The 72,089-nt window shown below is 44.5% G+C and overlaps 1 protein-coding gene across 1 annotated transcript; it reads left to right on the top strand.

Moving 5' to 3' along the window:
* The first annotated feature begins 33,351 nt into the window (after positions 1-33,351).
* On the top strand, positions 33,352-52,521 carry DLL4 (delta like canonical Notch ligand 4). The gene is made up of 11 exons (XM_063117708.1): positions 33,352-33,761; positions 33,893-34,156; positions 34,741-34,798; positions 36,671-36,940; positions 40,204-40,264; positions 40,438-40,568; positions 42,752-42,921; positions 45,350-45,569; positions 47,475-48,180; positions 50,266-50,374; positions 50,819-52,521. The coding sequence occupies exons 1-11, from the start codon at positions 33,708-33,710 to the stop codon at positions 50,822-50,824; spliced, it is 2,049 nt and encodes a 682-aa protein (XP_062973778.1). The 5' UTR covers positions 33,352-33,707; the 3' UTR covers positions 50,825-52,521.
* The last annotated feature ends 19,568 nt before the right edge of the window (positions 52,522-72,089 follow it).

The following is a 72,089-nucleotide window of genomic DNA, read 5'->3' as shown; positions in this document are numbered from 1 at the left end:
AGTGATGGCCACCCATTTGGATGGCTTTAAAATGGGGTTGGATAAATTCCTGGAGGCGAAGGCTATCAGTGGCTACTAGCCCTGATGGTTGTGTGCTATCTCCAGTATTTGAGGCAGTCAGCCTGTGTGCACCTGTTGCTGGGGAACATGGGTGGGAGGGTGCTGTTGCAGCATGTCCTGCTTTGTTGGTCCCTGGCCGACGGCTGGTTGGCCCCTGTGTGAACAGAGTGCTGGACTAGATGGACCCTTGGTCTGATCCAGCATCAGGGCACTTCTTAGGTTCTTACGTTCTTGTGAAGCTGTCTGCTGCCACCTAGGGTAGCTGGGTGTCCTCTTTTACAGAGGACAGTCCTCTGTTTGAAGGGCTCTCCAGCTCATGCCTGGTTCAAACATAACGAACTATCAGAATGAAGAGATGGGCCTTGAAGTTGCCCAGCCACACAACTTAGACAGCAGAATGCGCAAGGCACACATTCTTGCTCACAGTCCTCCACAATATAGCAAAGTATACTGTATTTCTATTTAAATTATAGTAATTAGTTCTAAATTTGCATCTAAAATAGCACATGCAAATTTTATGCTAATCTGTATCCCTTGTTTGGTGATGCATTTCCTCTTTTTGGATGATTCATAAGTGGTCCTGCTACCGCCACAGCCCAATAAGCCTATTGGGAGGGCATCATCGAAGGACAGGGCCTACCTTCAAAAACTTAGCCAAGGGCTGTCTCATACCAGGAGCTTGCCCTGAAATAAATCCAGTGCACGTTTCCATTGTAATCCCATTGACATAATCAGGTATAATAAGGGCAACTGTGAAGCAGTTTTCTGCAACCTAAAACAGTCTCTGAGCAATCCCATATCAGGCTTCCGTGTCCTGCAAGGTCACCGCCATCCTGATGAATCCAATTTTGTTTACCAAAAAGCACAGTATCCTGAGAGGATACGTGACAATACAAAGCATGTAAATAATCACGCTTTATGATCAGATATTATTTGTTATTACTGGTGATGCGCAAAAGAAATTTTCAGCAAAAAAACATATACAACCGTTTTAGCCTCTGTATCTGCCCAGGGGATATCCGTGAACAGATCACTTTTCTCATTAAAGAGTTGTTGTTTTTCCTTTTACGGAGAGGCATTTGATTATTTAGGTGTGATTTATGCAGTGATTTTTTTTTTGAATGTTCTACGAATTGTTTTAAAATTATTCCATGTAGTGTGGTGCTAAGTTTGTTTGGGTTGAGGTTTTGTTTATTACTGGCCTCACAACGGCCTGACACGCAGGCATTTGTCAGGTAATTTTTTTCTGTGCGTGCATGGAAATAAATAGTGGGGAAACATTCGCCCTCTCCTGAACGTTGTGTTGCTGTTTGTTAAAGGCACAGGAGCAAAGCCAGTCAAAACACTGTCTGCCCTAATGGAGATGTGCCAAATAAGGCTAATTTGGATTTCAGACCCAAACCTCTGAACCTGCTCACTGAGGAGGTTCAAGGCCATCCTTTAACCCACCGCTTTGTATTGTGGTGCACCACCAACACTAAATATTCATTCTTCTGTGCAGTTTACCCAGAAGCATGCACACATATATTTGGTTTGCCAAGTTTTCAACTGGCCACTGTAGCTGTGACATAACGGCAGCTTGATGTGCTGACATTTCTGTGTGATAACATTTATCCCTGTGCTAGGGTGACCACATGAAAAGGAGGACAGGGCTCCTGTATCTTTAACAGTTGCATAGAAAAGGGAATTTCAGCAGGTGCCATTTGTATGCATGCAGCACTTGGTGAAATTTCATCACAGCAGTTAAAGCTGCAGGAGCCCTGCCCTCTTGACAAGATACAAAAGAGGGCAGGGCTCCTGCAGTTTTAACAGTTGTGGTGAAGAGGGAACATCTCCAGGTTCTGCATATATACAAACGACACCTGTTGAAATTCTCTTTTCTATACAACTGTTAAAGATACAGGAGCCCTGTCCTCCTTTCCATATGGTCACCCTACCCCATGCTCTGCAACTGCAACACTTCCCCTATGGTTTTTGCACAGCAAGCTGCTATTAAAAACACAATAGATAGCTGGGCCAGATTTTTTTTGGGTGTTGTTGTTGTTTTGGTCTGTGGCTAGCCTATTACGCTTGTTGTCCTTTAATATTTATCTATTAATATATGTCTGCACATCTCAATACATAAACGTTAATGAGCAATAATATGCAAAGCCTTTGGGCAGTGATGTCAGTGACAAAGCATTTGGGCAGTATAAGTGGGACAGGTAGCAGCCAGTGGGAGAAACTGACAGGTAGGAAGAGAAGCAGCTCATAAGGAGGCCAGTGTCCTCTTCTTATCTCCTACATTCTTAGCTCCCTGCAGATGCAAGGCCTAGCAGTGCCAACTGTTCAGCCCACCCCTGTAGCTGTGCCTTGAACTGCAATTTGCTGTCAAAGAAGGTGACAGGCATGACCACCTGCTAATTGCTGCTGCAGATCAAGGTGCAGTTAAAGGCACAGCTACAGAGGGTGGCCAAAAAGTTGGCAACTCTAGCATGGCCAACTATCAGTCCTTGTACCATCTCCACCCCCCAATTTGAATGATGTGGGTTAGTTTTGATTGGTCAAACCAGTGTGGACAATTGTACCTCCTATAGCATTAGTGTGAGACTAGGCAGGTTGCAGTCCAAGCAGTGCTCCTTAACTGGCTCATGGATTGTAAACACATTGAAATCCCAAATGTGCAGAGGTAACCATGCCTATATCACCAAAGTAAAATAAAATGTTATTGAAGGCAGACAAATATAAAATGTCTGTTAGGTCCTATTTATATATTTCCATGAGACCAGATTCAAAAGCAGGGATGCAAAAAGTGTGGCCCATGGGCCCGATGCGGCCCACCAAGCCATATCTGGTGACTGACTGGCCCTCCCTGCATCTGCCACAGCAGTCCTTCCTGTCCCTTTTTTATCTCTGATTTCTCACCAGGGATCAGAGATAAGCAAGGGATTCCCTTGCCAGGAGTCCCGAGGGGCTCCCTTCCTTTATCTCCAATTATCGGAGATCAGCAGAGATCGCATCAGGGACACTGATGCCTAGAAGAGGCTGCAGCCTTCTCTCTTCCCCAGCAACCCTGAAGCAGCCGGGACCACCACTTTACCATTGTGAATAGTGGTGAAAAAGCAGTGATCTGGTCAGGGATGGGTGAGCTGTGGAGGGGAGAAAGCTGCGGCATCTGCTGGGCCAGACCAGGGAGGCCTTTGGTCTGATTCAGCATGGCCCGACTTACAGTCTCGTGTTTTTACTTTTCCTGGCTGTATCGGAGTGATGGTTTCAGCCGAATCCACTTTCCTCATGCCCGCCCGCCCAGCTGCTCCTGCCAGGATTGCCTCTTCCACTACTCAACTGTGCACTGCCTAGGAGCCCTGTCTGCCTCCGCCTCTAGCCACCCTAGTGGATTATACAGACTTGCATTAGCAACCCCATTTAGTTTAGCTTAATTAAATGTAATTGATATCAATGACTGGTGTCATCTCTTCTGGACGTCCTGGCAAAATGCAGCCTCACTCGCTAATTACTTTTAACATGATTCTACTAAGAGGAACCTGGACTCATCAGAACAAAGATGCCTTTTCAAGCACCCCAGTCCACTGCCTCGCTATTCATTAAATCGCATGCTGGTAACATCCAACAGGCTCTAAAGGCTGCTGTTTTATTGCTAAGCATGTAATAAGTCCACGCAGTCCTGGTTCTTGTGATCATGGAAGAAATATTCTGTTCCCGACCCCCCCCCCCCACCTTAAGCATCATTTCGTTATCCTAATGAGCATTTCTGTCCCAAGCTACATGGCCGCCTTCAGTTCACTCACCACCTGCTTTTCCTTGTTTTCTTTCCTAGCCACTAATTACTGAGCAGAGTCAATTCCTAATGAGGCTGTTTGATTTCCTGTTTTTCCGTACTTCTTGAGCCACTTAAAGCACCAGCCCAACATAAAAGGGACCTTTTTCTAAACAGATTTGAAATTAATTACCATAACCTCGGTGCTGGTGCTGCTGGTTGCTATGTGAGAGTCTGCATTTCTCATTTAATGCGTCCGCATGAAACAAACTCTCCATGTGCTTCTCCCTAACACCGCCACTTCCACCCCACCCCACCCCACCACTATCCTGAGATTGAAATGCTGGTTCAGGAAGCGGTTTGCTCCAGAAACACTGTGTCTAGGGCTGAGGAGGAAAGGCTGGTGATGTCATCCATGACTGGACTGTGAGAAAAAAGATGGAGCACAAATAGGGAGGAAAACGTTCTGACATCGGTCGTAAAAGATGTAAGATAAACACTTGCCCCTGAATGCATGGTGCATGCCAGCTTCCAAAGACTCAGCTTGTGTAAGAACAAGAATAATGCTACAGCCTAGTAGAAAATGTAGCGTGTATCCAAGGATGTCTTCTTCTTTTTATTCATGTGTTCATTTATCCCTCCTTCCCGCCAGCCATATCCTGCTCTTTTTGACCTACAGCCAAAGTAGTTAGCAGCAAATGTGAACAATAAGGATACGATAAAATAACGTATGTCCTAGGTGGTTCAAATGAGAGAAGACACTGGTCATTTCCTTAAAAGTAAATGAATGAATAAAGCATGGGCTCAGGTCATTTAGAGCAGGGGTGCAGAAAGGCATTGAGATGGATGGCCAGGTGTTGTGGCCACACCCACCAACACCAATAACCCACTCACCGTCCATTTTAGCTTTCCGCCATGCTGGGAGAGGCCCAGTAATCAGCATGTAGGGCAATCCCTGCTGCTATCTCTGATTTGTCCAAGCGATACCTGGAGGAACCCAAGAAGGCTCCACAGGCTTTATTGGGGAGCCAGTTAGGCTGGGGGTTCTGCACCTCTGATATAAAGCTTTAAAAGTTTTTAAATTTTAAACTGTTGTTTTTATACTGTTGTTTTTATATTTTAAATTGTTTACTTTTTTTAACTTTTACAGAGAGCTTCAGCTATGGGGCAGTATATAAATGTAACAAATAAATAAATAAAAGTTTAAACACCAGCACAACTAATTTCATCCAGAGACTCACTAAGACCTACTTTGCCACTGCAATAGGCTCTCTGAGAGCAGGCCCCGACAAATGTCTTTCTGAACCAGTTTCCAAACTGACGTCTGTGGCAACTCTACATAGTTCTTAGTCTTTGGGCATTGTCCTCTTCTGTGGAGACAATGAATTCTCACCCAAGCCATATTTCAAAGGCTTCCTCCACCCACTTATTTAAATGCAAACATCTCTATAGTTTGGCTGCTACCCATTGCATAAGTGTCAGCGGTGTGTTGGTGCTGGGTTTGGCAGGGGAAGCAGCCTGGACAAGATGCTCTCAGGGGGTCTCCCTCCTCCTACTCGCCACTGTCGTCCATTCACTTGCCACCTCCTCTGGGCTGAATCCACTCACCTCACAGAGGGAGACGAGTAGGTGAGGGGGGGATTAGTGCTCCTCCTTGCTTGCCCAAAGAGGGCAAGTGTCATGCAGTAACAGCCAGAATGAAGAGCAGCAGGGCCAGGAGACTCCAGGGATCAACAGCGGGCTCCTAACCCCAGCCCAGAATGGCAATTTCATTCACGCCCTCTGAGATTAAGTCAGCATCCGGTCTCACTTCCTAGCCTACCAATACACTGTAATGCTGATCTCACTTCCCGCTTTGTTCTCCTACAGTATTTGCTCATTCATTGTTCTCATCTAGCCTGGGATGACTGGACCACCAAATGAGCAGGAGAATTGAATCCAAGAAGGCTCCTGCTATTCATCTGGATGCTAATAATGTGGTACTTCTGTTGCCTTGCTCCTCTGGGCCTTACTAGATCAGAGTCATTTGCAGCCTAACGGTTCCTGCAGCCGGTGCCATTTTGGATGTACTCTGGTTAACAACATATTGGTGAGATCTGCAGGGAACAACAGCACACCTGTCCTTCTTCTGTTGGCAGAGCTACCAGGGACAAATGCAGAGAACGTTGCTCCTGTTGAGGCAGAGATCACTTTGGTAACGTTCCCAGTAAACTCTGGAATTAATGGTCTTCGGGGGGCGGGGTGTTCTTTAGATGACCATCTGTATTATTTCTGTTGTGAAACACACACACCTAACATTTCTTTCCCTCGCCCCTCCAGCTGCCATTCTATGCTTTAAAACTGTTTCTACAATCCTGATATGTTAGAACAGCCTTCCTCAACCTGGGGCGCACCAGATGTGTTGGACTGCATCTCCCAGAATGCCCCAGCCAGCTGGCTGGGGCATTCTGGCAGTTGTAGTCCAACACATCTGGAGCGCCCCAGGTTGAGGAAGGCTGTGTTAGAACAATAGCAACAAAACTGTTTGCCAAGCCTAATTAAAAAAATAAAAAGACACTCTGCACATGTGCAGTTTTGTATTATAAACTAATTGAAATCATGGTACCATCATGACTACTGAATAAAATGGAGTTTGCTTCTGCACCTGCTGCACTCTAGATGGTCATTTGGGGCGTGGGCCGCGAGGGCATGGACTTTGGCCCCAAGGTCCTGCTCTAGCTGCACCACTGAATAATTGGCCCTCTTCTTCCCAATCAAGAGTGTGACTGGAAGGACTACCGCCTTATGCCTGATTGTAGCTTTGAGCTGTTAGCAGTGGAGTGGCTGGCATAAGTTCGACACTAATTCCCATCAGGAAAGGTTGCATGCATTGAATATCTTTTTGCCATGCAGCTGGTTAAAGGCATAGATCACCTGGGGGCACTGGCAACCCTTGCAGCAGATGTAGATACATAACTCTATCCCTTATGTTTTTACACAAATGTAAGGCCTACTCTAGCCTTAGCTAGATCTACACGGGATCGTCCCGGGGTCATCCCTGTTCATGTAAATGACACATAGGGGATCCCGGGAGCGGGCAGGGACGACCCCTGGGATAAACCTTCGGTCTAGCTAAGGCCCACTCTGTCTCAAACGGGCTTATTCCCAGCTTTGTGTGTGTGCACAGCACTGAAGCCTTATAGACTATTTCAAATGCCATGTTGTTCTCTCAGACCCACTGTTAAAATTAGGGGGAGGGGGGGATACAGGCATTGGCTGTTGAAAGGCAAGTTTTGATTGAGAGTCCTTCAGGAGCCACTCACCGGATCCTTTAAGCCACTTTAAGCACCTGCCCAGGTCCAGCCAAGTGGATACTGAGTGGCAATTGAGCCATATGTGGTGGAGGGTGGTGGCTCCATTGCCAGTGGGGCAGTAAATCCGCTCTGAGTTTCAGTCAGAACTCAAAAGAAACTCTGCATCCTTTAGGGCTCTGGGTGGTTGTGACTGAAACCTGGAGCGGATTCATTGCCTCACTAACATCAGACCCACCGGTCACTCCGTGTGTGTGCGTGTGTGTGTGTGTGTGTGTGTGTGTGTGTGTGTGTGTGTGTTATCACACACCAAATATAGCATCTAAACAAAATGATCATCAATAAGAAGCAATATAAGAAGTTTGGCATCTAGTAGGCATGCAAGCTATTTTAATTTATTATGAGTATAATCTACAGGTGATTTCCTGCAGAACTCCTGTTGAAATTATTGGGATCCCTGCACACAAGCAGTGTCATAGTGTTCTCATGTGCCACTCATTCATTTATAGTTGGCTGGTCAATATTTTTAGTTGCAATTCTGCATTATTAAGTTTTCTATTTTTATACTGACTTTTTTTACATTTGTTGATTTTTTAAAAATCACATTAATTCCTTTAAAATTATGTAGGTTAAAGAAAAGAAAACCATATAGCAAATTAATTGATGTGCATCACATGAAGCAACCACACTTATAAAACCAACATCTGTTGGATTCTTCCCTTTAACGATGTACCCAAACATAAACTTATGAAAGCAAATAGAAACGTCCCACCACATAGTAAGCCTTTTCTCATTATGGTGAACCCTGGCCATATTGGTGGTTTATTTATTATTTATTTGCAATGTTTATATACCGCACCATATCTAAAATAGATTCTGGAGCGGTGAAGATAGGAATAAAACTGTAAACAGAAAGAAGATCACCAAATAAATTTGCCCGGGTGTATTGCACTGTCTGGATGGCCCAAATAAAAAAAAACCTGCCCCCATAACTGTCACCCCATCCCTCCTCACCCTCACACATACTCAGGCCTTAGCTAGACCTAAGGATAATCCCAGGCAAATGGAGGGGTCGTCCCTGCCTGCTCCCGGGATCCCCTGTGTGTCATTTGGATGCACAGGGATGATCCCGGGACAATCCCAGGATATAGGCCTGGTCTAGCCATGGCCTCAGTTATCCATTCCCTAGTTACCTGAAGCTGCCGGGTATCCACCTCATAACCAATGAGTTTCTATTGCTACACAACACAGCAATGCTCCTAATTCTAGGACCCTTACAATAAGATCCCGTTTGGTTTTCTGTAGTGTGCAAATGAAGAACCCAGCATATATTATACTTCCCTGCATCAACAGTGAAAATGCTGCATTCCAACCCCACCCAAATCATAAAGCTGAAGAGGGGAGGCCTTCAATGGGATCTGGATTATTATTATGACAGGGTTTTCCTCTCAGGATTCAGCCTCTTTCTAAATGGTGGGAAAAGTTGCTTTAAACAACCTCCAGTCTCTGCATGACAAAGTGGTTAACCGTTCCTACAGCTCTGGGAGCAGAATAGACGGAATCAGCTATTGTCTGCTCTCAGGGCTCAGCTAGAACCATGACATTTGATTGGTCCAGGATGTAAAGGAACAAAAAGGTCATTGAATAAAAGAGGAACAATACTTTTTGTGAAACAAACGAGAGTCGGCTAATTTATACCATGTTTGGTTTGGGCATCATACACATTGACATGATGCAATTGGCAACTGCCATTTTCCAATGAAAGTGAGATCAGCAAACCCCCCTAACGATGGGAATTTCCTGCCACTGGGTGATATTCACTGTACTTTGGGGATCTGGTAGAGCTGCTGCATTTCATGGGGGCGAAGGCTGTTCATTCTTCTCTTACGTCCATCAACATACAGCGGCTAAAAAACAGCAAAAAGCTGGACTTGCTCAGACATAGGCTCACACTTTTTAAAATAATCTCTCAAAAAGAAAATGAGTGTGTTCATCAAATGATTTTTAAAATTAGTTTCCTCTTAAAAGGATCAGCCTCTATTGGAAGAGGGGATTTTTCTGAAGCCCTGATGCTACAGACTCCATACTAGGGGTGTGCACGGACCGCCCGCTCCGCTTCACTTTCAGATTCACGATTTTCGGATTGGGCTGCTCTGCCCCACCTCCACTCCGTCTATGCCCACTCCGCTCCGCTCGGAGCTCCGGATCCGGATCGGAGCTCCGTTCCCCCCCCCATAAGGGGGGTTACCGGGCCCTGCCGCCATTGCCGCCCATGCGGCGACGGCGGCAGAGCCCGGTAAGGGACCAAGGGAGAGGGGGGCCTTACCTGCCTCCGTCCGTGGTCCGTCGTCGTCTTCAATTGAGCCCGCGGTTCCACCAGGAAGTCTGGGCCGCTGCTGGAACCACGGGCTCAATTGAAGACGCTGACGGACCGCGGATGGAGGCAGGCAAGGGAGAGGAGGGCGGGGAGGGGGATTACCGGGCCCTGCCGCCGTCGCCGCATGGGCGACAGCGGCAGGGCCCGGTAAACCCCACTTACCTTTCTGGCGGAGCTCCGGATCGAGGCGAAGGATCCGCCTTCACCTCGATCCTCTTCGCCACACTCCGCAGGCCCCCCAATCCTCTTCGCCTCCGCCTTAAGGGCAGGCGAAGCCCCCCGCTCCGCTCCTGCTTCTACGGTCCGATTAGAAGCGGAGCACATCCCTACTTCATACAGCCTCTCTGCTGCCGTCTTCTAAAACCCATGCTTTAAAAAACCACATGTAAAAAAGCTTTCCAGAAAGGCTTTTCGGGAATTACTGCTTGAGATCCTCTGCTATGTCTTGTTTCCTGGATCACCTTGTTGCCTGCTGTGTTGATGGTTAAGACTATTTGGTTCTGTTGTATTATATTGTATGGTTTTATCATGTTGTCAGGGGTGGTTTTAATTTGCTGACAATGGGTCTGACTTAGTATGGTGGTTCTTTACGCCTAGGTAAAGGCCTGTAAAGTACTTTGCACATTTTTTATTTTTTTAAAATGGAAGAATTTAATAAATATTGCTGAATTTGTACATCTCAATAAGGATGTACTGATTTTGTGAAATCCATTCTGTCTGTATTTTGGCAGGTTGCCAGGTGCCTTTTGTTGTGTTGGCTGCTTATTGATGGAATCGGATTTTTTCCAATCTCCCAAATTTGTGCTAATTCTGATTTGCGCGAATTTGCACTTGCAAAAATGCACAAATCCCCTCCCCCTTTGCAAGTGTACAAATCTTCCCCAAATGCACATTTTATGCTTTAGCCTAAGGGGAAATGTGCATTTTCAACTGATGTTTTTTTGTATTTTATGTATTTTTCTACGACTAAATTTGTGTAAAATTCAGAAAAGAAAAGTCCGTAAGTCTGCAGAATCTATGCAACTTGAGAAAAGCCAGTCTATTGCAGATTCCACAGGTCAGATTCATAGAAATCCAGGCTTGTTTGATTCTATTGATTCTCCAACGTCCCTACATCTTAAAAATCACACCTACAACTTTACCATGGCCTCAAAATGGGCTGTTGAACTATGGGCAGAACTGCACCTTTCACCAGCAAACACAAACTCCAAACAACCCTTTGTTTGCTGAATAATGTGAATATGGAGGCTTCTATCTGGTCTCAGAGCTCAGCTGGGAGGAAATCAGAGCCAACATGAACACCTGGCAGTGTTAGGAAGCTGCAGGGCCCGGTGGTGATGTCCACTGCCCTGGCCATTCGACTTTTCTTCCCCCTCCTGGCCTGTCTAGACACCCTTCCCATTTTCTCATGCTCTTGGACACTGGCCCCATTCAGAAGACACCTTAAACCACGGCTTTAACTATGGTGGTTGTTAAGCCAGAAAGCCGAACTGTGTTCAGAAGACACATTAAACCATGGCTTTAACCATGGTTAATAAAGCAAAAGGCCTTTTTCACTGTGGTTAAAGCCGTGGTTTGTCTTCTGAACAGGCCCACTGTGGGGAAATTGGACTTGTAGCTACTAGAAGCAGCAGCCCAGCAGTGTTTGGAGCAGTGAAGGCTGGTGGCCCCATTGTCAGTGGGGTGGTGGATCCGCTCTGGGTCTCAATCAGAACCAGCCAGAACTCTAAAGGAGTTCTCCAAAAAGCACCTTGGAGAGCTGCTTTAGAGTTCTCACTGGTTCTGACTAAAACCCGGAGCGGATCCACCACCCCACTGACAGGAGAAGCTAGACTGGCTCCCTCCCTGGTGTGTTTCTGGAGGCAGGCTAAAACTTTCTTGTTCCGGCTGGTCTTTGGGGAGTAGTCTGGACCTCTGTTTAAGTGTTGTTTATATACTGCATTTTTTTTTAAAAAAATACTATTGGTATTTTAAATGCATTAATTGTTTTAATATTGCAGTATGTTTAATAATTTTTTTAATTTTTGTATATCTCTATCTGTTTTAACTGTACATGTTCTAATTTGTAGAGCTGCCTTGAGTCCCAGTATTGGGGAAAAGGCAGTATGTTGTTGTTGTTGTTAATAACAACAACAACAACAACAATCCACCAGCTTCCACTGGCTTGGAACACTACCACTGCAGCCGGCTAAGCTCACCAGGAGCTAATGTGTGTGAGGAGGGGGGTCGCCAGAGAAAACTTTGCCAGAAAACTGGAAGTGGTGGCCACTGATTCTCTCCTGGAAATGCCATTTCCACCTTCTCCCCACCCCCACCCTGCCCACTCACACATTCAGAAAACATGTTTTTGTACATACCAAAGCCTTTTGCAAGTTGCGAATTATTCAACAATCTTAGTGTTAGGAGCCCATATTTGCTGGTGCACCAATGCACTTCTACTCTGAGTTTGTAATGCGAAAAAGTGCTCATTGTGCCCCAGAGTCCGCCGACTTACGTGCTCTGAAGGCTGTAATCAACATGTCCCTTTGGACAGTAGCAGACACTTTCAAAGCCGGAAATCTCCAACTTTTAGGGAGTTTTGTATCTACTTTTTTTTTTTTAAGGAAGGACATTTTAATGTGATATTCTTCCTTCTCAGGAAATACCCTTACACTTTCCTTTAACTCAGAGGGGAAAGAGACTCTATTGAGCAGCATCTAATTCACACCCCTTGTTTTCCCTTACTTGTTATTTGTTGTGTGTGTGCATTTTTTTTAAGATCCCTATTGCTGCCAAATATTCCATCTTTCACGTAGACTAATTCCAGCATTTCCCACATCTGTAAGCAGCTAGAGAGGAAGTCTATTTAATGAGTAACCTTGAATTGACACAGTTGCATTCTTACAAGCTCACAGTAGTGCCCCATTCTTAAGCATGTGCCTGGCTTTTCCTTGTGAATAATATCAACAAAGGGCTTCCACACCGGGTGATTTTTTTTCCTGCTTGGATATCACCTCCATGGAGGAAAAGCCATGTACACGGTGTATATACCTTCACACCAATCTGACAAAATCACGCCTGTTTGTTTTGTGGCACACACAGGCAATGGGAAGCTGCATGCTGCCGTGCCCCCTCCCGCCCCCCGCCCCAGTGTATGTCATGAAATACACATGTGCGTCTGCGTTTGTGTTTGTATCCATGACAGAGTAGATGCTTTAAACACATATTTCCCTACATGGAAATTCTGTTCAAATAGGAAAGTCATTCTGTATTAAGCACCTCTAAGGCAACAAAAAATAATACAGTATGTTCCAACTCAGTCATAGAATGTAATCAGATAAGCATTGTATTGCACACTTGCTCCTGCCCACTTATGGACGTTCGCAGGTCCTTTTGATGACTACATCCACCTCCCGTGTGCCTCCCGCACTTTCTGGCCATTTTTCTGTCACAAAATAGACCCCGGTAAATGTGCCACCATTTCTTGCTGTGTGCAGGAAAAGCGGAACAATAAAAACAGCCACTAAATGGGCCACGTGGCCATTATTTAATTCCTCTTTCTTTCCCTGGCCTAATCTACACCTGCAACCCTTTGAAGAGTGGGGAGGGAGGATCAAGGAATTTTCTGCACCCGCAATAGTCCCTCACTGGCCACACATCAGCGAGTGGTCCTTAGATTAAAGGAGAGCCATCCCAGGGGGAGGTGGGGTTTTTACTACTCCTGACACTCGTGCAAGAGCAGAGTTGCAATCATGCATGAAGCAGTGATTTAAAAAACAAAACTTGGTGCTGGAAGACGCCGAGACATGGCAAAACATGGCAAAAATGCTCTCCCCTCCCCCTCGATACCCATGGGCTCCTCCTGCACAGCTGCTTGCCTGTTCGATGAGCCCCGCTACTCACAAGGAACAGCAACAACCTCAGGAGGGGGTCCCACACCACCTGCAGACCTTGGGATTGTCCTGAGACAGGGGGGAAATCCAGCCACCGATATCCCAGAAAAGCGGAGTTGACATCCCCACACCACCCCGGGATCAGCTGTACATCATGTGGCCCTGTTGGGACGGCCTCAATACTATCCTGGGATAAATGGCAGGTGTAGATTAGGCCAGGTGTGAAGAAAGCGGAAGTACCGTGGGACAGAAATGGGGGGAAAGCGACGGTAAGGAAACACAATTTTCCTCCGTCTGATGACACTCATAGTCTTGAATACCCCCACTTAAATGGGGAATACACAGAGCTTAGCATAAATGTTCAGTTTCAATGAGCAGGTTCACAGAGAACAGTGGCAAATTGTGAGTTAATTAATTAACCCACAATTTGCTGAACATGTACGTGACATCCAAATCTGGACACTATAGGTTAATTGTAGGTGAAACAACCCACAGTTAACAACTACTATTAACTGAGGTTGTTTAACCCATGAATAACCTATAGTGTCTGAGTTCGGATGTCATGCTGAACATTCCAAAAAGCTGAACATGCCTGGCACTAGCTATAGCACATTATGTATTAATTAACCCAGGATTTGCCACTATTATTTGTGACTACCCCCAATGATAGTGGGTTATATCCAATGGTGTTCTTCTGCTAGCACAAAGTTTCTGCTACTTGCAGACACCTGTTTCCATCAAATCCAATACTTTAATTCTACTTGCACAAGCTGTTCATTCCACAAGCCCTTCCACAAATCAGTGCACAAATTGTTCTACAAGACATACCACAAGGCGTTGCACAAGGAGTTATGAATTCTTTAGACTAGGTATTGCTTGAGCTAATTGTTCTGCTAACATTGCATATAACCCAGGTGTAATGATAGATACCCGTGTGTGTGTGTGTTCAGCAAGTTTTCTGTTTCATTTTGCTGAAGTGAACTAATCAACAAATACAAGAAGGTGTTCTCACATTCTCCTAGATTTGCCCCTCTCCTATGGCTACTTCTACACTCTGATGCCTACCCTCCCTTCAGCTCACTATCTGCATTCTTCAGCCTCTTTGCAACTGATTAAAAAAAGTCATGAAAGGGGAACAAATAAATCACAATAAATAAAGGCATGCCTACACATTTCGATTGCAGAAAGTGAATATTAAGAACCTTCGTTAAGGCTAGAATTACCTTGCAAGTGCTGAAGACTTATGGATGTTTTTGTAGTATTCATTTATTTATATATACATCAGTTGAACAGGGGGTAGCAGGTCAGCACCAAGACAGATAATGCTAATCTTTGGAGCAGTATCAGTTACCCCAAAGTGGACAGTACACCCCGGCTGAGTTTGGACAACACGCTAATTAACTGGGGGCAGGGATAGGAACAGAATGGGAAACAACCATTGATTAGCGTGTCGTCCGAACTCAGCCCCCTTCTCATCAGCCAATTGCAAAACTCCATCTTCCATCACCTGTGGTGACTACCACCACAGATGGAATGCATATTTTGCCTTCCACCTGCCAGACCATTTCTCTCTAGCCCCACCCAGGCAGGTTGCTCATTCTGCTCATTTACACAACATCTCCTAGCCATCAATGTCCATTAAAGAGCCACCATTAGCAATTAAGCTAAGTGAAGGCCTAGTCTCTAGAGAAAACACCAGCTCCTCATTTTGCAATGCCATGAGAGTCTCTTCCCAGTATGTACTTGTGTATTTGCAAAGAGGAAAATTCAGGCTGAGTGTCCTTTTCTAATATTTGTGCAAACTTACTGGGTTGGATCCCATGTTCTTCTAAATGCCATCACATTCATTTCAATGGCGCTACTCTAAGTGGGACTAACACTGGATACAACCCACAGTGATGTCCATACCATAACAGACTTTGATTGGAATCACACTGAGCAAACAAGAGGCAGAGCATTGTGAAGACAGAGGGTCAGGGGGAGGGGGAGGGGCTGGCCAGGATTCCTTCAGAAAGAGAATGAGAAAGTGACACAAGCAAAGGTTCAGCAAACTTAACAGAGAAGCTGGGACAGTAGTAACTGGCCATGATAGGAAAAGCAGAGGAAAGAAATACAGGAAGGACATCTGAGCTGAGATTTTTTAAAAAATAATAATCAAAACAAAACAAAAGCAAAATGAGACAGGACACTCAGTAGCACCTTTGGGTTGGTGGCTGCTTTTTATTTATACACCCCACTTCCTGAGTTTTACTCTGGAAAATGTCCTACAAGTTCTTGTTAATTTGGGGGAAGGGAGAGGGAGGTGATGGCAGAATGTGATTGCAAATGGGATGCAAGCCAACTTTCTGCTTCTCACTGAGCACAAAACTAGGCCAGTGTCAAAGCAGGTATTTTTAAATTCTGCATGTTGCCCAGTGTCAGGATGATCGAGATATTTATATACCTTTTTGCCATCTTGAAGCAAAACACCCATGACTGATCTTCTTTCCCCAGCACTGTCAAGGCAATATTTAACTATAAGAGCTGTAAGAAGGCAATTAGAAGACTGTTTACTTACATGCAGTCCTGCTCTTGGCAAGTATCAAAAACAAATGAGAGACTTTTGAAGCAACGTACAGATGCTCCCCTATGAAGCCCAGGTCAGATGTTGAAAAAAAGAAGAGGAGGCCACTGAACACATCCTTGCCCCAGAGAAGTAATATTGCCACAGGTAGGTTTGATAGCTTCTTCTGCAAATACAGGTTACACTGAGATTGCCATAGACAATGTGGGAACAATCCAGTATTTCATATCTAAACCTGGCTCAGACTTGCATATCTGTCATGGCTTCCAGCCAAGGAAGTCTGGGAACTGGAGTTCTAGGAAGTGGAGAGCAATCCTTAATGAGGTTGCTCAGAGCTCATTGGAGGGATGGCAGGATGCGAAAATAATAAAAAATGTAACTAAAATTAAAAGAAGTCTGAGCAGCCCCACAAAACTGCAATTCTTCAGAGGAAGCCATGTCAGTTATATTGGTTTCAGTTACTTAGTATAGATGCCTATGCCATTAGGGTAGGGTGACCATATGAAAAGGAGGACAGGGGTCCTGTGTCTTTAACAGTTGCATAGAAAAGGGAATTTCAGCAGGTGCCATTTGTATATATGGGGAACCTGGTGAAATTTCCTCTTCATCACAACAGTTAAAGCTGCAGGAGATATACTAGAGTGACCAGATTTAAAAGAGGGCAGGGCACCTGCAGCTTTAATTGTTGTGATGAAGAGGAAATTTCACCAGGTTCCCCATATATACAAATGACACCTGAAATTTCCTTTTCAATACAACTGTTAAAGATACAGGAGCCCTGTCCTCCTTTTCGTAGGGTCACCCTAGTCTATGCTTTGGTTTGGGGTACTCCCACGAAGTTCTCTTCCTCACAGGCTCAACAACCTTTAGCTCTTGGTAAAACAACTTTTTTTATTTGTGCCAACCTCTCAGAGTTAGTTTTAACTTTGATTTAATACTGAAATGCCCCCTACACTACTGTTTAATGTTTTACTGGGGGGGGGGGCAGTTTAATTGTTTTATATATTTTTGAAACCACTCTGGCAATTCTGGGAGGGTGCTGGTGCACCATGTCCTGCTTGTGGTTTTTCGTTCGCCAGTTGGTCGGCCAGTGTGTGAACAGAATGCTGGACTAGATGGACCCTTGGTGTTATAAAGCAAGGCTCCTCCTGTTACGATGAGTCAAATATCAAAACAAATCAAAATAAGAACAACGTTTTGCCCAACGTTTTGCCAAGTCAATCGGCAAGTGGAAATGGCAGGTGATAGCCAGTATACAGTGCCAGCTCCTGGTTTTGGAAGGCCCATGGGCAAGACACCCTCCGTGGACCCCTTCTTACTGGCACTGTTGCCAGCTGCTCCTCCTCCTGCTGCTCCTCTTCCTCATCACTGCTGCCACCTGCTTCTTTGCCAGGCAGAATGCCAATGGGCAAACAGGCAGTGGCATTCACTGCTCCTCCTTCATACCACAGCCACTATTGTCTGGAATAGAGCAAGAGGAGGGTGAACAAGCACTTTGCAATGGTGAGGAGGAGGAGCCAGTCCAGGGGGTTGTTGCCAGTAGGCCTCCTGCTGGAGTGTGGGCCCTTGGCAGGTGACTTACCAGGCCAATCCTTGACACCAGCCCTACCAGTGCGGTCCAGGAATATTTTTGGACTTAACTATGGGCACAAGGTGGATCGCATGGTTCTCTGTTGCCATTTGCTCCTTTCTCTGCTGGCTTTGTAGGTTGAGCAATGCAAATTTAGACCTTTGCAATATTTTAGAAGCATTGGCCACACCTATCCTATACACATAATATGATGGTGAATGCATAGCAAACGTGAATACATACAGTGGGATATAGGTTTCACAATGTATTATTAATGACTGGGGATAAATAATGAATAGTAATCTAGTGTCAGGCATTGCAGCCAGATGGCAAGCTAACTGTTGGAGTTTACGGTATCTATTTAATTTCGGTTCATTTTTGCCCATTCTTAGCCTATCCTTTCAGATGATCCGATTTTAAAATAAAAACTCGCAAACTGAGAAAACCTCAGTAAACCTGAGCTCACACAGTGTTCTTCTTCACACTCAAGATCAACAGACAATATCAAACCAATGGCTCGCTCCAACATTCTGTGACATTTCAATTGCTTTTTTCTGCTTAGGGTCTACTTTTCATTTAAACAAACGAACAGCAGCAGCAACAAAGAACAACCTTCCAATTGATTGACTTTCTGCTGCTGTTGTTGGATCATCTAAACCAGGAAGAACCAGGAAAGAAATATGAATTCTACCATGCCAGTGCCCAGTTTTATCCAGCAGTTCATTTCTAAAAAGAGAAATGCCAGAGCCAGAACCTGCCTGGAAGTGGTAGAGGGAAAAGTATTCTGTATGTACTCAGAGGCACTTTCTTTCCTAACACTTTACATGTTCCAGAGCTGTGTGCAGATGGCCCTGGCTCAAATTAAACCATTGTTATCCAGTAATAAGAATTCAGTTACTCATTCATTACATTTCTATACAGCCCAATAGCCAAATTTCTCTGGATGATAAAAAAAGGTAATATAAAATGTTTAAACAGTTCAAAAAAAAACCTAATAAAACTGCAAGGACCTGAAAAAAATATTTTAAAGCCACATCATATGCTATCAAATGCCTGGAGAACTGAAGTTTTATGGATCATGGCAGCATCTCCCCACCCTCGCTGTTCCACAAACTGGGTGCCTGTGGTGGTATTATTCCTTCTGTTTGAGATGAAATGTTCATTTGAGTGTTTCACCATTAACATAGATTGTCAGTCAGCCCTTATAGGACAAATCCCCAATGCAAATACCTTGGTTTTATTCTAATTGTATGGCCTCTCCCAGAGTCCCAATAACTGTGGCTTGTAAGAATGCTGAGAGTTTGGTTACAGGGACAAATGGGACGTGCAACAAAAAGTTGTGGTACGGAATGTTTCCTGTTCAGGATACTACCTTCGCTATTCTAGTGGAGGCTGGGGGCTCCAAAGTCAGTGGGGTGGTGAATCCGTTCTGAGTTTCAGTCAGAACCAGTCAGAACTTTAAATGAACTATCCACCTTGGATAGCTCCTTTAGAGTTCAGACTGAAACCCGGAGCGGATTCACCACCCCACTGACCTCAGAGCCACCAGCCTCCACTGCTCTATTCCACCCCCCCAGTGCTTTTCCATTTCACCCACAAGCCCAACAGCATTCCATGATTACTGAGCATCCGCAGTCCTCCTTGGGCTGTTTTGGGGGGTTGGGTTGCCCCCTTAGATTTGCCCCACCAGCTCCAATGGGCACCAGCCACTACTGGTTGTAGGACTTTTTCTATCTAAACATGCATAATAGGATTGCGCCGTTAGCCATACGTGTGGGGTCCGAGGACTTAGGACCACCTTCTACTGGCAATACTGTGACATGAGTAAATATGCCCTGTGTAGAAGCATATCTATAAGGCACCCTTCTCCAACCTGATGCCCTCCAGATGTGTTGGATAACAACTTCCATCATACACCCCAATGACCACACTGGTTTAGGGTGATGGATCTGTAGTCCAGCACACCTCTGTATCACACACACACACACACCACCAAGATGATGATCTGCAGATGTTTCAGACTTCAACTCCCAGCATTCCTGAACATTGGCCATGCTGGCTGGGGCTGATGGGAGTTGCAGTCTAAAACGTCTGGAGAGAGGGTACCAGTTGGCTACAGCTCTCTCTCTCTCTCTCTCTCTCTCTCTCTCTCTCTCTCTCTCTAATTTGATGGCAATGGAATTCAATTCATTTATTCAATTATTACATTTCTATACTGCCCAATAGCCGAAGCTCCCTAGACAGTTTACAAAGATTAAAGCCTTTAAAATACATTATAGAAACCAGACAGCACACTGAGGTTATATCTAAAACTATTTTAAACCATCAATAATAAGAAAAATCCAGACCTGATTAAAACCTCACCATATACTGCCAAATGCCTGAGAGAAAAGTCTTAGCCTGGAGCTGAAAAGATAACAGCGCCAGGAAGGCCTCCTTAGAAAGACCATTCCACAGTTGCGGGGCCACCACTGAGAAGACTCTCTCCTTTGTAGCCTGCCTTCCAAGCCTCCCTTGGAGGAGGCACCCTTAGACATTGAATGTAGAGTATGATAGTTTCATGTCGGGAGAGGCGCTCCATGAGGAATGGTGGTCCCGAGTGGTATAAAGCCATGTGATGCTTTCATTACTCCAAATTCATCCTCTCCACCAGGTATTGAAAGACACTGCACAATTACCTCCTAGAAAAAGTCCCTGTTGGTGCATGTGGACCATGTGCACCTGGAAAAAAGGAGAGTGATGCCTACATCGTTATGACCCTTTCCCTGAAACTTTCTGTTCCATCCCCATTGACACGGTGACGAGTGAGCAAGAAAAGAAAAGAAAAGAAAAGAAAGCCAATCAAATCGTCCAAGAGACCTCTTTTGAAGTTCTGTGTAGCCAATCAGCCACGGGAGACTTCCAAAGGGAAGTGGGGGGGAGGGTAAACAGAAAGCCAGATCCACCAGAACTTTGCACTCAGCGTTGATTTTTGGCGCTGCAGAAACTTTCAAACAGCCTGTAGTTAAACAGCTTAATCTTGTTGCCCGGCTGGACACACACACACACCGCCCTGCTGCTGGGGCGGCCCTAGATGAGTGCTTGGCAGGATCCTACGCCGGCAGGCAGCCTCCCCCGGCGGCCATTCAACACGTCGCCTCTTTTGTCCCCGTGTTTAGCGAGCTGTCAGATAAAGAGCGGCGGACTTGGGAGCGAGCTGCAAGAACCAGACAGAAGAGAGCTCAGGAGCGATGATAACCAGGAGGGCTTGGCGGGGAGATAACCCGGCGCCAAGAAAGGCATCATTGTTGCTCCTATTGAGCGGGTCGCGGCGCCCAAAAGGAACAAACCCCTGCGCTGCGCACATCATCCAGCTGCTGATGCTGATGCTGCCCCAAAGAGACCTGTGATCATCACAGTGCCTTGGAGGAGCGACCTGCCCTTATGCCAGTGGAGGCTGGTGGCGCCTATTTCAGTGGGGCAGTGAATCTGCTCTGGGTTTCAGTCAGAACCAGTCAGGAGTCTAAGGAGCTATCCAAGGTGCTGAACCCCGTCCTCCAAAATGCCTTTGGCACCTTGGATAGCTCCTTTAGAGTTCTGTCTGATTCTGACTAAAACCCACAGCGGATTCACTGCCCCACTGAAATGGGTGCCATCAGCCCCCCACTGGCTTTTACAGTGGCTTATACAGATTTGGAGGAGGCACCTCTCGCAGGCTTGGCAAGGGGATGGAGGAGGAGTCCAGACTGCGCAAGCCGGGCCAGAGTGCTCCGGACCTGTCCGTCCCGGTGGTGACATGGTCTCACACACAGGACTTTAAATCTGTGTCTAGCATCTTTGTTGTTGTTATCATCATCATCATCATCATCATCATCATCATCATCACCATCACTCTAGAGAGGCTGGGGGGGGCGATCCAGAACTTAAAAGCCCTCCAATTCCGTTTCCCCACGCTAGGAACCCGATCCAGATTGGGGGTGGGGTAGGGCTGAGCCTACTTTAGAGTAAAAAAGAATAAGTTTCGGCCCTTGGTCCAGAATGTAGGGAGTAAAATAGATTCCCCTAATCTGGTGCCCTCCAGTTGTGTTGGACTACAACTCCCAGCATCTCCCCAGGAAGCCATACTACCTGGAGGATGCTCGGCATTGAAGTACAACAGGACAGGGCACCAAGTTGGGGAAAGCTGGTTTACAAAGTAAAAGAACAATGAGCACTCCGGCCGCCCGCATAGAAGCAGCAGCAGCGTTCTCCCAAGTGGTGAAGGCTGGCTAACTGGCACCGATAGCCGCGGACATTTCAAGTAACAGTCTAATGAAGTTTTCCCCACCGAGTGGGGAATGTTAGTAATACGGAGGGGGATGAGATCAGTCACATCTCAATTTGTCTCTGACCAGTGGAAGCTGGTGGCTCCAATTTCGGTGTGGCTGTGAATCCATTCTGGGTTTCAGTTAGAACTAGCCTGAACTCTAAAGGAGTTATTCAAGGTGCTGAAACTATTGTGGGGGGAGGGTTCAACACCTTGGATTCCTTCTTTCGAGTTCTGGCTGATTCTGACTGAAACCCAGAATGGATTCACAGTTCCACCGAAATCAGAGCCACCAGCCTCGACTGTATCTGACCAAAGAATGAATCAGAGCAGGCAAGGCTGGACTTTGGACCTGTATTCCGACACACACATCTCTGCCAGGGAGTCAGTGGGTGGCTTTGGTCAAGTTCTTGTCTTATCTATCTCATGGAGGGCTAACAATAAAAGACGTTGCAGATCGAAAGTAAGCTAACCAGACTCCACGTTCTTCCTATGCACACTTGCGTGGGAATAAGGTACACTGAGTTTAGTGCGCAATCCTAAACGTGTTTAGACAGGGAAATAAAAGCCCTACAACTCCCCGCATGCCCCAGCCAGCACAGCTGTAGGACTTTGCCTTAGTGGAGTTCCTTCGGAGTCAACAAAGGTAGCACAGAACTTCTCGTCTTCAGGTTTTGGAGGGATTAGTAGGTAGTTAGTAGAATTGGAAGCGGTATTCTTAATAACAATACCTTGTTTCATTTTTTAAAAAAATCCCTTTTATAGCATTTTACTACGCAAAACTTTTTAGAACCCGATAGTGTTTGCCCTCACAAGATCTTGTACAGTTGATAATAACAAATCTTTATTGTTCCCATTTTGCAGATGGGAAACTGAGGATGTCAGTCGGAGGATTTAACCCAAATCTCCAGGTCCAAATTCAGGCCGCCTGTCATCCTCGGACCTGTTCCCTGAATACCGTGCTTGCTCCAGTATTACCTCCAGTGTTGGAGGTTATATGCCCCTCAATACCAGTTGCTGGGGGAAAGGGAGTATACTATTGTGCTCATGGTCTGCTTGTGGGTTTCCCATTGGGGCATCTGGTTGCCCGCTGTGGGAACAGAATGCTGGACTAGATAGGCCTGTATGATTTTATGCTAATAGCAGTGGAGGCAGGTGACTCCGATGTCTTTGGGGCTATAGATCCATTCTGGGTTTCAGTCAGAACACTAAAGGAGTCATCCAAGGTGCACTAGTTAGGACTGAAACCAGGAGCGGATTCACAGCCCCACTGACATCGGAGCCACCAGCCTCCAGTAGCTAATAGTTGTTCACTTTCCTATTTTCCAAGACGATTTCTAGCTGTTCATGCTCAACCTTCGTCCCTGTGGAGATCCCATGTGTCAGAATGCTGGTTGCCTTGACGATCTCAGCGGGAGATAATGGTCCTGTTTATCCGTACTTAAAATCCATACTTATGTAAAATAACATCTCCAACCTCCAGGACAGAGGCGTTGGTGTGTGTAGTCCTACATATCGCTTTGCGGAGAGAGCCCGGCCCGCACACCCCAATTGATCCGTCCATGCCCTGAAATATACGCAGCAAAAAAGGAGTGTTCTGTGCATGTGCAGAGCGCCTTTCCCTCGTTTGTGTGTAACCACTGGCATTAGGCGACAGCGTAGTTAGGAAACTCTGATATATTTCCAACCAAGTTGGCCTCCCGGCATCTCTTTAAAAATAATTAATTACCGAGCAAAGTTGTTGTGAGGAGGAGACGGGGACGGGGATTCTGGGCAGCTCTGAAAAACGTGCAGAAGAAGAGTAGCGGATCGGAGGAAGAGAGCCCAAGCCAGCCAGCTCCGTTTGTCAGTAGCTCCTTCTGTTTGCGTCGCATGTTGGGCGCAAACAGGCGGATTGTTCCGGTTCTGCTTATGGAGAAGCGACGGGGTCGGTGAGCCCCGAGCTAGCTTGGAGGGAGAGGGGAGACCGGGAGCTGCTGCGGCATCTGGCCTGCAAAGAAATAAAGAAGGAAGGAAGCGGGGGGGGGGGGGAGAAAGAATGTCCTGCGAAGCTGTTACATTAAATTGAAAAATCGATTTATTGAATGGCAGGTGTTCGCTACCAAACAGATGGGAGAGAACGTCAAGGCATAAACAGGCATTTGTATGGAAAGGAAGCCATCGATTTGGCACCGAGGAGTCAATAGTAATCGTTATACCATTTCAGAGAAAAAGGCCTCGTTTGATGGGTTAAACGCTGAATAGCGAGAGAAGATGGACACCCACGTTTTGTTCACGGAGTCCAGTCCAGTCCAGTCCAGCCCAGCCCAGCTCCACACCCAGCCAGCTTTCTCTTCACTTGCTGCCATTTGCGCTCCAAGTTTTGTTTGGTAAGGGGAGATACGTGTGGGTGGGGTGGGGGGTCTGGCAGTGACCGAGCCAGGGCAGTCCAGGGTAGATAACAAACCTTCGCTTCGGTTTTGCGTGCAGCGCCTAGCCCAGCTTCTACACACGTGGCTTGGAGGTAAATCCCATTATACCTGGAAAGAAATAGGCTTGGGATCTGGCCCCAAATATTAGCAATAAAAAACGGCCATTTACTTTGTAGATGTACCGTACAAGGTTGCAAAGCCCACCCCCAAACCGTGGACCCCCGTTGCGGCCATGCACGCTCAGCCACTGTTGCCCATCTGTAAAATGTGAACCGCCCAGAGAGCTTCGGCTATTGGGCGGTATAGAAATGTAATAAATAAATAAAATAAATAAATGGGAGTCAGAGCAACCTGCCTATTAGAGGCGAAATACAAGGAAGTCGGTAAAACAAGTGGGGGGGGGGGGCGCTCTGTAGATCCAAAGCGTTCCGACTGCCCTAGTGCTCCAACGCTGCAGTCACTTGCGTGCGGGTAAGTAGCTGAAATGCGTGAGAAAGCTAGCAGAGGATTCGGCTGCAAACGTGTTGATTTATTTATTTTAGTACATTTATATCCCACCTTTTCCCCTCCAAAGTACCCAAGGCGGCTTACATGATCCTCTTCCCCTCTCCATATCATCATCACAACAACCCAATGAGCGAGGTTAGGCTGAGAGTCAGGAACTGGCCCAGTGTCACCCAGTGAGCTTCCTGGCCGAGTCGAGGACAAGAACCCCGGTCTCCCCAGTCCTGGTCCAACCGTCGAGCCACTAAACCACACTGGGACCTACAAACACCCCTTAAATGTCCACGCGAGTTTCCGAGGAAGGAAGACAAAGAAGGGGCGCAACGAGCGGAGCGCACGAGCGGCAAGAGAAGGAGGCGGGCGGCTGGGGGGGCGGGGCGGCGTATAGTTTCGGGCTGCCTCCAGTCAGAGGCTGCTCACCTCGCCGCCCGCCTCCGCTTCGCTCTGCCTGCGGCGTCCCCCAGCCCCTCCCCGCCCCACAACCAGCCCGGCTCGGGGGGAGGCCTCCCGGGCGCCGCAACGCGACCCTCCACGCGTGCTGAGCCTTAGCGCTGCAGCACGTGCTTGCTCCAAAGGCAAGCTGGCTCCTCTCCGAAGGAAGGCTGGCTAGTCGGGGGCGCGGCAGGCAGGTGTCCTTTGTGCGCTGCCCGGCCTTCTTGCGGCGGCGGGTGTCTGGCGAGGCCCTCGGCAGGGCTGGGCCGGCCGCGGCCTTGTTGTCCCAGTTGGCACGTGGCGTGCTTGGCTGGCTCGTGGCAGCTCCCCTGGAGCAGATGAGGCACGCGCCCGCCTCATTATAATGAGAATGGAGCCATGTGGCAGCAACAGTTTGCAAATCTCCCCTCCTTCTGTGCAAGGCAGGAAACATTTCCAAACACTTGTCTCCCAAATCGACCACATTTAACACCCCTCGGCGCCCCCTCTCTCCGCAGAGAGATCCTCCCGCCGATCGCAGGGTGGGGATCCCGAGGCTGCCGAAAACACAAGCAAATGGAAAAGGTGTGTGTGTGTGTTTTCTTTCTTTTTCTACCCCCTCCAGTTCTTCAGGACCAAAAATCGCTGAAGTGGATATGCAGTTTTTAACAGAAAGCTGTGTTTTTGTTGTTTTTAGGCACTTGTAAGGGGGGGGGATCTTATCGCAAGGTAAGATTACGAATAGGGGGGATGGGGGCGAGGTTCTACAGGGTTTTTTGATAGGGCAAGGTTCAAAAAGAACTTGGAACACATGTTCTAAATCTCATAGGGATATTCCAAACACTGGGTTGTTTTCTGGGATTACTCAGGAGTAAGCAACTTGAAAATTGCAGCATTGAATCCCAGCAGGGGATGGACAGAAATAAGCACCAAGTTGATGCAATGGTCAAGTTTTCTTTAATTGGTGAACAAAAAGAATGACCAGCTAACAGGCTTTCCCCTAAGGTGATGCCCTCCAGAGGTATTGGATTAGAAGTCCCATCATCTCTGGAGGGCTTCAGTTTAGGGAAGGCTGTACTACAGCTATTGTATGTATGCTGTGTTACAGAGACACTTTGTGTATTCTCACCCTAACCCTAACCTCTCAACAATTCCCATGTACCACTGAAACTGAAATTAGGTGACTTGCCCAAGGCCATCCAGTGAATCAGTAGCAGGGGTGAGACTGAACCCCAAATTTGCCAGACCCAGATCTCCATCTACCAGATGAGCAGCAATCCCATGCCCCCACCCCATAGACATGTTTAACCCTTTTTTCTCCTGAACTAAAGACAATTAGCCAACGGCTTTCCGATGATTTATTTACAGAGCCATTTTCTCTATCCAGGAAGAGTCTGGCTACCTGTGCATGCTGAAACCTTGCATATCGGCAGTTTCCTTATTGCACTGCAACTTTCCACAAGGAAACACAGAAAAGTGGTATTAAGAAAGCTGGAGCAGGTGGAGATAACCGCCTTACATACAACCATATGTTCAAATGTAAGTATTACAAGAAGATGACTTCTACACTGGAGAAATAAAGGAAGAAAACTTCTGTTCACTGCATAGTCTGGGTGAGGAACTCTTTGTCACTTTGGAGATCTAAAAGTGAGAGGAAATGAAGTTGCCCACTTGAAAATCATGCCTCAAACTGCGATGTGATTGAAGCATGTGCATGAAAACCAATTTAATCCCAGTTGTTTCAGTTGTACAGAGGAAAACTGATCATCTATCCCAGGATAGCTCTCCAGATGTTCTTGGGCTCTAATAATGATAGAGTCAAACATCATTTGGAGGGCCACAGGTTCCCCCAATCCTGATCTATTCTCAAAAGAGCCCTAGGACAGGAGCAGCCCAGAACAGTTGCAGACAGTCTGTTGGATGCACCTGTACGTTTCAACAGAATGGTGCTGCCTCAATTGAGGACCACTGAATATATGAAGCTACTTTTTACTGAGTCAAGCAATTGGTCCATCAAAGCTACTACTTACAGAGATGTCCTTTTCAGCCCTGTTACCTGAGAAGTGGAGATGCTGGGGTTTGAACCAGAGGCCTTCTGCATGCAAACCAAGCAAATCTGCTGCCGCTGAGCTGAGGTAGACCAAAAATCCAAATTAAAGGAAAGTCCCCTGCGAACAAGATCAGATTGGTCCCTATCTATATAGTACATGATAGGCAAGATCAAACAGAGAGCCCTTTGCCAGTATGGAGGGCTTTCAGAGTGCTGCTTCTCCAAGCAGTGATAGCATCACAACAGAATTTGGATCAGGGAATACCTTTTAAAAAGACAAGTGTGTGGTTACAATAACTATTTTTATGCCTTTGTGCTGATCCTAGTAGTCTGTTTGGACTCTCGGTGATAAGTACAGGGATTGACACCATCTCCCTGTCAGGCCTACAAATTCTACATGCCACAGCCTAGCATTAATACATACACACACACCCAATTTGGAAGCAAACCAATTTTATTTGTTTTTTGAAAGACTGCACTTGCTAGTATTATTCTCCTGGCCCACTAGAAAGGGATATAGAGAGGTGGCTGCTTTTGTGGCCAAATCGCATCATCTTGTCATAAACTGAAACTTCTCAGCTTCTTCTTTAATCCATTTCAGCTGAGTACCCAAGCCAATAGCAAAATGGTTGTATGATTAGCGCACAGGTTAACAGTTATATGATCTGGGAGTTGTAGGACAACATGCATAGGATTGCACCCTTAGGGTTATACTACACTGCTGTAGTTCTGTACACCCTTGTCTAGGCACATGCAGGATCAGACTACACAAAGCAGTCTGATGGGAGATTTTCATTACTATTTCCCACATTCTTGATGACTTGAGGCATTGGAGGTCTGCTGCCACTCAAAGTAGACATAACGGCCTTGGTTGACCAATGTTCTGACTCAGTACAAGGCAGGTTTGGTATTTATAGCTTTGACCCTTTAAGGCTGCCATCTTGTATAATTTGGCATCTCAAATCCCACTGAAGTTGATGGTCATAATGCAGAAAAAGGATTTCTAATTTAAGTTCCATTGATTTCAGTGGAGTATAACAGATTTTTTCTGGGTTGGCGTCATGCATATTCAACCAACCTAATTTAGAGAAGGTTTGCAGCCTAAATCAGCTATTAAATCCTTAACGTAGTGTGTAAAGTGTTAAAGGATATTGTAGGAATAACATAAATGCTAATACTCCTAAACACATACATAGACTTGCAGGTATGTCCTGTGTATTGTAATAGCATTTGTCTTCCATGTAATTATGCGTACAATCAGGGTATATACATAACCAACTGAAATGTCCCTTGTTAGTCATGACAAATTTAAATCTACTGATTTCAACAAGACTACTATTAAGTATGACTAATTCTGGATCCAATCTCCAGTGTTTAGCACTGGGAGATCCAATAACTCCAAAGACACACTTGAATAAAAGCATTAATTATGGGGAGTATTATTTCCTTACCAATAAACAGATGCTAGAATTTTGAGGTTGCAAACAAATTACATTTTGGGAATATAAGAAATCTGTAACTCCTATCCAAATTTTATAAGTATAGGCCCTATAGAATGCAGTTATATGGCATTTACAAGGCCAAATCATACCTTGTCCAGATTCAACATTCCTCTAACCAGGATTTCTAAAGGGACAATCAGCATAGCCTTTACGAACTTCTAATCACCTTGTCATGCTCATAGTTAAGGTGTCTAAAGAATAGTGACATTCTTTATTCTCTCTTTAAGGCTGCACAGTCCTATCCCCACTTATTTAAGAATAATCCCCATTGAATTCAACAGGATGTTCTTCTGTGTAGGCATGTATAAAACTGCTGTGCATATTTATGAGGGCTCTACTTAGGACTGCAATGTTTAGGGTGGCAATCAATTAGGTAGATTAATAGATAAAAACTTCTGATTTATTAAAAAGTTATTCCCTAATTAATCACCCCAATTTTTTAAAAAGGTGTTCATTGTTATTTTTAATATAGATCTTTATACACACACACACACTACAGGTGACAGACATTCTCACACTGAAGGGAATTCCATAAGAAAAATGCTGAAGTCCAATAAAGGTATCATGCTAATATGGATTTTAGTATTTTTCTTTTAGAATTGTTCCTTTGACCAACACAGTTACCTTCACTATTTGTGTGGAATGTTTCTTCTAAAATGGTGCTTGTGAATGCCTTATCCAAAAACAAAGAATGCTTTATTCTTCAGAACTATTATTTGTGTGCAAATTTATGCCAATTTAATTATCTAACAGTACAGTCCTGTGCATATTGACACAGAAGTACACTCCATTGAGTCTATTGGGACTTACTCCTGTGTAACAGTGCATAGTACTGCAATCTTAATAAACTGTTGAGAAGTCATACAGTTGGGCTGCAATCCTGTACCCATTTACCTAGGAGTAAGTCTCATTGAACTCAGTGGATTTACTACTGAGTAGACACAGGATTGCCCTGAAAATCTAAGATAAATTTAATTGGGTGACATTCCTAGTTTTAGTCTCTGTTACTGATTGTGATTGCTGAATCAGGAGGATATGGGATTATTTTGGATTAATTGAAGAGGGGTTCAAGAGCGTGATCTTAGATTAGGGCAAGCAAACAAACAGCTGAGACAACTCTGTACAGCACCATGTACATTGATGGTGCTATATAAATAAATAATAATAATAATAATAATAACAACCCACACAGGTGCTATCTTGAGCACTCCCATCTTGAGCACTTCCATATGGTTGGTACCATATCGGCAAAGAATCAATAACTATAAAGGACTATCTTTCGAACATGCCTTCTGCAAACTTTTGGATCCAGCTGCCTTTATGGTACCTACTGCATTTTTTATTTTTAATCTTTGTGTGTATGTGTGTGTGTGGTAAACACAAAACAGATGGTGTATTATAGTGCCTATCTATTATTTTACTATAGCCTCTTTAATAGCTACAATCACAACACAATATACTGCCCTGGGCTCTTCGAGAAGATTTCACATCTGTGTCGTTCTACCAGGAAGAAGGAGAGATAAGATTGAGTATCGTGTGTATGCCATTGCAGTAGTCATTCTGTGGAAGGAGAAAGGGTTGTGGTGGGAGGGAGGGCTTCAAATAAAAAAGGGATGGAAACAAAAAGGCAGTGGTGGCAGGCTGGAAAGAAAGGGGCTAGGTTTCAGGGGGCAGGACCGTTTGCCTCCCACATCATAATATTTTGATCAAGGGAGGGAAGTTGATGCCCCGAGCGTGCCGATTCAGCATGAAACTCTATCTGCAAAGGCGCACGTGGGGCGGATGGCAGGGCGCTTTGGCAGAGCTGTGAAAGGCAGGCGAGAGATCCGCTGGCCTTGCTTTAACCTACATTAGCTGAGGAAGAATAGAGCGAGTCCATCTGGTAGATGCTGCCTGTGGATCTCCAGCACCAATGCGATGCCCTGCTCCTGGCTTGTGCCAGATGGCGGCTGGGCCAAGTGGCCATGCGTGGGGTGGCTCTGGTTAGCCTCATAAACCTCCAATACAAGTCAAAAATCAAAACACATACATACTAACATCTGCTAGAGCCCGCAGTACCCAGCTAGCCTTTCAATCGTGAATTAAAGAGTCCCAGCGCCCTTCTGTTCCCCCTAGGTTAGGCACTCATTACCATTTAGCAAGCACTGATGTTATCTGGCCTCCCGTTTTATTTCCTACCAAAGCTATTAGCACCAGATTTGATTTTGACAGTTGACGCTGTTGGTGGTGAAGCGGTAACCCTGGCTGGGCAGGAGAGCAGCAGCCGCAGTGCCCGAGAGCATTCCTTCCTCCTTCTCAAAAGTGTTTACCAGGCCCATTTCACCCAAGGCAGACTGCCACCGCTTGCGCCCTAACTTGGAAGTAAACTTCACAGAAATCAATGGGACAACTCTTACTTGCAAGGAAATGTCCTTGGCAGCTGTTTCCTGGGCACGCCAGGGTTGCTTTCTTAGAGGAGGGCGAATGCTTTCCCTAAAAGTAGTATCAGAGCAAATGTGTGGCATTTTTCGCCATCTTAAGCCCATCTTTTTTTCTTTTTCTTGAAGTCTTTGCTCGATTACACATCAGTAATGTTACTTTGGGCAAGGGGTTAAGCCAAAGATAAAACAAAACTACAGGAGTGACTTTTTAGAAGTTTTTTTTTTTAAAAAAAAAACACTTTCTAGTAGGTATCACGATGAGAAAAGGGGAGCCACAAGTGTAGCAGCTATAAGTGTGCAGTGCCAATGGATGGGGGAAGGGATCATTGAAGTCCTCAATCCCTACAGGTTCAAAAACTGAAAGAGAACACATGTGAACCCACTCTGGCAAGGTAAAGAGTGGTGCATTATGATTTTGCCCTTTACTATTAAATCGACCAATGCTGAGCAATTCATAGACACTATGGGGCTTTAAAAAAGAAAACTTTCTAGAGACAAATAAGATCAGCAGAAGTTTTCATCCATTTTGAGGCAAGTAATTCCCCCTTCCCTCCCGCCAGCAGCCATCTGGCATACACAATTTTTACCCATCCCTGTTGGTAGACCATATCGAAAGTAACATTTCTAGCATTTTGCAATGCAGTCGTGATCATTCCACACAAAAGTCTCTTTTGAAAGCAAGTTGATGGAAATCCGTCTGGTTTAGGCAGAAATCCACACCTGTATGTGTGTGCCTGGGTTTATTCCAGATCAAAATGAAATGGAATATTCTCTAAAGCCTTTTTGGGAATAAGTTACATACACTAAAAAAAAAAAGTTACACTCATGACCAGAGTGTTTGCAAAAATAACACACCGACTGATTATTTCACTTCTTCTTACAGGTGAAGGGCAGCATAAACCTTTTGGACAGGGGCTGGCATAAAGGTGGCAAGACCTCATTATCATACAGCTGAAGGTTTATCTTCTCCCTGCTTGCTCGCTCTCCCCCCCCCCCTTTTTAACAAGCTGAAATAAAAAGCCACATGAAAGGCCTTCTCTGTGCTTGGCTTTAATGAGGGACACGCGACCCAACAATAAGCACACATTGCAATCAAGGCCAAGGGGCTTACTGGCACACCAGCCTACATCCAGGATACAATCTGAGCCTCGAAGGACTGTTTTGCACAAGTTAGAGGGAGTGATAAAGGTGGAGATCCTGTTCCATTCATTCTGAGAAGAATTGTGCTGTCTGTCTGAAAGAATCGCTCCCATGGTGTGCTCTTTGGTCTCAAAAAAACCGAGTCATAGGGCCACATCTGTATTTCTTTCCTCAGACTTCCACTGCCTCTCCTCCACCCCCTCACCTAAGAGGTGAGTTTATCTTGTCAGGGAATGTGTGAGTGGTTATTTGGTGGTGCTGGGTTTTTGAAACAAAATGAATCTCACAATTCATCTCCTTGCCAAATACTGCACAGAATGATTTACAAGCACTGGAAAAACATCAACTTGGTTGAATTCACAAAACTCCATCTGGAGAGGAGACAGAACAAACGTCAATCCATTATTTGCCCCTCCTTGTTCCCACTCTGAAATGTTTGGCTGCTCTAATTGGGAGTCAGAAATGCCCACAACAAAGATTAAGAAAAGGAGGGTCTTTCCGCACGTGTGCCTCACATTTAAGGCGTGTTAATCGGAGTGACCTGCCCAACAGGCAGCGTGTAAATATTCAGACAGGAGGGGGAATCCGCAAGCGAACAGGTCTTTCGGTTTCTCAAGAACCAACTTCATTTCTCGTTTCTACCTGCTATTATCCATGTGTACACATACACCCACATATATAACCTATAGTGCTTTGGCCCAGAAATCTTTAGAAAACTTCAGATGGCTCTCCTTTTCGTAACTGGATGAGAATGACAGAGTCAGGTTTTTAAAATGACATCTTTTTCATCTTTGAGCCTGGTTAAGTCTTCCTTCCCTCTTCTCAAGAGCGCCTGGGTTTCAGGGGGAATCGCTCCGTCGTGAGCGCTGTAAATATCTCAACAGATGCTTGGCTTGTTAATAATCAGCTCGGCTCCTTGGTGGTCAGTGTAGATGCTGCTGCTGCAGCAGCAGGGGCATTAATTCTGGATCTGAGATCTCTGCAACATTTGGTTCCTCTTCCAGAAAGATGGGGGGGGGGAAGGGGAGGGATCTCCTGAGTCTGACTGGCAGTTTATATAATGAGCTTGCAAGGACAGGAGGCAGCTATATAAACAGCTCGAAGCGAAGCAAGTTTTCCACTTACTGGATGAGCGCCGCTAGCCTGGTTGGAGGAGGAGCCCGCGCCGCGCGAAACGCACACCCCGGCGCGTCTCTCCTCTCGCGCGTCTCTGGAGTTTACTAAGGCGACCTTCGCGAGAAGTTTCCTCGCCGACGACAGGATTAATCCCCCGACTTGGATGGTTTAAAGTGTTCCCCCGCCCCCGCCCTCGCCGCTTGCCTGGATTATCCCTTCCGATCCAGATTGGGGAGTATTCGGAAGGGAAGAGCCAAGCGCGCGTTTGGAGCTCAAGGCAGAAGCGCATCTTTCGGCCACCTGAGGAGTACTAGCCGAGCGACTTCCAAGCCGACCCCAGGAGGAGCGCGGAGAAGCCTTGAGCAAAGCTAACCCGAGGATGGCAGCTGGGCGCCTCTTTGGCTTGACGTTTGTCTTCACGCTTCTGCTGCAGGTAATGGCCACGACGACGACGCCTGCCAAGAAGTGGGGGTTCCCGGGAGGCTTGGCCCCTCCAGGGAACAGACCGGGGTAAGCTCTGATTTGGCTCTTTTGTGTTTGTGTGTGTGTCTCCTCTTTGTGCAGAGGGTCTCCGGCTCCGGCGTCTTCCAATTGGAGCTGCGCGAGTTTGTCAATGGCCGGGGCTCCCTGGCGAGCGGAGAGCCCTGCGGGGCGGGCTGCAGGACCTTCTTTCGGGTTTGCCTGAAGCATTTTCAGGCCGTCATCTCCCCGGGCACCTGTACCTTCGGGCGCATCACCACGCCAGTGCTGGGCATCGACTCTTTCGCCATCAAGGAGACGGAGGGCTTCGGCAGCCCCATCAAGCTCCCGTTTAACTTCACCTGGCCGGTGAGCGCTCACCTTCACAGCCTGCGGAGGGGAGGGGAGGTTAAAGCACCGCTCAGCTGTACCATAAACAACGCCTTTGAGCGTTTATTTCCATAACTTCGCGTCGGGTAAAAAAACAAAAACCCAAAACAAAACCAGCGACTGGCGAACGAGGCCATTGCAAAAGCATTTAGAAATGCAAGGGTTGCTTAAGTCAAGGGAAACTGTACACGTAGGTCAACTCAGAAACTTGCACTCAGCAAAACTCGTCTTCGGGTGGAGGAAAAAGTGAGTGAGAGTAAGTGGAAAGAGAGAGAGAGAATGAGAATTCCCTCCTACACACTGAGATAAGAGAAACGTTTTCCCTGGAGATGAAAGCAGTCCTGACTGAGGAAGCTCCATTTCATTGACTCGGACAAAGTAATGCTATCTGCAATTAGATTAATTGAAATGTATATCTACCAGCTCTACCAGGTAGAGGTTTTCTGGTTTCACCCATTGTTTTAAACTATGAGGCCGGCACCCGCTTTCCGATCACTTTTCACGACAGCTTCAGCTTGCCTTAATTTCTGTACCTTCCACTCACTCCTTCTTTTCCTTCACAGGGAACTTTCTCATTGATCATCCAAGCCTGGCACGCTCCCGAAGGCTACCATCCAGCAGGTGAATATGGCATGTGGCACCATCGTCGCTAGGGGGCGACAGCTTTTCAAAACTTGCTTGCTTTATGTTTAAAAATTAGTTTTAACCCAAAATAGTTAAGTCTGTCGGCCTCATTATAAAATAGCTGTCACCTGGGCTAAATAAACAAACCTGACTGCACGTAGCTCTTTCGAATATCTTTTGGGTGCTTGCTTTAGCTTGCAATCAAGAGCTGTTCCCTACATCTCGATCAGTTTTGCTTTGATTTTGTCCCCGACTTAATCTCCACACAATTGCGTTTCCTCCCGTTTATTTTTGGCGTGGGAAAGAAAGGAGCTCTTTGGTGAGAAAACTACAAGGCTGCCAAAAAGTCCTGACTGCCTTTTCCTGTATTTTACACCTTTTTCAAATTCCGCCCTTTGGAAAAGGAATAATGGCTTTGGGATGTTTTTCTGACATAAAGGAAAAGGATATTTCAACAGCAGCAGAGCTCTTACTTTGAAAGGTTTTCTGCAAAGCCTCTCAGGGCCATGGTTAACAATAATGGATACTCAAGTCAACAGAAACCAGTGTTTTTACATTAGTATATCGTGAGCCTCCTTCCCATCACTGCAACCTAATGGCTGTGTCCCACATACCCCAAGTACTTCCACATATACTCCTGGCTGAGTAATGTTTTAATTAACATTATTTGGCACACTACTTCAGTTGTATAATGCAGTATTCTTCTGCAATTTAATGACATTGGTTACACATTGTCACAATTGACATTGATGGCCTAGTTAATCCTCTTTACTTGGAAATCACCAGGATTTCTTACGATTTGTTTCAGATTTTTCACTATTCTGAATTAAGTATATGCTAGCCAGTTGGAATAAGCACAACTTGCTTCTTTTTTTAAATGAAGACACTGGGCTTGCATGTTGGGGATTGGAAGATTGATGTTAGATGCCATTGCTCATTAGGTTGACACTGGAGAGGAAGTATCAGCCGGAGTGTAATGTGAGAATGGTCTTAATAAGGACCTGGTATGTGGTAGCACTGGGTACATTAGTACAAGTTGGCATGATGCTATGTGACAATTTCACTGTAGCACTGCATGGATAGAAAGTTAGGTGCCTAGTGTGCTTGTCAAATAAGTAGTCAAGGGGTGACTTGTGAGCAAGGTTACCACCTGATTCTGGTGGGCCCCCTATGAGTTTAGCAACTACAATAGGTAGAAATTCAGCAGGTGAAGCATCTCCCTGTTGAATTTCTGTGGGTTTTGAAGCTGTTAAACAGATGCCCTGCCACACACACACAAAGTAGCAAGCAACCTCTGAAAATGCAGAAGCCACTGTAGAAAATGTAAATGTATTGTAGAAATGTATGATGATGCTTTAGGAAATGGTGTGGCAAGGGGATGCCTGGAAAGCAAACTTACATGGAATTGAGAACTAGAGAATTATGTAGGATAGTGGCATTTCCTGGGTGGTGTGGGTATGGTTGGCAGTGCAACAAGAGTCTTGGATTTCACAAGTGTTTAATTTCTAAAAAATGTGGTGTTTGGACTCCAGCTTGGAAGCCCCACTCTTTTTCTTAAGGGTTTCACAGCTGTGGCTACTCAATGGTGAGTTGCACCTTGCACATGTACAGAGGCATTTTCCTTGTGATTCCTTCACACCTTCCAGATTCCATGGTTGAGTCTGTCATACATACCAAAGACTTCATCCGGGGCTTTGTATGTGGTGGGAGGTCACTGTCTGCTGTGGAGAAGGATTTCTGTTCCTGTGTGAGGGAAGAGACGGGCGAGGCGGCGGCGGCGGCGGCGCCTTCTCCAACGGTATCTAGGGGAAGGAGAGGCTCCATCTTAGGACTAACCCCGAGGTCTACGTGTGTTTCTCCCCGTCGCAGGTTCCGAGACTCTAGCCGAGAAATGGCTCATCAGCGAAATGGCGATCCAGCGCTCGCTGGCCGTGGGCGAGGAATGGTTCCAGGACGAGCAGAGCAACGAGTGGGCCAAGCTGAACTATTCCTACAGAGTGGTGTGCAACGAGCACTACTACGGGGACAACTGCTCCCGCCTCTGCAAGGGTCGTGACGACCACTTCGGCCACTACATCTGCGAATCTGACGGCAGACTCGCTTGTATGCCGGGCTGGACCGGGAACTACTGTAACGAGGGTGAGTGGATTTCCCCTCGCTCGCCCCGTTCCCCAACTCCCACAGAGGCCAGGAGGAGACGTTAGGCGGGAAACGCCTCGTGAGGGAAAACTGCACTGCGCAGGGAAAGGCGACAGCGCCCCCTGGTGCTCGCGGGCATTCGCAACGCCGCCAACGGCTTGTGCGAACTTCGGGGCGCGTACGTTGGTGTGCGTTTTTAAACACACACACACGAATACAAACCTGTTGTGACTTGTCGCGAGCTCGGCGCGCGCGAGGTCCCAGGGGCGACCGCGCATGCGTGAGGCTTTATGTCGAGAGTTAAAAGGCCGGGCAGAGATCGGGGTCAGGGGATTGGAAGGAGTTTGCTTGCGATTGGTATGAACCACGGAAAAAGGAAACGACGGCTTTTATTTGGAGATCGCCATATGCGGGGCGAGAGCGTCGTGCTTGTGAAGAGTTGTTGCCCCTCGATGTTCGATGGAGAACCAGAAATGTTAGCGTAGTGCGCGTCCCTTTGGTGTGAACGCCTCTATTCCTATCCCTTCAGGAGAGGCGCCGCGTTGAGGGCGGAGGAGGGGGAAGGGCGGCCGCGACGGCGGTTATAATATGAGGAAACTCGCTTCAATGAACGGCTTATCTGAAGCGAGCCCGAAGAAAGCCCTTCTCAAAGCCTCTTGAACTTTTCACCTCTCTAAATCATCTTTACCCGTTGTTGATACTTCTCTGAAAGAAATGAAGGGCGCAATCCTACGCAGGTCTAGACAGGGGGGGGGGGGAAGGCCTACAACTTCCAACGTTCCCAAGTTAGCAAGGTTCTAGCAGATTAAAGGGAGAAGTTTTAGCTCCACCTGACAGAAAACACCAGTGTTAGTTATCCGAGGCATTGGTCATGGGCACTTTCCCTCAGAAGGAGCAGCTAGTAACACTAAAGAAAATAGGTGTTTATCACCAAAGTTGTAGGACCTTTTTCTTTTTAAACCTTCGTAGGATTGAGCCCTTATAGAGAGGGAGACAAGTTTCATTCCTCCTTCCCGCAAGTATATTCCGTTACACAATAAAAATATTAGAACCTTTGGAAAGGAAATAGAGCCAACAAAATGTTGGGGCCTTCACTGCTCCAGCACCAGCTATTTTGTAAGTGGCTACAAGTTCCATTCTCCTGGAGTTTGCAGATGTAAACCCATAAAGAGTGAAGGGCAGATACTTGTCTCCAAACATGCAGCAGACACATGCCCAGAAGCTGCAGCCAATCCACAGCCCTGTGTTGTTTCCACTGTATGACCCTGAGTGATGGGCGGTGCCTTCACTTTCTCTTTTGATTACAGCAAATACTGTTAGGTTTAACCAGTGCAACACAAAAGCACTGCTTCATATGTCATGTGTTTGCTGCCTCATTCAGTATGGCTGGGTCAGTACACCTCTCAATACTAGTTGCTGGGGATCATGGTGGGAGAGTGTTATCGTACTCAAAGTCCTGCTTGCAGGCTTCCCATTGGTGCCACTGTGAGAACAGAATGTGGCACAGCTCATATGTTCAAGTACACATGGCTGAGAGCTACAGTCACCTGGCATGTCATTTTTACAGGCCAAACATGTTTGATGCATATGCACATTGCAGTTTTATAAGTCTGGATAGAATGTTTTACACATGTTTGGGAGGGGGGAATGCAGTTTATAATGTGGCAATGAGTTTCTCATGAATTGGAAAAGCACATACATATATTGTTTGTATTCTGGCATGTCAGTATTTTTTCAGTGTACTTGTTCTTTGAGATAAGTATTTTTTACTCAGAGCAGGTAGGAAAAAAATTATTATATGCACATTTATATCACACTTCAATCATATTCCCTAGGTGGATTACAAAAGGAAGAAAATTAAAATGTAAATACAAAAAACAATGGACTACCAGCTACAACACTGCAACAGCTGTATGAAAGAATCAACAGGATTAAATTTGCATCTAAAAAGCTCAGGAAAATAATTTTTAAAAAGGTCTTTGCCTGGAAGGACAATGAAGTAGGCGCCACACAACTCCCTAAGGAGAGTTTTTCACAACTGGGGCACCACCACAGAGAAAGCCCTGCCTAACTACAGATGGCATGTGTAGATGTCCCCCCATTGAAGTGCCTCTCAGTTATATTAAGATTGTTATAGGAAGCCAGATTCCGGCTAGACATCAGGAAAAACCTCCTGACTGTTAGAGCAATATGACAATTGAACCAATTGCCTAGGGAGGTGGACAGCCATCTGTCAGGTATGCTTTAAGGTAGATTCCTGCAATGAGCAGGAATTATAGGCCCCTTCCAACTCTACTATTCTGTGGTTCCTCAAATGTCATTTGAAACTGTTTATAATTGGTCCAACAGACTTTGGTTCAAGATCACTTACCAGTTTGTATCACTTCTTTTCTAGGACCATTTCCTACATTCACAAGGCCTTTGACAATTTCCTGGGCTCTAAGTTTAATGGTTCTAAAATTAACTTTAGTTGTAGCCAAAGGTGCTATCATTCATAGTGGCTGCAGATCCTTCCCAAATCTTCCAAGCAAGTCAATAGATGAAATGCCACTCTATTTATCTGTATAGAGGGAGATGGAAATAAATGGACGGGGAGCCACACTTCTTCCCACCCCATTCTCTACATACAAAATAAGTTGGGTGGTAATATAAGCCCCATGTCAATGATACCTTTGCTCCTTCTCTCACCTGCTTCAGTTATAATTACACCATTTCCTGCTTCTGTGCTCCACATTATTTGTTTCCCCATTTGCACCCACTTCTGATTGTCCTGCTGCAGATGGTGACTGCATCCCTAATCATTGATTTAACAAACCACATTACATAAGAGCTGAAAAGAAAGTTATTTTCAGGTCTAATAAGACTTTATCTACATTACATTTCTAAACACTTCCAAATACTAAGGGCAGCTGGTTTGAAAGAACAAACTAGTGTATTTACAAAAGTGGCATTTTAAAGCTGGTTTAGTTGAGAGCTATACCATTGCTAAAAGTTGTGTCTGTTCTTTCTTTTGAACAGAATTGTGTGTGTTTTTCCTTTTAGAACAAAATACAAGTAGTCCTCTGGCCCATTCACTCTCTGCCTAGCGTAAGCCAGTCACTGCCTGTTAGGATTGTTGTGAAGATAAAATGAGACAAATATATGTTGTCTTGAGCTAGTTAAAGGAAGGGCAGTGACTGAAGGAATGATGTGATCATAAATGTTTTGAAATGCATTCCAATCATTTTTGAACAAAGGTTTGAACTTGGACCTTTTTTTTGCAGCCATCTGTCTAGCTGGGTGTTCAGAGAAAAGTGGATTTTGCAGAAATCCAGGAGAGTGCATGTAAGTAGTCACTCTATTAGATTTCAGTGCAAACAACAATATGTAAGTCCCACTTCTCTTCCCCTTTCATTTTCCCCATTTCAGTTGTTATCAACTGTAAAATTCTCTTTGATTTCAGTACGCCTGGAGTCTTGTTAACAGTTGCTTAAACATTTCAATTAATTTATTTCCAGCTGCCGTAGTGGTTGGAGGGGCCGTTATTGTAATGAATGCATCCCTCATGTGGGTTGTCGCCATGGGACCTGTACAAAACCAGGGAAGTGCCTATGTGATGAAGGTTGGGGAGGCCTGTTCTGTGATCAAGGTTAGTTGATCGAGTTCTGCCAAGTGTGCTTTAATTTTAATGTGAGTTTTTTTCTTTATAAATTACTGGGAAGGAGAGGTCTAATTGTAGAAATTTAATATTGTTCGTTACTATCAAGAAGTCTAACCCATAGAGTTTAAATCCTATTATCTTGAACGAATGTTACATTTGTAACCAAATTTCAAAGTTTCTCTTAAATTATTTTCTGTATTAGTAGTGTACGTTTCCAAAGGGTTTCTAAATATTTTGTGTCATATTCAACTAGTGTCTCCTCCACCCCAATGGAACAACATCCTTCAGAATGGATTTCCCCTCCCTACTGCAGCCCCCACACCCCACTTACAAGATGTCACTTTATTCCTTGACACTGGCTGTGTATATTTTCCTGTGGTACAAAAAACAGCCAAAGGGAGTGATTTTTCACACAGAAATAGCACAAAGAGAATGACCTTGTTCAGATGACAAGCTAAACCACAGTGATTAAGCATTTTGAGCTAAACATTTGGCTTAGTGTGTGGTATGACACGTGCCACATCAGTCTTCTGATTTAGTTTCTGTAGGTACATTTTGTAAAATAAAAAAAATTGTTGGAGACAACATTTGATTGAACAACATTATGTGTCCTAAAGAGTAGCCTTTTTGAACTGTCCTTGGGTATACCTGGAACACATCAAGGGCAGTATCCAATGGGGCCATCAGCCCCTCCCTGTGATTCCATTGTGCAACCAGGACCCACTGCTTGTACAGTGGAGATCTAATGTTTCATATAGGAAGCTCTGAAACAAGCAAAAACACTTGTTTCCAAATTGGAACAGGTCAGGGGAGCTCCCTTATGTGAGCTCCGCCAACTTGCCTCATTCCAGACACAAATGGAAAAGCTTGTTTCCAGTTTCTCCCGGAAGTGGTAATCTCTGTTGTGCAGAGGGTGGGTCTTGCTTGCACAACGGAATTGGTGGGGGCACAGCAGTCCATTGGATGCTGCCCCAAGTTCAGACAAAGAGCGTCATCAGACGAATGTTTTATAGCATGCTCGTTACTCAGCACTCACAGATTTTCATGGGTCCTTTTCATAATGCCTTCACCCTCCTGCATGTCTCCCCTCCGTCTGCTCATTTTCCCATCACAAAAAAATACCCGGAAAATCTGATTTCTTTTGCTGTAATGAAATGTGCCACCATTTCCTGCTGTGTGCAGGAGAAGCAGCACGATATAAATGCCCACTGAATGGGCCATGTTGTTGTTGCTTGCTTCTTCTTTCTTCCATGTGAAGAAAGAGGAAGCTGTTTGTCGCTGTTGTGGGACAGATGCAGGGGGCAAAGTGATGGTAGGGAAACATGATTTCCCCCCCTCGTCTGATGACACTCAAAATCTGTTATGTTGATAGTATCAAGGTGTTTGCTAACTCATACATATTGATTTTACTGAGATGTATGCTATGCTATACAGACTTACTAGTATCTTTTTCAAGTTGATAAATGCACTTTTAAATCCAATTATTGTTAATAGGTTTGGGCATCTACAAAGGATAGTATTGGCTCTTAACTTATTAATACAATTAATGATTTGTTAAGCCTGAGTCAGGCCCTTCAGAATTCAGTGATAAATCGTTTTTATGGTGGGCTTTGCAGCCACCAGCTTCCCTGAGAATACATGGACAGTTATTACAGGGTATATGAGCTTCTATTGACTCCAGTTTTTATTTAAATTTCATTAGCAGGTGAAATGCTGTTTAGCCTTCTATCATTGAATGTATTATATGTATATATTAAATGTATTATATGTATATGTTTAATGATAGAATGCATTGGATCTAGGACAAAAGTGAGGGCCATCAGCTAAGCTGTCTCTGTGCTTTTAAAAAGACTTTAAACTTGCGCATTGTGGCAAAGTTTGAGATCTGTGCTGCAGAGAACTAACCAAAGTTGTGACCTTACACATCCTTAGACATGTTTGTTTATTTCAAACATGCTGAATAGTTTTCCTGGTCCTGAAGTCTCATTCTGCTAAGCCGTTAAGCAATTCTCATTGTTTCTATTGACAATAAATTAAAGATGTTTTGATCAAAGTCATTATGTTTTGCTGTTTCTAGTGCTTCATCTTTTGTGTTATTATGATTTGTTAAAACATAAATATCCCATTGACTGGAGGTTCCTCTCTTCTCTTATGCCTGTATGTCCTTGCAGATCTGAACTACTGCACTCATCACAAACCCTGCAAAAATGGAGCCACTTGTATGAATACTGGCCAGGGAAGTTACACATGCTCCTGCAAAGAGGGTTTTACTGGCATTGATTGTGAACGGAATATCAGTGAATGTGACAGTAACCCCTGCAAGAATGGAGGCAGTTGCATGGTAAGGACTAAATATAAGCTGGAAGTTAAGTTGTGAAAAGAGAAACCTAGTAGCTTTCTAAAATACTTTATCATATTTATATCCTCCAAGGGGCTCAGAGCAGCATGTGTGAGGTTATCCTGCTTTGTACTTTACAACCTTGTCTGATAGGTTAGGCTGATAGTGGATTCCATCTTGGAGACTCTTCCCGGCCACTGGAGAATAAGAAAAAACATTGAGTCACTCTGATAGCATTTTAAAAGTAGTGCAAATACAGCTGGTGCAAAGATGGCACCCCTGATATGGCATAAAGGGACCTTGGAGTTCTCATGGGGGCTGGTATACACACACAGGTCCCATTATGGCTCTGGCCCCAGCCCGCAAGATAATACTATATTATGCATCTCTCTCTCTCTTGTGTCATACACCTTCTTTGATCTACACAGTAGCTCCACCAGTAGTACTTCAAGCCATACCAACTTCATCTTACTAATGTGTGTATGTTAAGGATGACCGTTGCAGGGAAATCTGACCCTTTTAGGGCCCAATGGATCCCCATTGTGCCCTAACTTCAGCAGTGAGTCAAACAGTAGGTCAGTCCCAGAACTTGGGAACTTTGCCGGCTTTTTTTTAAAAAAATTGCAAGTCATAATTTGTGTAAAATAGCGGGTGAAAATATTTACAGAAATTGTGATTTGCACAAAATTGTGACTGTAAATAGCGCAATTTGGGCAAAATTGCAGGCATAAATGGTCTGTTTGTGCTATTTGCACAAATAAAGAATACCAAAAAAAACGCAAGCTGGCCCGCTCTGTTGCAAGACGAAAGCTATCTCATGAATGAGTGAGATAGTGTCCAAGGGACCGAGCTGGCAAAAGTACACCAAATTCTACCCCCCAAACAGATTCCTCTGACATCCCTAGTGTATGTGCAGTTCCACAGAAAGTTAACCATTCCTCTCGTGTCATTAGGGGAAAAGAGGGACAAATCATTCTGAAGAAAATGCCATGGCTATCCTGTATTTCTTTGTAATGACCAAGGGAATATGGAAGTTCTTACACTTGAGGAAGTCATTAGTTCTAATAGTTTCTGTTTGGGAAGACAGTTGTTATTCTGAGTATCCAAATAATTTGCATTATCCCCTTAGTGCTGGGGACTGTCTATACGTGTTCAAAGCCCCACAGTGACTGAATCAGTGCTGCGTTGGTTATACAACACAGCCACCGATTCGCAGCCACCCTGGTTTTTTCCATGGGGGAATAAAAAAGTTGGGGACTTACACAACTTTTTTTTCCCCAGAGGATGTCATCACAGCTTTTCCGCTGTGTGACCTCGCTGTGGCTTCGAGCCGGGGGCAGTCCAGGGTAGATAGCAACTGATGATTGGTTGCTGGAAGCCAGGAAGAAGGTAGGAGCTCCAGTACCTGGATGAGTGCAGGGAAACCCTGCACTCCATCCTGGTGTGAGGATTTCCTGCCCCCACCTTGCAGCAGAGATACTGCAAGGTTTCAGGGGTAAGGAATGGCAAAGTGGCGCCATGAAGACAGGCCCCGGTTCCTTAGGATATCCGGTAGTAATTAAATATGATTTAACAGTAGCTGGTCAAGCTTACATTGAATACATGGGGCATTTTCCTCTTTCATATATTCTCACTTAGTTTTATGGTATATATTTATTTTTTTCTCATACAAGATCTTTTAATAATTATATTCAGAGCAGAGGTTTCACTATGATATAATGAGTAGCTCTAATTTGGTTATAAAGACATTTGCTCGTAACAGAAATTGTAACAAAGGAGAAGGCAAAACAAGCAACATCTGAGTACATACTCCTTGATGAATCTACAGCATCTTTCATTAACTGCTATAGAGCATCATCACACATAGGGAAATCACGTTTTCTTACTGTTGCTTCTCCACACTTCCTCATTCTTCCTGGAGGGGAAAGAGAAAGTAAACAATGACCACATGGCCCATTCAGAGGCTGTTTTTATCGTGCCCCTTTTCCTACACACAGCAGGAGATTGCAGCACATTCTCGGTTTTTTGTTTTTTGTTTGTTTGTTTTTTAAAGTCAGATTAAAAGGGATCTATTTTGCTATGGAAAAACAAGCGGGAGGAGCACGAAAGGCGGATGTCATCGTCTAAAGGACGCATGCACATCCGTGAGTGGGCAGTAGCAGAGCATGCAATAAAACACTCACCTGATGAACCTCTTCATCATTACATCAGTTTTAACCAGCTAGTTGTGCGGTTTACTTGTATTTTAAGTTACTGAATTCATGTCCCCCAGAAAATAGAAAAGAAGATTTTTGTAAACTGCCCAGAGAGCTTCGGCTATGGTGCGGTATATAAATGTAATAAATAAATAAATAAAAATTTGCCTGAAAGCAAAAGCAGTTTTATGGTGCTAAATTTGAAATGTCTTTCTTGTTTTTGTTTTCTTCTGCAGGATTTAGGGAAAGACTACAAATGCACATGTCCCCCAGGATACGATGGTGTTAACTGCGAGCACAGTGTCTTGACTTGTGTTGACTCTCCATGTTTTAATGGTGGCACATGTCTGGAAAGGGAAAACGGACCCAGATATGCTTGCCTTTGCCCTATGGGCTTTACAGGATCCAACTGTGAAAAAAAAGAAGACAGATGTACCAACAACCCCTGTGCTAATGGTAAGTCCATTCACCGGAAGGAGTTCTCCTTTTCAGGATAATAATAAAAGCAACTTTAATCTTATTCTGGATTTCTCTCTTGTTCTTTCAGTTTCCTTCTATTGTAATGTATACTATGCATTTTCTGCTGAGCTCAGACGTTCAGACTGGCTCCATGTTTTTTCTCCACATTAAAAAAAACAAAATCAGCCCATGCAAAGTGGAGAAAAAAAGCCCGTTCCTTGCAGTGAGTTTTCAAAGTAATCTTTCCCAAGCTGCTTTTCAACCCATGAATGAGGGTGGGGGAGTGGCTTGCAAATGATCATTTCATTAGACTGTAGTAGACAATTCAAGGACAGAGGAATCAAGGTGCAGTAAAAAGTACACAATTCTATTTCAGCATAACCATTGACTTCATGGAGTAGTATTGTAAATTACAAGGTTATAATGCATCTGAGATAATTTCTACTTAAATAAAACCAAAAATGATAGTACATAAATCTGTTTGCCTTTTCCTAGAACCAATTACCTAGAGGTGCGATGGATTCTCCCTCACTGGAGGTTTTCAAGCAGAAAACTTTGTTGAGGATGCTCTAGCTTTGGATTCCCTACACCAAGCAAATGGGTTGGACTGCAAGGTGCTTTCCAACTTTGCTTCCTCACAGGTCATAGGATGCAGGAGACCTGATTAGTCTTGAACTTCTTGGGGGCAGGGAGGGGGTATTTAACCCCCACCCCCGCTGTGGTCCCAACAAAAATCCTCCCTCTTTGGTGGCAATGGGAGCTTCCCTTTCAATGCAAATTGTAGTTTGTGGGGTGGCAGGTGATTCCTCAGGACCACACACACACCCCTCTGCAGTTGTGGTTTGCATTTCTAAAGAGATTCACACAACTTAAAGCGGTACATTTAGCAGTACATGTAGTTTGGCCCTTAGTGAAATCATTAACCATGAGTGCTATGTTGACGTATCCCATTTTCTTAAGCCTCTGCACTGATTTTTTGTGTTGTGTTCTGGGCCAATTTCTAGTTTGTAGTAATTACACCTAAAATTTCCAGCTCCCTGGGCCTTTTCAGAAGTAACTAGCATGGCTTGCTGAACCATTGATTAGATAGCCGGGAACCAATGTTTAGCCCACAAAATCCTCCCACATTACCCATACTTTCCTCTCCTCACATGCCCAGCTTCAGTGCTTCAATTCTGATTCGCTTAAACCAGAGTTCCATGTTATGTCTGTAATGGGGAACTCTGGTTTACTAACAAGGATCAAACAATGGATTGAATGCTGAAGCTGGCATGCGATTGGGGAGCAAATGGACCATAGTTTTGAAAGTTCGGAGTGTTAGTTCCAAACTAATTTCTGCTACTTACTGTATTTTTTCCTCATTTCCCATCTTGCTTCTCCATGAAACCTCATTTGTTACTGGACCCCCTTTCTCCTCTACATACCCAGGGCCAAGTGTAAGATAAATTGCATCCTAGGTGAGGAGTGCCTTTGGTGCCTCCCCATGGAGAACAGCTTTGGCGTCCCTTTCAGGTCAGCTGGGCACCCCCCTCAGCTCTGCGCCGCTAAGGCTGGCCCTGTATATACCCCCATCTCTGTGCCTTCTGTGTTGTTACTCCCTATTTCTGGAATAGTCTCCTTCTGTCCCAGTGCATCAAACCAACAAGGCTTCAAAGATCTTCCTTAAATTCTTCCACTTTTTCCACAGTATTTTCCCCTGGCACCTCACATAAATTGCTAGCATGTAGTACAAAATATGTATCCCATGTCTATGCTTGATTATTCTGTATCAGATTCTAGTTTTTTCCTATTGGTTATACTAATATATTGGAAGTTCCTTGGATAGAAACTATCCCTTCTATGTTCAGTGCAACACACAACGGGCACTAAATAATTGAGCTTTTAATGTGTTGTTCTCTGCAGGTGGACAGTGCTTTGTTACGGGCCAGAACCATGTGTGTCGCTGCCGTCCTGGCTTCTCCGGTCAGAAATGTGAGATAAACATCAGCAAGTGTTCCAGAAATCCATGTTCCAATGGAGGATCTTGTCATGACGTTTTGGCTGCACATGATTACAGATGTACTTGCTTGCCAGGCTTCACTGGCAGAAACTGTGATATGAGACCTAAAGATGCATGTGCCTCTGGGCCTTGCCAGAATGGGGGAACATGCTACGTTGGACTTTATACTAACAGTTTTGCTTGCCACTGTCCCCCTGGCTTCATGGGCAGCCATTGTGAATTTCCGGTAACTCTTCCAGACCTTCCTAAACCAGTTCCATGGGTGGCTATATCCATGGGAGTTGGGCTAGTGGCTCTTCTCATATTGTGCTGCATGATAGCTATAGTTATCCGGCAGATGCAAAGGCACCCAGAACAGAATTCAGAAACCATGAACAACCTATCTGACTTCCAGAAGGAAAATCTCATCCCAGCTTCTCAACTTAAAAACACCAATAAAAACAAAGACCTTGAAGTAGACTGTGTGCTGGAGAAATCAAACTACAAATTTAAGAATCACACACTGGATTATAACCTGGTGAAGGAGCTGACGAGTAGAGGGGCTCAGGAAGATAAATACCATAAAAGTGAAAAGTGTATAGGAGAGAAATCACCCTTTTGGTTACGCAGGTATGAACATTTGCTTAATAAGCCTAATTTCCTTGCAAAGGTGGAAGTAATAGGAAGCTTAAGTATGAATGTAAAGAACTTGAGCAGGGAGCATATTAAAAAGAGTTTGATTCTTAAGAGTATGAGAAATGAATGGAAAATTTCTAGCTTTGCCATTTTTTACTTCGTTGTACAGTACACTTCTCTCATGAGTAACAGAGAAGAGCTGGCAGTCAGTCAAGTTCTGGATGTGTTTCCCCTTCCTAATTAGAATAAGAATTCATTTATTTTGAGCATAACATATTAAACAAAACAAAATAATCAGCTCAGAATAACCTATTGGTTGTAGATAGGTAAGAATAGTTAAATATCAGGTGACAAAAGAAGAAACACAGGTGGCCATTGTTTAGTGGTCATTTATTTGTTATTGTCAGTAGTCTTATTCAAATTTGGGACCCATTTTTAACCCCAGCCTGTGACATGATATAGGGTGACCCTATGAAAAGGAGGACAGGGCTCCTGTATCTTTAACAGTTGTATTGAAAATGAAATTTCAGCAGGTGTCATTTGTATATATGGAGAACCTGGTGAAATTTCCTCTTCATCACAGTTAAAGCTGCAGGTGCCCTGCCCTCTTTTAAATCTGGTCATTCTAGTATAGCTCCTGCAGCTTTAATTGTTGTGGTGAAGAGGAAATTTCACTAAGTTTTCCATATATACTAATGAAATTCGTATATATGAAACCTGCTGAAATTCCCTTTTCTGTGCAACTGTTAAAGATACAGGAGCCCTGTCCTCCTTTTCATATGGTCACCCTACGTGATATCCACCTCTAATGTTTTTATCCTAGATATCATACACCCTTGGTGTTTCTCATTCTCTCCCCACCCCCTCGGTCTTTATCCTTCTCTCTCTTTCTCCTCTTAAAATAAAACTTCTGAAAATAAAAGGAAATGGTGGTGATGGCCCTGTCATGGCCCACCTTAGGTTCAGTCATAATGCAGTTGTACATCAGGACCCACCAGTTCCACGAACCAAAGCAGTGCCACAGTTAGAGTAAGGGCTGTCATCAGCATTTGTCCCTGTCAAATACATTAACTTCACAAAAACACATTTCCTCAGGTCAATGACACTTGAATTACTCATCCTGATTTAAGTGGACTTGTGAGTCACATGTGGGAGAAAATGGAGAGGGAAGAACAAAGTGTAGAAGAACAATTCCTAACTAGCTTTTGAATAAAATATTTGAAAGATGTGCAAAATTGTGGGCATCTACTATGTTCAGGTGCCTATTAAACCAAGGACTAAGAGTGGCGTTGGGAAAATATTTATCCCTTTTTCAATCTTGGGTGCTTCCAGATGAGTTTTTTGTCACACCATCACTGTGCCTCATCACAGAATTTTATGGGGGGTCCTGGCATCATCGTACACTCATAAACCTCTCATGTTTCCCCACACTTCTGTTTTCTTACTGCAGAAAATCTATTAAGGGGGGGGGAGATAGAATAGCTGTAGTTCTAGAAGTCTTCCATTTGGAATCATCCTTTATCTGCCCCTTTCTAAAATGGGAATAATATGGTTTCTATGATATATATTAGTAACTAATGAAATGCTCACCATGTGATGGTGTTTGTAAACAAGGGGGCTCTTTAAATAAATAAATTAATAATAATAATAATAATAATAATAATAATAATAATAATAATAATAATAATATGTGGCAGGGAAACTGTCTGACTGGCAGGCTAAAAGTGTTCCCTGTTCTTGGTGACCCTAATGTTTTGAGGGTAGGGGTAGTTTTGGTCCCCCTCAAGTGTGTCACAGAATGCAGCTGGTTTTTACTTTGTCCAATATAATATAATGAATGCTATTGGGAGTCAAGCTACCCTGTACATGTATAGCTCCAGCCTGGGTTTCATGGCTTGGTCATCGTATAGTGTCAAGCTAGAATGTGTTGGGAACTGGTACTATTAAACATCTACAGTCTTTCACACTATACTCTCTTCCTTCAACCGCAGCTACTGCATAAGATCCTTTCCTCATAGTTTAACACATTTAATACTTTGCTTAGAGTTTTACCATGTATTTTATCTGTTTTTTCTATAGTGAAAAGCCAGAGTGTAGAATATCAGCAATATGCTCTCCAAGGGATTCAATGTACCAGTCTGTCTTCGTGATAACAGAGGAACGAAATGAGTGTGTTATAGCTACAGAGGTATGTGCATTGCCTACATACCCTATTTCTTCGATTCTAAGACGCACTTTCTTCCCCATATAAACATCTCTAAAAATGGGGTGCGTCTTAGAATCGCGGGTGTGTCTTAGGGTTTTTTTTTCTGTTGGTGGTACTGAAATTAGGTACATGTTACCTTTGCAGTGATTAATGTATAGAAATATGACATCTTTTGTAATGAAAATCTGGGGAGGGGGGTAAACAGTGCAATGTTAGGCTTTCAACATCATTTGCATACATCTGTTGTGACTAAAATAAGTAGTGGTGGTAGAAAATGAAACTCTGTAGTGCTGCTTCAGATAACCCCAGCAAACAAAACTTAGGAAAATAGAGAAATCAGTGAAGTAAATTTATTTTATAATTTACATTGAACAAAACACTATGCCTGTTTCTGATTCCTTTTTCTCCCAATTTGTTTGTCAATAGGTATAAAGAAGAAGGCTATTCTGTTTGCACCTCAGTTTTGGAGATTCCACAAGGTGGACATTCCTGCTACATTGTTTACAATTCAGAATTGGATTGGACTTGTATTTTTTTATTATATGCAATTTGCTGCTCTCAGGAGGAGGAGAGGATGGAAGTGGGTGAACTGGACAGACTGTGAATTTAAAGGGTGCAATAGACCTTTTTCCCCTGTTCCCTTATTTTGAAATTTAATAGGAGGAATGTAACTGACTATAGGGAGGGGAGAAACTGAAATAATGTCTCTTTCTAGCCTTTGAAATTACGTTGCTGCCAGTTGCTCGTGGACTTGTGTGACTTTCCAGAACTTCAGTCTTGGGAAGTGCCAGTTGGTGCAAAAGGCACTCAGCCATTTTCACAGAGTATACCAGCAATACTGTGAGAAGAATGAGTGGAGGAACATATTTTTCTATGCAGATAATGGATACAAAAAAAATGAAGTCACCATTTTTTTCCTGGATTTGAAAGTGCCTAAAGCGTGTCTGAGAATCTAGAGAGCCCAAATCAAGACATACCTGCCTCTCCCACCCACCCCAGCAGTACTCAAAACAGTATTGGCCAGGAGTGGCTATCAATACCCTCCTGCTGCTCCTCTATTTTACATCCCTTTCCCCCTTCCATATATTGCTCACAGACAATGTAAGGGAAGACGGATACTGAGTTGGCATTTCATCTCATAGGATGATGCTTTGATGAATTGAGCAGTAAATTGGGATTTGTTCTTATTCCTGAACCACAGGGACATCTATGGACTTAAACTGAAGAGAAGGATAATCCTGCATCCTGCTTACTATGAGAAAGTTTAATCCCAGTGCTCACTGAAAGCCTTACAAGTGCGTTTAAAATCAATCAACTATTTTCATGCCTTTTGCACTACTAGTCACTATGAAAAGAAGTGTTTCTTCTCCTTCAATATGCATTAGGAAAGACTTGGATTTTGTGTTAGATATCTGAGTCTGGTGCCACCATTTCAACTGCAAGTCTAAACTGTTGAAGTCTAAACTGTTGTTTTTTACAGCTAGGAAAGGGTTTATGAGCCCTGCCTTTTTATTCCTTGCTACAGAACAACCACCATTATCTACAGTTCAATCCCTTTCCAAATGTCTAATAAAGACTAAGCTATGAAGGGCCTTCTTGAGAGATATAATGTGGGGAAACCCTTAATTCTCTTGGTTTGTCCTACTTGTTCATTCCTTCACACTGCTACAAGGAAAGGAGTAACCTTACGTTTTGAATCCAAAGGAGCTGTTCTGAACTGGAAAACTCAGTGCACAGAGACTATCTTATACATTTACAGCAATAATAATAGACATTTCAGATAGGAAGTGCTGTGATGTTTGTAGTGATAAACAAGTACTGTGGGAAAGAGAATATGGCGGAAGCAGAGAGAGGAAGCAAATCTTCATTCAAGGAAGCTGGGATTGTGCTTTCTGTGGTGGAAGAGCAATGTTCCTGACCTTGTAAATCCCAGCATTGGATTAGTCCACCTACAGCCTTGAATTGTTCAAGCAATGTATTGCTTGGAATGTTCACTACTGACCTTTTGGTCTGACCATTCAAGACCATTATGAAGACAACCTTCAGAAATCAATAATATGGTTTATGCTAGTATCTGTTTGTAGTTTATTTTGAAGCCTAGTATTTCAATAATTTAAAAAGAAAATCAGAAGCACTGAACTTTCTATGTTTTGTAACATTATTTTGTATATAATGTATATTTATAATCAAAAACAGAAGTGTAAATATGTTTATTACTTATGTAATGTTTTTATGTGACGACAAAGTTTGAATTTTATTTTTTTTCCAAATAATGAAAATACCTTCCTGCTACTACAAAATTTAGTGTGGTTTCTTGTTCATGACTTTGGATTCATCTTGCGAAGTTTACAAAACCTTAGTTGTAGAAATTAAGCAGTCTGGTAGCCCTTGAGATTATTATTATTATTATTATTATTATTATTATTATTATTATTATTATTATTTATTTATATAGCACCATCAGTGTACATGGTGCTGTACAGAGTAAAACAGTAAATAGCGAGACCCTGTCGCATAGGCTTACATTCTAATAAAACCATAATAAAACAATAAGGAGGGGAAGAGAATGCAAACAGTTTGTTGCTGAGCATAATCTGTAGAAAGTTCAGATTGGTGTTTTGATAAATTAATTCAGTGTAGTTTTTCAGTGGACAAATTTGATATAAATTTTAAGTTCTAACCTGGACTTTAAGAAAAACACTTCCTTACAATAGGAATAAAATCCTGTCCCGTATGTGCTGTTTTTGGTAGAAAAGGCAACAGAAAGTAATCAAATTTTTAAATGTTGGCCATTTTCAAGATTAATAAATGCACCTCAATTTTATACTTTGTTAGCAAGCTAAAAAGTTCCCTTGCTAACTTCTTACTGTTCTGTATTCTAATCGGAGCTCATGATGTATCCGCATTACTGTCAATTTCAAAACACTTTTAACCTGGTTACAAAGTAGTAGAGTAAAACTTGTGCAAGATAATGTTAACAAGGCCTACTAGTTTGAAACTGCAAATAAGATTCCATCTCTCTATATAAAACGCTTCGGTATGTTTCCGTAAAGGCTTCAGCTGATACAGGTTGCTAAGCCCCTCACCCAACTCCTCCGGGCTTTCCAAGGTAATCCTACCCCCCTTTCTGCCTCTTTGCTCCCACCCACCCATGAAGGGGGCAGCACCACGGTCCGGAGCATGAGCGAGGCATGGCCGGGACCCTTGGTGGCTGGGTGGGAGGCCGCTTGCCTGCTGCGAGCCCAGGCCCTGGCGTAATCTCATGCGAGCTGGGCGGGAGGCCCAAGGCTGACAGGAACCCCGGGGAAAGGGGGACACCTGCTCCCCCTCCCCCTAACCTCCCTACCCCCAGGTCTGCCAGACGGCGCTGTATCAGTGGCCTCCAAGCAGCCTGCGCCCCTGCGATGATATTTAATTAATAAACTTTTAAGATATGCTACAACGGCGTATGTTACGCCTGGTACAGCTAGTAATTTATAGAATTGTTTTCAGCATTAAATCAGTATGTTCAGCTTTTATCTGAAAGTGTGTCCAGACTGCTGCTTCTCCCAACATAGTAGTGTCTTGGCAGAAGTAATAGGGAAAATTACCCAGGAGTTTCTGTTGCCATTGCTGGTTTCACAACACAGTTTCTGGGCCAGCCTTTAGCCTGTTCAGAATAGGAGCAATCAGTGTAAAGTTTAGACCAATCCCTATGTGGATTATGAGTGGCAAAGGCACTGTCAACCCATCACTTGTAAAAAACAAAACAAAAAAAACCCTTCAATTTGGAAGTTTTCCAGTATAAGAATGCTTTGCGAAGACTGTTACTGTATTCTATTTTAAAGCATGTTTTTAGTAAGACAAATGCTAAATGCTATCAATATTACCAATATGTGGATTTAAGCTCATGAATCTAGTGGAACTAAAACAATTTAAATCCAACTACTCCGTTGGTATGTGGATTGTGGAGCATGTCTTTTCTAAAACAAAATAACTTTCAAAATCTGAAATTACAAACCCAGAATTTTATCATGTCATTGACAACATTCGTAATGACAAAGTCTTAGTTTGTTCTTGCTTTTAATAATATGCCATTTTGTTTACCTTTAAAAAAAACTGTGTGCTTCCCTCTTTAATTCTTTTCTTAGTAAAATCAGTTGAAAATTCTAATCTGTCTCCTTGACTACCATTTGAGGCAAACAATAATCAAGATGGAATGCAGAAATAAAAAGATCCCCCATCCTCCAAACACTCACCCTGTAAAGCAAATTATGAAAAACAAGCCATTGACAAAAAGCTGAGCAGATGCTCCTGATTTGCAGCCCTTCCTTGGCAATGTGAAATAAACCCAGCAGATGCTTCTCTTAATTGAACACATGGATTACAAATACACACACACACAGAGAGAGAGAGAGAGAGAGAGAGAGAGAGAGAGAGAGAGAGAGAGAGAGAAAGTCCTGCTTCAAACAAAAAACAGTCAAACAAGAAAATAGGGAGCTGTTCCCACAACTCAGGCAAACAGATCTGAGACCCAAACCTGACTTTTGGGTCTCAAGATGTAACAGAAAACCGTAGCAAGGGACAGGACTGAGTTCTCTATGGCAGCATGCAAAAAAAGTTATATAGATTAATTATATAGATTAATTAGTGAATATGTATTCACACATGCTCCTACGAAACAGACAGAAGATAGCTTTAAAATAATATTTTAAATATTGCCAAGATTCGATCATTTTTGTCTGTCTTTTCTGCCAAGACTCTTGTTCAAGCATTGGTTATTTCTCGGTTGGACTACTGCAACCTTCTCACTGGCCTTCCTTCTTCTCACATCAGTCCATTGGTTTCTGTTCACCACTCTGCTGCTAAGATCATCTTCTTGGCTCGCCGCTCTGACCATGTTACTCCACTTCTGAAATCTCTTCATTGGCTTCCAATTCACTTCAGAATCCAATATAAACATCTCCTGGTGACCTACAAAGCTTTTCACTGTCTAGCTCCTTCGTATCTTTCCTCCCTCATCTCAAACTATTGCCCCACTCGTGCTCTTCGCTCCTCTGATGCCATGTTTCTCACCTGCCCAAGGGTCTCTACTTCCCTTGCTCGGCTTCGTCCATTGGTCCAGCTACCACCAACCAATGAGCTGTAGAGGGAGATACAAAGGAGATATGAGAGTGCATCTCAACGGAAAAACAGCGATACACTGGTGCACAGGAGAGGAGAGGTGTAAAGAAGAATGAAATGTAAAAGCACAAAGGTGTAAGTGCTCAGGCTTTCATACGCTATGGAAATGAAGATGGATAATTTGAGGGCAAACCAGGGCAAACGTGTAGGTGTGATGGAGCTCACACACACACACAACAAAGAAAGGGATGGTCAATAGAATGCAACCACAGAAATACACAGGAAGGAAGACAGCATTTCTTTCCCAAGGAGGGAAAATAATCCAGTCTTTCTGCGCTCCAAAAAGAAATGAAACATGGAGGATAAGAGCCAAAATGAGTGCAGGACGTGGACGACATTATGCGGGTATCGGGCTGCAAAACTGCATACCTGGCATGAGGAGTGTGCAATAGATCGCTGATGTGATGGAGCTCTTACAAGCTGTTCTCTGCATCAAAGATAAAACTTTTGCTTTCCCACAACCACCCCTAAGCGAAAATTCCCAAATCGCTAAATTCTGCTCAAGATCCTAGGCATTCATGGTAACTCCAGATGGCTAGTGGGTATATAAACTGAGTTTTTATAAGACTCTGCAAGAGCCTGTGGTCAAGTCCCCTTTGGTGGGAAGTTTCCTAGCATCCTAAAGAGGTGTGAGCAGTTGCTAAGGAAGGTGGGAACCCCGCCCTGCCATGCCCAGTCCGCGTAGGGTTGCCACCTAATTAGCATCTTACTGGCCAGAGCATAATTTTATTCTCTTGAGCAGTTACTTAGAATATAAAACAAACAAACAAAAAGCTTATCCAACAGGTCCAGTTTTATTTATGTATTTGTTGTAATTTTACACGGCCCAATAACCGAAGTTCTCTGAGTGGTATACAATACATTCAAAACAAAAAAATTCAAACTTTCAAAGAAAAAATAAAAATAAATACAGCGCAGAATAAAACCAGCAGCAAACAATAAAACCATTACAACATCATAAAACCAAATGAAAATCAGCAGCAGAATAAAATACTAAAAGCACTCAAACCAGTTCATGAAGTGCTTGGGGGGGGGGGAATAATAAAAAGGCCTTCACCTGCCACTGGAAAGACCAGGGGGGGGATCTACACTACTGCTTTAAAGCGCTTTATAACAGTTTTGAGAACTGTTTGGGCCCAGGACACACTGCAAATACAGTTTTCAAAACGTTTTCAAAGTGCTTTAAAGCGCTTTAAAAGCAGTAGTGTAGATCCCCCCCATGAAACAGGTGCCAGACGTGTCTCTCTGGGGAGGCGCCTCAATTTACATGAGTGCATTTTGTCGCTAAGGGGATATGCAATATTACTGCGCATGCATGGACACTGAAACATCTCCGGTGGGTGTGTTGGAGCTGTAATACAGTTAAGTGGAAACCCATGCTTGACATGGAAATCTAGCTTCTCTTTGAGAAGAGGATTGCAGAGATGGCAGGTGCCATTTTGCAGGGCTGCATTTTGCAAGAGTGTGCGTGTGTGTTGGTCCGTCAGCGGCTGTGCAGCCCAGCCCAACTCAGCAAGCACAAGCCTCTCCCCGCTCAGTCAAGTGATTTCCTACCATCTCACCCCTGGCCATTTCTCAGACAGCACAATGCTCAGGGGACCAAAACTACTATACCATCCTAGACAGGCAAGCTGAGGGTGAGGTGTAAGATACCACATCACACAGATCGCCCATGTAGTCTCCAGACAAAAGAGGAAGCCTCCTCATCACAGAGGAAAGGAACTACGCAAAAGATGCCAGAATGTTTTTGTACACAATGCCAGAATGGTGGCAACCTTAAGTGGAAAGCACCCACTGAGAGTATGGTGGCCACTTACGCATCACGGAAGAAGAGGAAATGCATCATCCAGAACAGGACAAAAGAAAATACAGATTTCTATCACATCAGCATATCCTCATGTACAGGTGCAAATTTGGAAATAAACACTATCTTTTAAATAGAAATACAATACATTTCATCATAGTGGGGGAAGACTGCGACTAGTTAGCTGTCTATATGCATTAAAAGGCTGTGGTGGCTGTGCAGTGGTGCTGCGTCAGTTACATGACGCAGCAGCCACCTCAAAGCCATCGCTGGACTTTCCGAAAAAGCTTTGGATTTAAAAATCAGGGACTTACCCTAACTTTTTATGCTGGAGCAAGTTGACTATGGTCTTTCCACCATCTGTCCTCATTCCGGTGTTGAAGCTGAGGCTTTCCCGGGTGGATGGCGACCCCCTGATTTACTGCTGGAAGCCTGGGCAGGGGGCAGGCCCAGCAAGCCGAACGGCCGCCAGAAAGCCCACGCTGCCTTCGGCATGGGATTAACCGCCGCCACCCCCGCAACATCTGAAGCCTGGGTTTTTCCCCAAAGCAGCAGCAACCCGGCACCATCAAGGCAGCCCCAGGTTACCTGTGACTTTGCTCAGTCTGCTGTCCAGGTGCGCATTGTGGCTGGGGAACTTCAAGGCCCCTGCTGCTCTCCCTTCTTTCAATCAATCTTGGATAGCCCTTCAAATAGAGTAGTGTCTTTAAATAGAGGACACCTTCAAATAGAGGACTATCCTCTGTAAAGTAGGACACATGGCCACCCTAAGTGGCAGTGGTTACCTGGAGCCCACCTACACCGGGGATCTACTCTGGTTCTACTCTGCCTCACAAACGTTTGTGGCACAAAGACGTTCCCTCCTCTCCACAGGAAACATGGGTTTTCATGCTGGAGTTGTTTTGTGATGGATTTTCCCAGCCCCACCAACACAGAGGGGCTGCCTATAAGGTGCTGGGATGCCCCAACGTTAAACAAAACCCTCGCTTTTGCTGTTACAGGGTGATGGTGTTTAATCCAGATGCAGAGGGAGGGCGCAGGGTTTCCGGCAGCCATTCAGCTCGCTGGCCCGCCCCTGCTCTCTGCCCGGGCAGGCTAGCAACCAATCAGGGGTCGCCATCCCCCCCTGGGGAACGCCTCTGCCACGATGCTGAAGTGGGGATAGATGGTGGATGCACCATATTCACCTCGCTCTGGCAAAAAAGTTAGGGTAAGTCCCTGACTCCTTCAAATCACAGTTTACTGGGAAAGCCCACCCACCCCGCCACGGATGGCTGCTGTGTTGTATAACCACGGGGTTTTTGGAGCATCTAAGCAATTCCGGAGATGCTTTCCAACATGGTTCTGTTCAACGCCACTATTTCATGAAATTGGATTTGCTCCTCCCATGGAACATGCAGCCAATTATCAAAGAAAAGAAAAGAAAAAAGAAAAGAAGAGAAAAGCTTTTGCCTGGCAGACTGTGGGTGGAATCTCGTGATATCAACAAGCTGCCATTAAACAAAAAACGAAACAAAACAGGCTCCTCCCACAGCCGGCCCTACTATTACATGCAGTGGAAGTCCATGCCCGGCTTGAGGGAGAGAGAGGAGTGTGTGTGCCTGTGTGTGTGCCTGCATGCCTCTTCCTCTCTGCAAAGCAGCATGCTCAGCAGGAGCAGCCAGGCCAATGGAGGACCCATGGCACCCCTCTCTTCTTGCAGCAGTGGCCAGCGTCAGTGCAGGGGGCTGCCGAATCCTCCGCCTCCTTCCAGGGAAGGGCCTCTGTGGAACCTGGGGCTCCAGCGTGGGGAGAGAGGGGTGCCGCTGATCCTTCATTGCACTGCGCACTCGGCACCCCCGTGGCCCAGCTACTTGTGCCGAGCAAGGCTACTGATGCGGTGAGATTCCACCCATCGTCTGCCACGCAGAAGCAGTTCATTTTTGAAAGAATGGATTTAATTGTCTGTGTGTGCAATGAGAGGAGAGAATCTGATTTCATGAAAATGTGGTTTCAGAAAGCATCTCTGTTTGATGAGGCCCTGTACATTCCTTTCTAGAGTCAGAAGCAGAAAGGATATTCTCTACCACCTTCATTAGCAGCCAATTTGGAATGTTCTAGGGTTATGCGAGGGTTGTTTAACCCTTAAATAACCCTCCCCAGCTGGGTTCACACAGCGCAACAAGCACCAGCAACCCCAGTTAGGGGGTTGCATATTCATAATGGTGGAGGGCAGCCTCTCAAGGGTTAATTAACCCAAGATGGGCTGTGTTGTCATCCAAACCAGGTCATTCTCTGCAAAAAAAAAAAACCGAAGGTCCTGTGGTACCTAAAGGCTAACAAATTTATTATGGCATAAGCTTTCATAATTTCTGCTTATGAAAACCTCTCCTTTCCTTAGGTAATATCCCCATTTCCCTGTTCATAGTAGGGAGGTAATATGGAGTTTACAGTAGGTTGTTACAAAAATCTTTTAATCTAGGTTTATAGGTGATTTCTGATTTTCCAACAAACCATGCTTAGCAAGTACTTTTTGTGTGCTCTTATCACATGTTCAGTACTACGGTGTAAAGTTTACTTCCCAGTAAATAAAACCCTGACACTGAAATAACTGGAACCAAAATTGCACCCTCTTGCTGTACTGATGGTAGGGAATAATTTTTTCCCTTAAGTTTCAACCCAAAGCAAGGAGATCTCATTGTGTTATAATCATTGCTTCCTGTTTGTTACCTAATGACATCATTTCCTGTTTCCTGTCTGATTATATCCTTGCCAACTGTTTTTCTCAAGCATTAACCAACTTCCCACTCTCCCACCCCCTTTCTTGTTAAACAAAAATACCATAATAAATATCTCTGTAACTGGAGGTCTTGACAGAAGAGAGTGCAGCTCCCTTGGTTAACCATTCCATTGCCAGAATGCATGGGAACCATAAATTAGATACTGTTCAATCATTGACTTTTGTGTATGATTAAAGGCTTATTAAGCATTGTGGACCACTTTGTTGTTGGGGGACCTAACTACCACCATTTAAAAATAGTTTCTGGGTACCAAATTGGCACTTCATAATTAAAATATAGTGCATGTAATATGCACCATTCTTTTATAATTATTTTGATTAAAGTTCTTTTTTCTTTCTTTTTTCTTTTTAGATTTCCTCCCTTCATCCTAGCACCAGCTGGGTCTGATATTTCTGATCCTGTATGCCTCTGTTTTTGTCAGAGGTAGTATTTTTTTCTGTGTATAACACACTGTGCAGAATTCATGACAAATATGTTGGTAAATAATAATAATAATAATAATAATAATAATAATAATAATTAGGGTTCTGGGTGGCTTGACCACCAAAACTCTTTCTGCAAGGAGCTCAAGGCCATATTCATTGGGATATTTATTTTCTCACAACTCTATGGCCCAGTTTGCACAAAACGAGAAGCTACCGTGGGTGAATTTCCCTGCAGGGGTTCTCAGTTTGATGGTGGTGGCCATTTTGAATATTTAGGAGGCACTGTATCTCTTGTTATGTGCAAACCCGGAGAGGGTGCGTTGTTGGGTGTTTGACAAGCCAACCACAACCTGAAAACAGCCCATGGGTTCTGGGTGGCTTGTCAGCCACCCCAACAACCTATTCTCACCTAGGGGCTGTCTTGACAGTGGCAGTTTGCCCCCACTTTAGGGAGGGAAACCATGCTTTTGCAGCTGTGGAGTGGCATCATGTGTCAGGTAATCCCGACGCAGGAGGCAGTGTGGGCTTTCTGGCACCCATTCAGTTCACCAGGCCTGCCCCCTCCCCTGGCTTCTAGCAACCAATGGGATGTCACCTTCTGCCCAGGAACACCCTTGCTACGGCGCTGGAGTGAGGCAGACATCAAAAGAGCTGTGCTGACCTCGCTCCAGTAGAAAAAGTCAGGGTAAATCCCTGACTTTTCCAATGTGCATCTTTGTATCTTTGCCCTGCAGTGGCAGCAAATCAGCATCTGCGTCATATAACCGACGTAGAGTGGATTCGCAGTTGGCGTTGAGTCAGCCCCCTAGTTTGCACTTAACAAGAAGCTGCTGCATCAGGCGCCTGAACTGCCAACCTGGCGCCTGCAGGGGTCGCAACCCACCATGGCTACTAAGGGCTTTGCTAGACCTACCTGGGAATCCGGGCCTGTAGATTCATCATCAACAACAGAAAAATCAAGCAACTTTGCCTTGTCAATGTTAATGTTCAAAACTGCTAATCCATTCAAACGTTCTTGCACCATTGCGGACCAAAAGTATCACTTGATTCATTTTAGGACAGTGAAGCTCCTCTCATTAGAGGCCACTGTTGCTGGCAATGACAGAAAAATGTGCAACGCAATGAGGACATTTGGGAAAATATTGCCCAATCTCAAGTTCAATATTTGAGCTACTTTGTAACAAATCTTTACCAAAGGGTCCCCCCCTTTGCCTCTACCAGGGGGACTTGGAGTAGGCTCCCTCAAAATCATAGGCCCATGCCAACTGCCCCCCTGCCCAGCCCTGCTATGGGGGGGGGCGCTTTTAATCAGGGGAACTGTGTGAGGGAGAAAGTTAACCTCTTTTCCCCAGTCCCATTGCCCCCCCCCCCCGATTTGGCACCCCCAGTCACATCTCCAAGGCTGTTAATTTCATTTTTAAAAAAACTGTGGGAGATCCAGATATTCTGGGGGGGGGGTGTCTTCACGGTGCCGCTTTGCCTCTCCTTCCCAGTAAAACCCCACAATATTGCTGCTGTGGGGTAGGTGCTTGAAATCCCCACGCCAGGAGGGAGCGTAGACTTTCTGGCGGCCATCCAGCTCAAGGGGTCCTCCCCCTGCCCAGCTTCTGGTGACCTATCAGTGGTTGCCATCAGCCCTGGAACACCCCCAGATTGACGCAGAAGGGAGGTCACGCTGTGGAAGGACCATGGTGACCTCACTTCAAAGGAAAAAGGTGGGGTAAGTCCCAGATTTTTAAAAAATCGCAGCTTCAGGGAGAAGCACCACAGTGGCCATGAGTTGGTGGCTGCAACGTATAATTGACGCAGAGCCGCCATGCTGCCACCGCGGGATAAATAAGGCACATACACAGCCCCACCCCACCCCACCCCCGGTCACATCTAGTTTGGTCCTTAGAAAGATCTTCGGTGGCCACTGCTGGTTTCTTCCTGTTTGAATGAGTTTTTGTTGTTGTTGTTATAATCATTTATCTAATAAATCCATTCATGCTAATCCAGTCTTCATACGTCTACAGGAGGGTAGAGGTTATGCTGTGCTGTAGGGATACAGGGCAATTTCGGACTTCCTGTTGATTTGAATTCTGAGTTACCACAAAGCCAAGCAGCACCTCCAACAACACCCTGCACGAAAGATTCCACGTACTAAGCAAACATGAACCAATAGAGGGCGCTCCAGGCACACCTGTGGATTTGTAGCAGGCTGCATGAAATACATACAGCGTGTGAAAGACAAAGTGAGTTCCTGTCATGATTTCAGTATATATCCTGAACGCTAAAAGTGTGGGGTGGGGTGGGGTGGAGTGGCTGTGCTTTGTGACTGGTGCAGATGTGAAATCCCTCACAGAAACTTTTGGTTGTTTATTCGTTCAGTCGCTTCCGACTCTTCATGACTTCATGGACCAGCCCACGCCAGAGCTTTCTGTCGGCCGTTGCCACCCCTAGCTCCTCCAATATTTTAATTTTATTTATTATTGCATTTATATCCCACCTTTTTTTCCTCCAAGGAACCCAATACATCCTCATCCTCCTCTCCATTTTATCCTCACAACAACAACCCTGTGAGGTGGGTTGGGCTGAGAGTCTGTGACTGGCCCAAAGTCACCCAGTGGGTTTCCCTGGCCGAGTGGGGACTAGAACCCGGATCTCCCAACTCCCACTCCAACACTTAAGCCACTACACCACACTGGCTCTTTCCATCAGAGACCCCTTATCATGCACAAAGGAGCTCACATTAACCAAGAATTTCAGCCATCTTTGTTGGAGCTACAGGTACAATGAACTTCCACTGGGTCATAAACCCAGTATCTAGGGGCCTGTCTTCATGGCGCCGCTTCACCACTCCTTCCCTCCGAAACCCCACAGGATCGCTGCTGCGAGGTAGTGGCATGTAGCCTACATTGCAGAAGACAGCGCAAGGTTTACCGACAGTCATCTGGGTACTAGAGCCCGCCCCCTGCCTTATTTGGCTTCCGCTGACCAATCAGTGGTTGCCATCTGCCCCAGCCCAGCCAACCCAGCTTGATGCAGAAGGACTGTGGTGATCTCGCTCTGAAGAAAAAAGTTGGGTTAAGTCCCAGACTTTTCTAATGCGCAGCTTCATATATTTGTCCCATGGTGGCTGCAAGTTGGCTGCTGTGTCATATAACTGACACAGCGCCAATTCACAGCCACCGCAGAGCTTTGAAGACATACAGACAGCTCACAGGGCAGACTCAACCCACTCACTCTCTAACCATCCTCCTTCTATATCCCAGGGTGAGACCAAACATGTTGATTTCCTGGAGATTTTTTTTTTTCATTTATATCTCAGGAGTTAACTACTCAGACACACAACACCATAACTTTGGTCATAAACACCTATTTTCTTTAAGTATTACTAGTTACTCCTGTAAGAAAGGGTGCCTATGACCAATGCCTTGGATAATTAACATTGGTGATAAAATAAACTTGTTGGTTTCTGCCAGGTGGAGCTAAAACGTCTCCCTTTTAATCTTCTATAAGCCTGCGGACCGCGGAATGCTGGGAGTTATATGACTTTTTTCTGTCTAAACATGCATAGGATTGTGCCCCAAATTAATAAACTCTTGCACTTTCATTGTCTTTTAAAGCTACCTCTCTTGCAAAACTAGCAAGAACAGACTATCAGCTTTTCATTTTTAAATCATGGGCTAAACCTTATTATCACTGGAGAAAGGCTCAAAAATGTAATTTCTGTGTGAGATCATCACATTTCAGAAACTTCACATTTAATTAAACCTCAGATGTATTGCACTTTCAGCATCAGGTCACAATCCAGGACCATCATGTAAAGGACCTGCAAATTTCCATAAATGGCCAATCATTAGCGTGCAATAAATTGCCCATGTAGAGAAAATCTATTACTGACTCTCCTTAACAAAGCAGAAGTCTGACAAGTCTAACATGTTTATTCAGAACAGAAGTCGATTCCACTGAGTTCAATGAGGCTGACTCCTGAGTAACTGTGCACAAGATTGCACCTGGATCCATAACAGCTAATGCTTCATTGAAGCAACTATTCAGGGAAGCAAAAAACTGGACTTCGCACAGAGTTGTGGCCAGTGGATAAACGAAGCAAAGAGCCTGTGTCCTTGGGGCTATGGGTGTAGATGTCTAAAAAACATTAGCTAAACCATTCCTGAATTCTGAGCATGGTTCAGCTATTTTGTCTCATCCTCTCTAGAATGCAAATTTCCCCACCTCCAAGAATACATAGGCTAGAGAGGCAGAACACAAGAAGTTTCCAGGGTAACATTTGGAGAGGCTAAAATGTATCCTATGACCATGTCATTAATCAACACACCATTGTTCTATGAAGGAATATAATGAAGATGCAGCTCCAGGTGGCTTCAGACGCTAAAACAAAATTGCATTGATCTAAGATTCATGTCAAGCTGAAGCATGGAGTAGTTCAGAGGAGAAAAGGAAAGTCGGTCAGCTGACATTTCTGTGTGCAACATCTCTGACCTCCATACCGTAAGCATACGAGTGGGTGACGACTGAGCTGCAGGTATCACATACAACACAATTACGTCACCCATAACCTTCACATTATATTACTTCACTGATCTTTAAACAACAGGGAAGTGCCTGGACTGAAGTTTGTCTGCAGTTCTTCACTCTCCAATATGGGACTTCTTTCCCCTAAACTCAGACATGGGAGGACTCTTTGTAGTTATTCAATGGTTAGGGGAATGCACTCTGCATGTGCTCAGGAATTAACTTCAATAAAAGAATGTCCTCAGAAGCAGTTCAATAACTTGATCACAGGAACTGGTTGAACTTGAGAAATGGTTCTTATTTGGGTTACACTATTTTGCAGGTGGTGACATATAATTGCACAGGTGGTACTTTCTTAGGATCATAGGGGGTTGTGAGAGGGGCTCTATTTGAATGTATAAATGGTGGCTGGAGGAGAAAACTGTCCATCTGCATATAAAGAATCTGATACCTTAAATGTTAAGGCTTAAAGAAATTGTAATAGACTCGCAAAACACCTGCTGCCTGCTGCCATTTATAAATATGTATAGATGCCAGGAGGAATTTGCTTCTTAGAAAATCAGCTCATGCCAAGAAGTAAGTCAGTGAGTATCCTTTGAAACCTTCTGATCCAGTTGTGTTGGCGCATGTACTGTATACTTCTACTTAACCTACTAAGCTACCAGAGCCAGAAATATCCTGTGACTGTGCATTCCACAGGCTTGTTGAAGCTTGATCAAAGGCAAAGTCCTTTTATGGTATTGTGGCCTTTTCTGCCAGTTGAACAGTGCTGTTTCTCATTGTATAGAACAAGCTTCAGGTTAAAGAACGTGACCTTGTGCAGGGATGGCCAATGGTCAATCTAACACAGCATTACAGTGGACAATAAGAAAGAGCATTTAAATTCTGTAGTAATAGGATGGGTTTTCTAGTCCTCGTGGTAGAAATGTGCAGGATGTTTCTATGGATGTCTCAGGGTTGACTTCCCCAGATTTTATTTCTGGAGGTGCTTCTAAAGAGACACCTGTGATAAACTATGAAGCATTAGCACCCCATACAGCTCACTGTGCCTCTGCCCTCCCTTGTCACCTTCACTCTAACCCTGTTCTCCAAGTGCTGTCCTTGGTTTAGCAGAAGCTGCAGTTTTATCATCTTATCAGGTCCAGTTTCAAGTTGCTAACTGGAACACTGCCAGATAGGTAGGAGGAGCATTTAAGTAGTGAGCGGAGATGTGAGCCTGACTTGTGCATTCCAGTGACTCTAGAGTAAGGAGAGGGGGATCTTCATAGCCTAAAGCAAGGGTGGGGAATCTGTGACCCTCCAAATAGGGTTGAGTTCTAGCCCCCATCTGCCCCAGCCAGCATGACCAATGGTCAGGAATGAGGGGAGTTGTGATCCAACAACATCTGGAAAGTCACCCATTCCCTACTCCTGCTTTAAAGCCTTCATTAAAGCATTACTCCCCCAGAGACAAAGACTACTGAATTTGGCTATCAGATTTTTTGTCATTGCAATGTAATAAGGTCCATATTAAAGGCTGTCTTTTCCCATGTCAGCCTGTCCACCGAAATGTGCCCTTCTCTGTCCCTGCCCTGGTCCCCGGGCTGTCACATCATTAGAACCATAGAGCTGAAGGGGGTCTTGTAGGCCATCTAGCCCAACTCATTGCTTGATGCAGGGAACCCTCAGCGACAGCATCCCCAACAGATGGCGGTCCAGCCTCCTCCTGAAGACTTGTATTGAAGGAGAGTCCATCTTCGTTGAACTGCTCTTGCCATTATGGCATTTCTCCTAATGTTCAACCAAAATGCCTCTATATCCAAATACGGAGTCCTGCCTTCTGGGGCAACAGACCCATTGCTCTCTTCCATGAGACAGCCCTCCAGATATTTGCAGACAGGGAGAAAACCATTCAGTTCATAGTTTATCTATTTATTTATTACATTTCTATACTGCTCAATAGCTGAAGCTCTCTGTTAATGTGAACTGACCAAATTTTGCACTTTTGAACCAATGCATGAATCTAAGTTATTGTTCAAACTTTGCGCTTCTCCAAATTTTGCTGTGGAGTTCTCCAATAAAAAAAAACTCATACAAACATGCCTAGATTAGGGAGAAGAATGATTTAAAAAGCACACTATATTAGGGAAATTGCTTGCAACAAATGTGCATGTTAAGCAAAAATACCTACCAATCAGGAGTTGCCATCTGCCTGGACACCACTCCAATGCAACTGTGGAACAAGGTGACAGACGACAGATGCTGTCGTCGCCTCGCTGCAAGAGAAACAAGTCGGGGTAAGTCACCAACTTTTTTTATTTCGGATCTTCTGGGGAAAGCCCTGGGCTGGCTCCACAATGGCTGCTGCGTCATATAAATGACCTAACATCACTGCAGAGCCACCCCGGGGCTTTCCCCTCGTCAAGACAAGGCCTTGGTCGCAATACTCCAGATGGTGCAGAATAAGGAGAAATTCTAACTGCCCATGACTTGGAAGCAATGGTTCTGTAAGCGCCATCCGACGAGCGTTTTATTGCATGCTCGTTATTGGGCACTCACCGAGTTTGCTCAGGTCCCTCACATGACGTCATCTGCCTCTTGTGAGCCTTCCACCCCTTCTGGCCTTCCTTGTGCAACAACAACAAAAACCTCATTAAGTCCGATGTTTTTCTAAATTTGGAATTGTTGCTCTCTCCTGCTGTGTGCAGGAGAAGCAGTGCCATTAGAATAGGTCTCTGGAGAGGCCACCAGTGAGGGAGGAAGCAGCAGCCAGGCACCTCTCCACCGTGCCTGGGTCCAGCTCCAGCTGAGAGCCCCCTCCCTCCTGCTACCAACTGAAACTGCACAGGCCACCAGAGAGGGAGAAAGCAGCAGCCAGGCACCTTTCCACCATGCCTGGGTCCAGCTCCAGCTGAGAGCCCCCTCCCTCCTGCTGTCACCTGTAACTGCTGAACTTTACAACTAAGATTGTAGTGCCTGAATTTGCTTTCCTTTTCCCCCTCCTCCTCCTCCCTCCCAGTCCCCTTTCCTTTTGTGTCATGTCTTTTAGATTGTAAGCCTGTGGGCAGGGACTGTCAAGAAATACTTTTGTAAGCCGCCGTGAGAGCCTTTTTTGGCTGAATGGCGGCATAAAAATCCTTAAATAAATAAAATAAATAAAATAAATAGCAAACTCAATGGGTCTAATGCTCGTTCTGTACTTCCTCTTTTGAAAGAGGAGGTAACTGAGGAATGAAAACACGGGCGGAGAAGTGAGGTAGGGAGCGCATCCCCCCCCCCCCCGGCGTGATGGAGCTCTGTGAATGCAGCCTAAACGTGCATTTGCCTTCCTTACAGCTGCAGGAAAGTGAGTGATGACCAAAGGGGGCTTCCTTCTCTGTGATGGTGGCCCCACCCACCCTCAGATCCGCCACCTTTGGACACTTCTCAGGAATGTTCATTTGAAACCAGTTCGAACTTTTCAGCACAAGGTGAAAAGCTTTTTCTTTCCCCAGTCCTCTTAGATCTGTACATTTTAACTTTGTTTTATTTGTTATGTTGTTGTAGGCCATGCCTTACATTTTTGTAACTGTTTTCAGTTTTCTGTTTATTGATTGCATTGTTATGGTTCTTCCTTTTTACTTCTTTGGAAATCTTTGGATCAAAGAACAGAGTAACAAATGACTAAAATAAAATAAATATAGTGACCATAATCTGATTTTCATGTGTCAGTTTTTGCCTAGTGATTATTTCAAATGAATACACTGTCCTATAATGCAAATCCATACCAGAATAAATCTTTAGTGGTGGAATAAGATTTCCAGGCAAATGGTGTGATTTATCTCAGCATCTCTCCCATTGGAGATTAGGCTGTGTGCTAGCAACCGTACCACCCTAAAGAATTCCCCAAGTATATTCCATTTTGAGATCTCTTCTTCTTCACTGAAGCTGAATGGACTCATTACATTAAAGGTCATTTTGATGCTGTTTGGACTTTATACTGTTATACTGTTAGTTTTACCCTACCCTGTGCCTGTTTACCCTACCCAGTGCCTGTTTGCATTCTCTTCCCCTCCTTATCGCTTTACTATGATTTTAATAGAATGTAAGCCTATGCGGCAGGGTCTTGCTATTTACTGTTTTACGCTGTACAGCACCATGTACATAGATGGTGCTATATAAATAAATAATAATAATTTTATTTACTAGAAACTAAGGGGTTCTTCCTGTTTGAGAGTCACATATTTAAACCATGACCCTGGACACATTGGTCCAGGGTCCAAAATGAAGGTGAGAGCAATGGAGAACTCTATACATCCAAAACTGTAGCAGGCACGCACGCACACACATCGTTTCTGAACCCCTGCAGTAAATTAGTGCTGTGAGAGCAGGCGATGGGGGAAAAGGCACCCAGTGCAAGTTAAATGCTTCTTTTAGTACTGATCTCAGAGAGTCTTGATGTGTCAAAGGACTATACTTTCAAATAGGATGCAGTCCCAATACCTTCATTCATTCACCCATTCATTCATGTATTACATTTCTATACCACCCTATAGCCAAAACTCTCTGGGTGGTTCACAAGGCAATAAAACATAATATAAGAACTTTATCATAAAAAAATGTAAAATAGTTTAAATTGGTTAAAAACTATTAGCAATAAATTAGCAGGACCCTTTTTTTTTTTAACTAACATTAAAAAGGCCCATTATATGTCATCACATGCCTGGGAGTCATAACCTGATGCAGAAAAGATGATACTGTTGGTGCCTGGTGGAGCTTACTTCTGAGCAAACATGCATAGTATAGGAATGACACCCAGCTGTGACAGGTGCAGACTCCTGGGCTGCTGAATACAGGCTTTTGTTCCCAAAACACTGCTAGTTGGCTTTGTATACCTAATAACGGCTGATCAGTATGTGAATCACATTCTCCAGATCGGAACCATAATCTCCTTGGAACTGTCTCATCAGTGTCAAAGGACTATCTTATCAAATAAGTATGCCTGGAATAACAACCTTGGACTGTAATCCTAATGCATTCTTACCCGGGAGTAATCCCTACGGAATACAGTGGGATTTACTTCTGAACAAACACACATAGACCCTGTTCAGACGACACGCTAAGCCATGGTGGTTAAGCATTTTGATCTAAACATTATGGCTTAGTGTGTCATGTGAACCATGACTTAGTATGTGGTGTGAACCATTCCTAACTATGGTGACTATATAACCATGGTTTAAACATGCTCACAAACCATTTGCTGCAAAAGGGTTAGCGTGGCCTAACCATGGTTTAGTGTGTTGTCTGAACAGGCCCATAGCAGCATAGGAGTACAATGTTCATTCCTTTTCAAATCCTAAAGATCTGCATCCCTGGTACTTCATTCTACATGAAAGCAAGAAGCTGACTTTGCTGTTTAAATTAGCTATTCCCTGGAGAAGAGACAAGGAGGAAATTCAAAGCACAAAGCTGACTCAGCCATATGAAACGACTGTCTCCAAATCTTCAGCACCCCCACGGTCCTCTGTAGCTGACTCTGTGCAGTGCAATAAAGAGTGAAACTTAAGTCATTACAGCCATTTTCCTAATGACCCCGATGATTTACTGGCTCAATGCCATTCAGGTACTTTCATTTCCCTCTTGGCACATACCAGTAATTCAGGCTTTACATAACTAAAGAGTAGGGAGATTACTTGTTCCATTTGTGATTTTAGTATTCCAATTATGAAGCAATTGCCCCATCTTTTCTATTTCTGGAATTCCAAGGTGTTATTTACCACCTCATATGGAGGTATGTCTAGACTTAATAGACTCATATAAAGCTATTTTGACTTACTAGGCACCTCAGGATTGGAGGCTAAAATCTAGCCTAGTGAGAAGTCATGGGTATGCATTGTTGCCTCAGGCCTGGGTGGCCAGGTGTCCCATGTTACAGATGACAATTCTCTATTTGAAGAGCTGTCAAAAGACAGCCTTCTATTTGAAGGTATCCTCTATGATGGAATGTCCAGTCCAAGGCTAGATTTATACTACTGATTTATAGCACTTATAACTGTTGGGGCACGTTACACGTTCCATATACCAGCTTCATAGTGTTATTTCCTGCTTTGCTATATTATCCAAAATATCCCAACAAATGTAGCTGTGTGTCCTACAAGGTATAAATGCGCAAGGGGTATATAGTGTGACCATGATTCATCCTCATCAGGTGTGGCTGTGGATGTGCTGAACCGGTGCTTGGCTGCGACAATGGACTGGATGAGGGCTAATAAACTGAAGCTCAATCCAGACAAGACTGAGATGCTGCTGGTGGGTGGTTCCTCTGATCGGATGGGGAGTGTTCAACCGGTTCTGGATGGGGTTGCACTCCCCCTGAAGGAGCAGGTTCGTAGCTTGGGGGTTCTCCTAGAACCATCTTTGTCACTTGAGGCTCAGGTGGCCTCGGTGGCACGGAGTGCTTTCTACCAACTTCAGTTGGTGGCCCAGCTACGCCCCTATCTGGACAGGGATAACCTAGCTTCAGTTGTCCATACTCTGGTAACTTCCAAATTAGATTACTGCAATGCCCTCTACATGGGGCTGCCTTTGAAGACGGTCCGGAAGCTGCAGCTTGTGCAAAATGCGGCGACCAGATTGATAGCTGGAACAGGGAGGTTTGAGCATGTAACACCGATTCTGGCCCGCTTGCATTGGCTGCCTATATGCTTCCGAGCCCAATTCAAGGTGCTGGTCTTAACCTATAAAGCCCTACATGGCTTGGGACCACAATACCTGATGGAACGCCTCTCCCGACATGAACCTACCCGTACACTGCGCTCAACATCTAAGGTCCTCCTCCGAGTGCCTACTCCAAGGGAAGCTCGGAGGATGGCAACAAGGGAGAGGGCCTTTTCAGTGGTGGCCCCCCGACTGTGGAATGATCTCCCCGATGAGGCTCGCCTGGCGCCAACATTGTTATCTTTTCGGCGCCAGGTCAAGACTTTTCTTTTCTCCCAGGCATTTTTAACAGCATTTTAACAGCATTTAACAACGTTAAGTTTATTTTTAAT

Source organism: Elgaria multicarinata, chromosome 2, assembly GCF_023053635.1.
Source record: "Elgaria multicarinata webbii isolate HBS135686 ecotype San Diego chromosome 2, rElgMul1.1.pri, whole genome shotgun sequence".
Taxonomy (NCBI): Eukaryota; Metazoa; Chordata; class Lepidosauria; order Squamata; family Anguidae; genus Elgaria; species Elgaria multicarinata.
The sequence above is the reverse complement of the archived record's forward strand: the minus strand, read 5'-3'. Positions and strand labels throughout refer to the sequence as shown.

What these genes read in the sequence shown, in the direction of transcription:
- DLL4 (XM_063117708.1), top strand. Translation starts at nt 33,708, where the DNA reads ATGGCAGCTGGGCGCCTCTTTGGCTTGACGTTTGTCTTCACGCTTCTG. An exon ending in TCTTCACGCTTCTGCTGCAG is followed by an intron (nt 33,762 to 33,892) that starts GTAATGGCCACG and finishes CTCTTTGTGCAG; the next exon opens with AGGGTCTCCGGCTCCGGCGT. An exon ending in CAACAACCCCTGTGCTAATG is followed by an intron (nt 45,570 to 47,474) that starts GTAAGTCCATTC and finishes TGTTCTCTGCAG; the next exon opens with GTGGACAGTGCTTTGTTACG.